Source organism: Juglans microcarpa x Juglans regia, chromosome 3D (genome assembly GCF_004785595.1).
Source record: "Juglans microcarpa x Juglans regia isolate MS1-56 chromosome 3D, Jm3101_v1.0, whole genome shotgun sequence".
Taxonomy (NCBI): domain Eukaryota; kingdom Viridiplantae; phylum Streptophyta; class Magnoliopsida; order Fagales; family Juglandaceae; genus Juglans; species Juglans microcarpa x Juglans regia.
In genome coordinates, this window is record NC_054598.1 from 6,236,340 (window position 1) to 6,307,717 (window position 71,378).

A 71,378-nucleotide genomic window follows, 5' to 3' on the forward strand; every position below is an offset into this window, starting at 1 on the left:
GAGGTGAAGGAAAGAGGCCGTGGAATCCTCTGTATCACATGAATAAACCATATGCATGTAGAGTCACGATTCATCTTAAAGCAAAGCTAACAACGATGAATCTCCAATTCCTTTCACCCAAAAAAACCAACCTCTCTCCCACTCTCTCAGTGGACATGGCGATCTTTGATTGTCATCAAGTCTGTATCCCTCTACCTGTGCTCGTAGCAACAACAATTACAGGACCCTTTTGAAGATCTGGTACTGGTAGGGGGGCCTGACAAACTCCAACTTCTTTCCTGGGAAAAATAATAGAAAAAGGGACCTAAACATAGAAAAAAAAAAACCCTTCAAAAACAGAATAAATAACTATCAAATCAATGAATACACCAATACATGGAAACATTCACCAATAATGTTCAACTGTAATGGTACTGTATCACTATTCATTACTAATTATACAAATCAGAGAAAAGAGAAAAACCGAGATATTTCAAACTAATAGCAATCTCTTTATCATTTCTCTCCAATCTTTTGGGTTTCATAATTCAAACCGGCCGATTCCATCTCATTTCGTTTCCAAGCCTCTGTAGTCTAACACTCCGCTCGTCAACCCCAAGAAATCATAACCAGCGGCACTAGTGCTACCACTGGTGCTACCATTACTAGCAACTCTGCAACTGCAATCCTTACCATTCTGCAACCCCAAGCTGCAAGCCATACATAGACTCGCTCCACCTGTCTTCAATGGCTCATGCTGGCTTTGGCAAGGAGGGCTAATCCTGAGCTCAAGGTTCAAGTCCGGACACCGTTCTTGAACCTGGCTTTCTGCGTCTTTCCCCACAAACACCGCGGTTGTGGGGTTTTCTTCTTCTTTGACGGCAGAAGCAGCAAAAGATATAGTGGACGTTGTATCCTGAGCAGCCTCATTGATTGACCTGTGAGTTGCAGGGTCAATGCCTCTGTTCAAAAGTTTTCTTCTTATATGAGTGTTCCAGTAGTTCTTTATCTCATTATCCGTTCGCCCAGGTAATCTCCCCGCTATCAGAGACCACCTAAAGAAAAATCCAAGAAACCCCATTGATGATAATACCCAAGAAAAAAAAAAAAAAAAAATTCTTTATGTTCCATGGTGTTGCACACGTACTTATATAACATGGTGTATCATGCTAGACTTACTTGTTGCCAAGAAGGCTATGGAGTTTGATGATGAGCTCGTCTTCTTCTTCAGTGAAGTTGCCACGTTTGAGGTCGGGACGGAGATAGTTGATCCAGCGAAGCCGGCAACTTTTGCCGCATCGGAGAAGGCCAGCGGCTTTAGGGAGTGAGCGCCAGCAGCCCTCGCCGTGAGACCGGATATAGGCGATAAGACGATCATCTTCTTCTTTGGTCCATGCTCCTTTGTTTGTGTGAGCTTTCTCACAGCAAGGAGACCTTCCCATTTGAGAAGTGGAATTGACAAGTAGTAGTAGTAGTGGCTATAGCTGTTGGTTGGAATGAATCTTATTTTCTATTTGGTTTAGAAGTGAGAGGATGGTGGAAATGGAGGTCTTTTTTTATTGTGTTGCTTGGACATTAAGGCCGGCCCTTTGTGGGAACCTTGGTATAGTTATATATGTAGGCTTTTTGACTCACGGAGAGAGAGAGAGAGAGAGAGAGAGAGAGAAGTGACCCTAATTGCTTCTAGATGTGAGTTGGTGAGACAGGTTAGAGGGAGTGGCTGGTGGCATCATCAGATAATAAGTTAAAAAGGAACATTAACTATGGGTTACCTTCAGGTAGGTGTAAAGTAAGGTATATTAATGTATTGGGAAGACATGGTGTGATATCAGGCTTTTCTTTTTTCTATCCATCTAAAACTCTGGAGAACATCACAACAATTATGTTAGTTACCTCTCAAAATCTTCTCCAACTTACTAGACAACATGTACCAGAAATAGAATGCACAATGTATAACTTATAATTTATTATGTTGTTTAAAATCACACCCATTTCGGTTTTTTTGAGTGAAGGTCTACCCAGATTTTCCATTGTGTGGCCACTTACCCCTTGTTCTTCTCATTCTAATTGGCTCTGCTTTGCAGCTATATAATAAGATTGCACACTTTTTGTTAATTTTCTTAGTGATTTTTATTTTCTTTTTGGTGTTTTAGTGCTATTTAAAGCTTAATGGGGAGATTGTTTGTAGAATCTTCGATGGCTAGTAGATTATTTGAATAATCTTTTTTAAAAAAATTGTCATCACTTAGATGAATTCATGTTGGTTGAAGATAGTAAGCACAAAATTACATCTTAAAAAAAAATACAGGGCCTGAATGAATTGAGTTGGATTAATATTATGGTGAGTGAATATCTAATCTTGTCAGTTTTGGTCGGTTAGTTGCAGTGTACATCTATTAAAGGATTGTACAAATGGTTTATGCATTTTGTGTGCAAGTATGGAGATGGTAGTTGTGGATCTCTATTCTATTGGTACCCTATCATGAATATGCGAGAGAGAGAGAGAGAGAGAGAGTGAGAGAGTGTTTCTAGAAGGGTTGGAGGTTGGGTTAAGGGAGGATGATGAAAAAAAGTGGAGAATTGGAAAAGACCATGAGTGTGGTTGTGGTTGTATGTGGGCTTTGGTTCACCTTCCACTTTTTTCCCCCTTTTTTCTCCCAACCTTCTAGTGTAAGTTTAGGCTACAATGGTAGGGTTAGGGATGGAGAGGTTGATTCATCTTTTTGTTGTTATCTCCCTCCAATTTGTGCTACTGTTTGTTACCCACCACTTTGTGGACTCTCTCTCTCTCTCTCCCATCATGAAAATCAAGTGGATGGTAAAAGCTTAGGATCATGGGCACAAGTTGTTTTCAAAGAGAGAGAGAGAGGTGTCCACTTGTATAGTTTTATCTGGGTGTATTTCACCTACCCTTTTCAACTTTCCCTACCACCCTTGCCTCTAGTTCAACTTTGGCTTCACTTTGATGTTGAACTGGAAAGATTTACCAAGTACTTGGCTTATCGGCACAACCCCATCTATAAGGTTATCCATATATTTTGCTTTCAAAACATTAAACAAACAGCAATAGGCATTAATATTATGACTAAATTACTATGTTATTGGATTTTTAAAAAAAAAAATGTGTTACATAAGTCTTATACAAGAAAGTTATAAGCTAGCGTGACTTAATATCTATACAAAACTCTTAAACAAGAAATTTAAACCATATCATTTTGTAAATCTATTTGTGTAAGATTTATGTAATGGTCAAACATTTCTCATCTTAAAATTCTATTAAAATTACTTAAAGAAACAATGGATCAGATCATATGACTAAGCACATTAGTTTCTTCTGCCTCTAGTCTCTCTCCCGTTTCAATCAGGCGGCATTCATCGTCACAATCAGTGAGGTCGCTTTAACGCTAGTTAATAGCATAATGGTCTTATCTTAACATGCTTTCCCTCCCTACAAAATGAACCAAAAGAAACAAAAACAAGAGTAAAGCCACATGGGAGAGAATCCACACAGATAATTCAAAAAGTGACAAAAAGAACGAAATTCTTTTAATTTACGTGGTAGGTTAGGCTCAAGATCGGCAATTATCTGAAATGCATAGTGACAGCCAGCACTACGACTCGTGGACATCATGTGCTTAGGTATCGAGTCAAGACTTGTGGGGTTGCCCTAAAAACCCTTACCTACCTCTTCGGCTGCCTCCTCATGTGGGGCTTCCTGGACTTTTGCAAGAGGTCTGTTTCAAATGTTCAATTGCCAACACTGTGGATAGATCCTGAAATATGTGGTACTTTCCTATTAAGTTCTTTGTATCCATCATTCCATTGTTCTTTTTTTTTTTTTTTTTGAGGTCTTCAATTTCTGTCAAGCAGGGACATTAAAAGCCAACTAGGGAGCATTGCTTCTCGAGAAAGATTGGTTTATGTTTCTTGCAGACTTGATAGGGAAAGAAGATAATCTAATTCATGCTATAAATAACAATCTCTCTACCATACTCCACGAAGACATGGATGAGGCACTGGGAGACGCTTCTTGCACAGCCAAAATGTCACAATCCTAGAAATTATGCATACAGCAAGCTGTCTGTTTTGCGCGCATGCCCCACACGCATTCTTGGGTCTGAACTGTTCCGAGACAACACTGACGATTATAATCTGGCGATTCTTCAAAGAGAGAACCCAATTCTGAAAGCTTTAAAAATTTGTGAAAGAAACTAATCATGAGGAACCGAAGGCGAGCATTTAAATTGGGCGAGCTCGCATTAATGGTTACTTCAAATTGATGAGAAAGTTCACTTGTATCTCTTTATGCCAGTTCGTCTAGCAGCCATGCATTAGTTAAACAATAATGCTAAAGACACGGGGAAAGATAGACGGGGGGGCATGAACAAATCACTGCTCTTTAGTAAAGCTCTACTGCTCTGACCCGTTTTATTGGCACATAAAGACAAGAACATTGTAGCTTTTTTGTGTTGCATGTGTAAGCAAAAATGAGCTCAGTGCTATAGAATCATAAGGGTAGTAGTAACAGAGATATTTGAGATTTGATCAAATAAGCCATGTTCATTTAATATTCTTGTGAACTTCGTAAAAGTAGCTCAAGATCACCACAGCAGCAGCAACCGCAACTCCTACAGCACTTTGCGCCACTATGCTGCTCTGCTTTGAAATTACCTTTGATCCAGAGGAACTTGGAGCAAACCCAAGCTCTGATAGTTTCTTATGCGATTCTGCATAATCTCTAAAGAATGCGTCCTCGTCCTGCCACAAATGAATTTGAGTAGCGAATAAGAGAAAGACATCAAATTTAAAAACCCAATGAAAAGTGCCAAAGATAATTGCCAAGGTTTAGCTTATTTTGATGGGGAACAAGAACACGAGCCTCAGATCACATTTATGGATGATTGAGCTGGATTATTATTAAGCTTTTTACTAATTTCCATTTATTTGTTTTATTTTTTCAGATTGGTGGTATTATTTTTATTTTGGCTTTATATTATCTTAGTGAACCATTAACCCAAGTATTATTAGGGGCAGGTTTAATCTCTACTCTATAAACCTAATTTTCTATTGTGTTACAGTGTTGGCAACTTATTTTGACACTGTTTGCCTTTATCTTCAGCTTCTTCTTCTTTTCCCTCCTCTTCTCTCTCTTTCTTCTTCCATACTGTCCCAATCATATTTAAAGAGAGCACAGACGCTAGTACTGTGGGAGCAGCTGAAATAAATTCAAAGACCTACAAATTTCGTAATTACCTCGCATATCACCGTCCAAGAACCATCGCAAACAGAACTTACCCATACAATGTGTCAGCTTTTGTTCTGTGTTGATTTGGATTATAGAATCAGATCATGGTTACGTTTATCCATCAGGTCTCGTTTGTTTTATGAGATGAGTTGAGATTAAAATTAAAAAGTTAAATAAAATATTGTTAGAATATATCTTTTAATATTATTTTTGTTTTAAAATTTGAGAAAGTTGAATTGCTTATTTTATTTTGTATTGGAAGTTGGGAAAGTGTAATGATTAGGTGAGATAAGATGAGATGAGATGTTTTCTGAAAACAAACGAACCCTGCATCCTATGAATTGAGAAACAAACACAGATGCTTCTAACATTTTTTTTTTCTGAGCGGTGCTACTTTGTCGCTAGAGTAACCGCTCCAAGTGACCACTAGGTCAAAATTTCCTTTTCATTTTTTTCTAATTTTTTTATTCATATTCTTTTATCATTTTAAAACATTTTTAAAAAATATAAAAAAAATACCAACATACTAATAGTCACTTCTTTAACTATTAAGTAAAAAAAAAAATTAAAATACATGAGGTATCAAAATGAGGGAGTAAATTGAGTAGACAAAATAACATTTTTCTTTTCTTTTTTTTTTTTGTCAAAAAATAATTAAGTCCAGTATCATGTCTGCCATATCAGAGTTTTGCGCCAAACCCAACCAACTGGTGAAAGTTAGGTGAGAAGGGATTAATAAAAAGTGATGCATTCACTGATCAAAAATAAAAGTAGCGCATTTAATTTATAACTCAACATGAAACTCCTTGAACCAAAAGAGAGCCACAATTGTTTTTAGCAAAAGAGAGCCAGATGGGGGGAGCCACATTTGAAATATTCAATGAAGGCAGCATCAACTTCTACAGGTCCAGGTACTACAATGAACACTAATCCAAGACTACGTTGGGGAAAACTGGCAGTGATAAACTTAGATATATTTTAAGCAGCAAGACGAACATAATATATTTCTGAGTCATGTGGTATTATATCCCAGGTAACAATTCTATATTGGTTGTTGAACCGAAATAAGCAAATGTTACCTTTGCATACAGCTCCACATAATGACGGAAATTAGGATCATCCACTAAAGCCTTGTCCGTTGGAAGTTGCAACAGACCCTCTGATTCCCCCTCCAAAAGTTCCCTGGTATCAAGACTAACTATCAATGGATGGCTGAAAATCAAAGGCTCTGAAAAACACCCGTACGAAGGTAAAGGCAACAATTTGCAAGCCCTATTTCAGGTCTTACACAAAGTATGAGTTATCAAACTTAAGAGGTTCCTTAGCCCAAGGACCATCAAAACCAGATCTCTCTGGATGTGCCCTTCCCTGCAACAACAGAGCAAAGGAATGGTGTAATCATGTGTTCCATTGCCAAAGAAAACCACATACAGATGAAAACATGAAGAAAGAACTACCAAAGTGTGGCCCCCAGACAGAGCAACAATATCCTCGTCAGACAGACCCATCCGATAAAAGATATCCCTGAGATGTGGTGCACCTACACCAAAATTGTAACAAAAGTCAATTCAACAATGTTTTTTCAACCCTTTAAACCATATGCATGCAAGCACTCCACACACGATACTCTTGTAAGGCTCCACCATAAATTTAATAAAACAAAAAAAATACAGAGGTAAAGGAAGCGTGTGTGAGTGTGTGTGTGTGTGAGAGAGAGAGAGAGAGAGAGAGCAGGGGGAGGAGCAACAATGGCACTTATGATCCTTTTACAACTTAGAAGAGTGAATATATGAGATAGCCCTTCTACAACTTTGTGTTTTTACTTCCACATCACATCTAAAATTTTCTTCCACATAGAAAAGTTCTACTGGCAGCAAGATGATGACAATAAACAAGTTTAAAAGACAACAATCGTCAATTAAATACACCAGATGCACACCAGCACTCCCACAAATCAACTTTAGTCAAACTAGTATGTATCTATGTGAATCTCTCAATAAACGTATAAAGAAAATAACTGCCGGGCAGACCTTGCTTAGCATCTGGAAGTCGCCCTTCCTTGGGACAAACATTCGAGTCCTAAGAAAAAGGAAAAATGGTAAACGAAAAGGAATGAAATGGTAATAAGCTAAATCCTAAAAATATGCTACTATAGCATACCTTTCTGCCAGGAACAAAGTCAATGGTTGGGCCTCCAGTAACCTCAACGGCAACAACACCGGCAAGCTGAAAACACATATGATTGATTGTGAGTCAGTTCACTCAAGGCTTTCAAACCTCCAATTAGTTATCATTTTATCAAAGCAACATATTCTTGCTTCTCTCTTTCTACCCTCTTGGTTGATATCTTCATCAGAGAAAACCATGCTATGTCAAACAAATTCAACTGGAAAAAATATTGATACTTAAACCCTACTGATTTCCAAAATAGTCAATAAAGCATAGATTATAAGCATAATGAACTTTTTCACCATTATCACCTGGTATAGGTCTGCATATGTAATCTTGGGATGCTTAGACTTCACTTCCTCTAACATCAGAAAGAAAAACACCCATCAAATAAAATGTAAAGAGCAAGTCAATTTCAAATGCAACTTTCTAGGAAAAAAAAAATTACAGTTGAAAGGATCATACTGAAATTTTCTCATCAGTTGCACCCTAAACTATCAAAACAATCGATTTGCTCTCCATGGAAATTACAAAAGGAAAATTAAATTTTACTCACCTAAACTACAACTATTTTTTCAATTTTCACCCTAAACTATCAAATGCATTGCCAAAATTTGCTCTCTAAACTAGCAAATTTTGACAATTTGCACCCTCAATTAAGATATGATAACTATGATTGCACCACATATCCTATTTTCAGTGATCTTAACATTTAGGTCTTCACGGATGATGCACATTGCCAAAATTTGGTAGTTTAAGGGCTAGTTTGCCACTACTATTCATTATTTTATTATTACTTTTCATTACTATTCAATATTTTATCATTACTTTTTCATTATTATTTACTGAATATCTGAGATTACCTCACTATCCAAACGCAACCTAAGATACCGAGTGAAATGTAGTTTGGGGTGGTTCAAAATCTTGTTTCCCCAATTATATATCCCAACATGTTCTTATTAATGAGAACTATCACTAAATCATGGAGGAACACCAACTTCTTGTGGAGGTACATACATCCTTAATGGCATGGTCATGACAAAAGCAATGGGCCTGCATCCGACATCCAAGTGCCTCAAATTATATGAATCTCAAGAGAGAAATGCCTTGGAGTGATATCAAATGAGGTTTCTAACCAGCAAGATGGGGCTTTCGTTTTTAATACGCTTCCTATTATCTATCAAATGCATAATCTATCAACAACTTGTGGTTTTTGCAGTAAAAGAAAAAAGCTTACCGCACCAATCAATGGCTTTTTTCAAGCCATTGTTAGAACCATGACTATATTCTTCAGCATTCCTAATCGAACCATTCGGTCCACCTGTTTTAGTTTTCACATCATGTGTGCCGGCATCATGCCACCTAGAAAGAAAGAAAAAATACACATACTGATAATTATTATTCACTAGTACCAAAAAATTGAATGAAACCAACAAGTGAGAGATATGATTCGAACTTGGAACCACCTCCGCCAATACTATCATGAATTATCAATTGTCCGCAAACTTTGAGGAAAGTTAATCAATATTTAACACACATGACAAACTAAAAATTGCTAAACACGATTATTTGCTAAAAGTTACATACATTTTCTTTATCCAAATGAAAGAGTTAAAAATCAAAATATAAATAATGACAAGATTAACTGTCTATCTCGTTGCTTAGAAATTGTAAAAGATCAATGGAAAAGAAAAAAAACCGGTTATTGATTCAACAACTACGCCAAATACCCTTTTATCTTTTCTGTTTTTACGTTAGTCGATTACTATATAATATTACAAAACATAAAAAATATAAGTAAAACTAAATATACCACTTATCGTGTTTCCACTTCGTTTTTGGCCTTCAACTAAGCTAAAAAAGTTATATATTACTATGTTTAATTTTTTCTGCGTTTCTTATATCTCAATTTACGAGAAACAAACAGGGAGGGAGAGAGAGAGAGTACGCCAAGCGAAGCATGATGGGAGCGCAGTGCCTGGAGGCGATGAGGGCACGGAGATCGCGACGAGCCTTGTCGACTTCCTTTAGGTACTCCGTGTCAACGACTGGTAACGCCATCGAAGCCCTCCTCACACTGCTCACCGACTCACTACTGCCTGAGAGGGAGAGAGATGGATGAAACGGATTCCGCCTGCTTGGTTAGGAAGTAGGAACTCACAGAGAGAGTAAACACAGCCCAAGGCAGGGAGCGGATGAGCCAAGACAGAACCGATGGTGTCAGATTAGATAAAACCCAAAAACCGAGACGGTTACCAAAAATAGACCTCGTCTCAATAAGATCTCCTTTATTTCGCAAATAAGATGCGGAATAAATTGAGTTAAAATTAAAATTAAAATTAAATTAAATATTATTAAAATATATTTTTTAATATTATTTTTATTTTATAATTTAAAAATATTAAATTATTTATTTTATTTTATATAAAAATATAAAAAAATTATAATAAATAGATAAGATCAAATTAATTGAAAAGAATTGTAAAAACCAACAAGCGTAAGTCAAATATACAAAATTCCAAAAGTCAAATTTCTTTTATCTCTTTTTTTAACCCCACAAAATACCAATATGTTTTCAACAACATAATGTTTTTTTTTAAAAAATTTTTTTCAAAGGATCAACATTAGAATTTGCTCGAACATGTCCCACCACAAAACAATTATAAAATAAGAATAATTTTATATATAATTATAAAATACATAAACGTCGCATAATCGTTTTGAAAAAGAAAGATTTATAATTAAAAAATTAATTTTTTTCATGTAAATCTTATATTTTATTCACTTATTTCAAAGCGATTACGCGACGATTACACAATTTACGATTGCAAATATCTTTTCTTATAAAATAATTAAGAATGTTTCCCTCAATGAGATTATTGGTGCAAAAACAGAGTTGTGGTTGTGTAGGTCTTAATCGCGATTGTAGTTATAAGTACAACCATGTACATACATGAAGAACAAACAAATCCAAATGGTAATGAAAGATCACAAAAAAAAAAAAAAAAAAGGCCGAGAGAGAAGAGAAAGCTCATGAAATCCTCCATTGTAACTCGATCTGTATACGTCCATTCTTGGAGTCTATAAGATGGTACTTCTCGTTGATTCGTTTGTTGGAAACAACATCCGCGAGATTGATATCAATATAACCCAGAGACTCCTGTTTCAAAAACAAAGCACGGCTTCCATGATCAAGTTTCAAAAACAAAACTAAGATAACTAGAGAGAGAGAGAGAGAGAGAGAGAAGCTGCATTTATTAAGAAATTGTCATCAATCAAACATAAGTATCTGCAGTCACCATGCAAATCAATGTACCTTGGGATGCAGCAGGCCCATCCTTGATGAGCTGCTGACAACCTCTACGTGCATTTTTTCCTTAATGGGAGGCTCATCCAGCACAAACGAGAATTCCTCTTCCCACCTTGGATCTCTGCTCTTCTTTATATGCTGTACCAGAGCAAACAAAAAAAAAAAAAATAGTAATCATAATCCATAGGCCAATGAAGCAACCCGGATTGTAGGAATAACCGCATTGCTTTACTCGTACTCAAAAGGTCAGCAAAATTTCGTGCAGCACCAAATAAGGTTGGACCACATGAACAAATCTGAAATCATATTTCAAATGATGAAAAATTTGGCAGATAGTAGTGCCAACTTCATACCTTAGTCCTTTTCTCTTCGCCTCTGAAAATAATCCGTACATACGGATTCGTGTGGTGCTTCCCTTCAACATCTTGAGCTTCATGAATCATAACTACCAATACACCTCCACCTGCAGGCGTTCCATCTGGAGTCGTCTGTACTGTCTTCGTTTCTTCAAAACCTTTTGGTAAGTCTTCCTCTTTGAAAGGCCTATAAGTCAATTCCACAACAAGCTGCCCGCGTGATTTTTCATTTTGAGCATCATTCAAGTCCATATTTTTAAGGAGGTCCAGAGTCATAACTTTTGGCTCATCAGGGGTTAGTTCTTTCAGAGGGACTACCTCCATCCCCAGTTTGTCATGTTTGCCAACCTAAGAGAAGGGAATAAAAAGCTTTAGATGCATGGCATGAAAACAAGAAACGGCTTCTGACCAGCTATAAGGGAAAATACACCTGCTCCCAGTCATAAACACGAAGCTCTAAAGCCTGGGATTGTGGATCTTTAACGACAATACTGAACTCCTCATTCCATTCAGGGTTCAAGGTTTTGTACTGCACAGTGGTCTTCTTCGATGGAAGCTTATCCTCAGTGATCTTTAGTTTCACATAAGGGTCCGATGCACCAAGAAGATCTTTCTTTTTCAGTTTCATGGCCCTCACCACCTTCACGTTGAGAATTCCAACTGGCCTCTTGAAAGCTCTATCAGTTCCAATAGTTTTGTTAGCCAAATCACAGATTTGAAAATCCAAATATATACAATTCTAGGATACAATGCAAAAACTTACTTTGTTGGATCCAAAATAGGTACTTCCAGGGTTTGGGCCATAGATACATTTTGGCAACCTGATCTTTTATAAGCTCCTGTAGAAAAAATCACTTCTGGAATAGTTAAAACCACAGACCACAATAAAATATAGCCCTTCATAGTCGAGCAAATCTTCCTAAGTAGGCAAAGAGTCCAAACATCCATCTGCCACATGAAACACAATTTCTCCATGCAATTCAGGGACCCGCCCCTGCTTTAAGGAATGCAACTCGGGTTGCAAAATGGAGAAGAGATCAGGATTCAGGGGACCACTAAATTAAATATATAATAAAAGGTGCTGTACCTGGACAAACCTGTAGAGGCCAGGTATTGACATAAGATCAGCCCCAACAAGCTTTAGTCCAAAGTCAACATGTGGCTGAAAAAAGAAAATAAAACATAATCAGGAAAGGAGAGTTCCACACAAAAGGCATACCGAATGTGTTGGACCAATATAATTCCAGATGGAAGCAAATCCTGGATGAGTTTTCTCCTGAGTGTACTTTGAGATTTAAATAGACAATTCAAAATGTGTTGCAGGTAAGAACAACCAAGAGTAAATGTTGCAACATTATGAAACTAATAAAGTAGACCAAGATTAATTGCAGTCTCTAATACCAACAACCAAATCGATCACTTGAATCATTATTTGTATTTTATTGATCATCTGAATCATTAGGAAACAAGTACTTCAGCATAAGAACTTATGAGTACATGAGTACATTATGAAACTAATAAAGTAGACCAAGATTAATTGCAGTCTCTAATACCAACAACCAAATCGATCACTTGAATCATTATTTGTATTTTATTGATCATCTGAATCATTAGGAAACAAGTACTTCAGCATAAGAACTTATGAGTACAGAGTACATAATATTGGAAATTATTTTTTGATCTGCTCTCTCAAACATGCACATAATGGGTTTTGAATCCACAAATCTTACCTTTCTCCTCTAATTCTATTAGAAGTGCGACAAGGTGCCATCGGAACTAACGCTCCTTGGCCTAGTGCTAGAGATTACCTCAACACCTCTATACGTGGCAAAAGATTTCGAAAGTATCCGCAAAAACTCAAAAAGTGCTTATAGACATCCAACAATGATAGGATTTAAGTTCCACGGACATACGTATGCGCATGTAAACTGTAAAGTGAGGTTATATAGTCATCAGACCACTCTAACTACTAAATGTTCAAATGTTCGGACAACAGATATGAGTAAATTCTCAAAGTTTTCCAAAAATCACTTAAAGTCCACCCAACTATTAAAGTACCAATGTAAAATGGACCAAAGAAATATAATCCGAATGGTAAATAACTAGAACCATATCACAAACCTTGTCCATGAGAGACACGTAGATTTTGGCAAAACAAGGAAAGCTTGGAACCAAGGGCTTCAGAGTAATACGTGGTGCGGCAAAGACTTGCAAATCAACCGCCTGAAATCATCCCAATTGAACTTTATTAAGAATCAGATATTCTTTCAAGTATCATAAAATCTTCATCCCTGAGTAAAACAAACCAGTCACCTGGACAGTTGCTTTTAACCCAAATGCTTTAACAGCAATAGTGACGTTAGGATTTCCAGCCCATTTTATGGACGGTTCCATAATCAACTCCTTCTCATCGGTGACATAAACTTTCATGCCTGAAATAACAAAAGTTCCTGCGAAGAATGAGGAAAAAGCATTCTGCATAGGAATAATCAAGATATACAACAAATCTTTAGGATCCTTTCTAAAAGCTGCAGATGTTTCATAGAGCACTTATAAAGCTTTCTACAACAATGCTTTTTTTTTTTTCTCTCTCTCCATACGAAAACTAGTTAAGAACTCACAAGTCACACGACAGCTGTCTATAAAATACAAAATATATATAAAACAAGTAATTCACATCTACAGACCTTGAAAAGTTGGTGGTAGGGACCCCAACGTAAGTGTTTCAAATTCGACAGACTCGATTTTATATTTCGGAATTTGCTCAGCAATTATAGGTTTTGCAATGTTCCTTGCAGTCTTGCAAATTGCCTAGTACGAAAAATAAAAGAGCTCAAACGCTTACAAAGACATAAATAGACACAGTTAGGTACCAGAAAAAAAATGAAATAAATTTCAGGAGCAGTCAGACCTTGTCAAGATAAGGCCACATATACTCGACAAACTTGTTTAACCAGTCGATCTTCACAAAAACAAATACAATGAGAACGAGAATCAGATTTTCAAAACAAAATGCAAGCAAGGCAGAAAAATGTAGCATAGCCAAAAACTTGCAACTACTTTTTTACACATACACGATCATAGTCTGGATTTTTCACCCAAAGCGGTATCTCAGGAAGCATCCGCTGCAAAGTTTCTGAGTCTTGCTCAACCAGGGGACGTATTACAGATCCTGACCAAGCCAACACAAAACCAATTAAAACAATTAAAATTTACCATGCATGTAGATCCCAACGTTTGGGCATGATTATACCCAAACCTTTTTTATTTTTTTGTTTTAAGTGCGAGTAAAATTTTATTTCATGCAGTGAAGAAACATCTGGGCAAATGCAAATTTCGCCGAAAATGCCGTATTGAACTGGAAAATTGGAAAACAGGGTTCCATCAATAGACTTTCAGTCGCCTTCCCAGACCCTTGCTTTAACCATTAGATTTAAGGCAAAGAAAAGTCATAAAGAAACACTCTAGGCGATCGGGTAATTGCAATACACTCTCGCGAGGTGTGAAGTGTTTATCAGGTCGCCAACTAGTGACAAACTGCATTTCATGCAGAAAACATTGCCATACCTGTTGCAACCCAGGAACAACAAAAATGAGAGTCAGCGATATTTTATCCCCTCTCTCTATGTTCTGAGCATTGTCTAATGAACAAAAAGACAAAATGACCAAACGAATTACCCACATAGGCACGTAAATTACTCAATATAGAGCATGTCAGCATGATTGGTTCATGAGTTACTACCCTGCTTTCTTGCTTTTCTTTTTCTCATTCCCTTTCCACTTGCTTTCTCGGCAACCAAAAAGAGCATTAAAAAAGGATGCAACTCTAACTCCAAATTAATATATGTATATAAACACATGCACACGCACAAGAACATACAAAGCAATGTGAATACGTAATGGTATGTACATTTATATGTTTGAGAGATACAGGGAGGGAAGGAGGCAGGGAAGGAGGAGAGGGACCTGAACATCGCTGGGTTGGAAATAGATGAAGAGGAAATATCCAGCAACAAGACCGATAGAAATCCCAATCCCAAAACCAGAAAAACCGAATATAGTACTGAAGAAACCCATCTCAAATCTCCGTCCAAAAGCCAAACAACTCCCCAGATCAAAATTCTGTTTCTCTCTTTAATCCGCTCAGAAAACTCCAGAAAAAAGAAAAAGCCATTTCCAAAATCCTCGAATTGTCCTCAGATCGAACAAACAAGTACAATTATAAAAAAAAACCAAATCGGGATCGAATAAGATTTAAAAAGTGGAATAAAATAATGACTTAGTCGTCCTTGTCGATTGAGGTAAAATGGAAAGCGTAGAGGATGGTGGATAGGTTGGTGGCACTTGGCACTAAGCAGAGACGGAGAGGCAACGTAAAGCCCATAGAAAAATGATTAAATTTTTAATTAAAATCGAAAAGATCTAGGTTTGAGAAAAGCGTATTAAACTGGTTAACCGAAAAGATCTTGGGCTCTTTTCAAAAAAAAAAAAAAAAGAGAAAAGAACTTGGGCTTTGTTCGGTCAGATCGTACACGTGGAGAATTTTGGGACGTCATGGTGCTCGAGTTATTGTGCAGAAGGCCACTTGGCTCCTTCTCCTTGGGACGCTTTCTTTTTTTTGTATAGGTAGTGATTGTGTGTGGTTAGGCCTATGCTTGACACACGCGTTCCAGCTTAAGTGGGCCAATGGGCATTTTTTATCCGTTGGTTTGAAAATGAGTAAAGTAATTGGGTGGGTCTACGCCCGCCGCTGGGGGCTCCCGCTGCATTCTATGCTTTTTATTTTTGTCTTTTTTTTACGTAATTTTTTTAATATATTTAAAAAAATAAATTCACAATATTATTAAAAAATATTTTTTAATCACAAAGTAAATAAAAAAATACCAACAGAAGCCCCAGCGGTAAGCATAGCTTTTTCCAAAGTAATTTACACACAATATTTTTTAAATAATTTTACATATAATTATAAAATACGTAAATATTATGTAATAGTTTTGAAAATAGTGAAATTTACTATTAAAAAATTAATTTTTTATGTGAATCTCATATTTTATTTACTTTTTTCAATACGATTACACGACGATTGCATAATTCACAGTTACAAAAATCTTTTGTCATATTTTTCACATCAGTTTATATAATTACATTTTAAATTAGGAGTTTTTTTGTAAAATATCTTATAAAATTCATATTATTTTATAAAAATATATTTATCTTATGATATTATTATAAAATGTATTGTAAAAATGTGTTTTGTGTATATGTTATTCAAGAAATAAAATAATAAAAAAAACTAGGCTCACAATTACTAAGTTTATGATTTTATTTTTATGAAATATGTTTGTGATAGAAATATTTTTTATTTTTATATTATTATTTTCATATAAAAGAACAAGTCCGGGCTTCCATTTCTTGAGAATAATTATAGTCCTCTATGATAGCTGCATACCATTAAATTATTTTCATAACTATTGATGTTAATCAATTGTCATTTTAGGATAAAATGAGAACGTGATATATTTATATTTTCAAACTATTAAATAATTACTCGTCTGACTTTAAAAATGAGTTGAAATAAAATCAACTAAGCAATTTATAAAGATTCGACAATTTATAATGGTCGAATCTTTAACTTGGATGACAGTGTTTAAACATTTAATAATGCTAAGCTTATTGGTGTGGATCGGTTCTTTGTCGAGTTAGAAACTATTTTTATTAAAGAATAATTGAGATAGTGAGTTGAGATGTGATGAATTGAGATAAAAGTTGAATAAAATATTGTTAAAATTTTATTTTTATTTCTTGATTTAAAAAAATTGAATTATTTATTATATTTTAATGATTTCTTAACCCAAATTGGGCCTTAAGAGTTACTTTACACGAGAGACATAGAGAACAATTGTGTTTACCATCTTTTGAGATGTACCAAATTAACAAGTTTGGCTATGAATTGATGATCATTCGAGCAAATTTTCAAGTGAAGAGTTCCGATACAAAAATTGATTGAAAATATTTGAGAATTTGTTTGAAATTAGGTTCTGAAAAAGGAAAGATAAAATCTTGAATAATTTTTTTTTTATATAATAAGTATTGTATTGAAGTTTGTGAAAGTTTGATTGATAAAATTAAAAAATTGTTTTAATATAATTTTTCAAGATTATTTTTTATTCTGAAGTTTGTAAAAATTGTTTTGATTTTTGTGTTTGTATAATGATTACATAAAAAAATAAAAACTACAATTTAAAATAAAAAATTTTTTTGTATTTGAAAATGTTTGGAAATTAAATCAATAAAATTTTATTTTTTTATTTTTATTGCCAAACATGCTAATTGTATAGCGTGACATGGTAAGTTCATTCGTCACAACTTATTGGCTATTATTATAGGATAGATTGCTCAACTCTGAATATGACAATTGAATTTGTGCAAAGTATAAGCATGGAGTTAAAATTTAAATTCAAGACTTTTATCATAACATATCAGCATTAAAAAATAGACAGTTCACGCCAATTTATAAATATGATTTTTCTAATAGATAGAACAAGCCTTTCAAGTCATGACATGAAATAATCCATTATGGCACCATTTTAACATGCCATCGTAATTTTCATAAATAGATTTTTCCATCCAAATGACGATATCATAATCCATCTGATCGTTAATCAGGCTCATACAAAATCGCAATCCAAGAAAAAAATATTAGTCATTTTCGAATGACTTGATCCTCTCATCATATTACCTCCTTTAAATAATAGTAATAATATAATATATTGTAATATATTATATGAATGATGTGTAGAATAAATTTAATAAAATCATTTTAGAGCGGTTAGACTGTTCTTTTGGCTGTAACAACCCTCAATCACAATCTGTCACTTTAGCAATTTTAGCTAAAGAACAATAGATCTTATCAGAACCGATTTTCATACCTCTTACACACTCGATGGAAACCAAAACCGCTTACTCAACCAAAACTGTAACTCATTTTGCTTATTTCCCAAATCTACAAAAACATATGCATTTCTATCTATGCATACAAATGGGTTCGACAATGATGGTGTTGATCGCCAAATGAAGTCTTTTGATTGCAAAAAAAAAATCCTACTGACATAAAGGCTTATCAATCCACTCATTTTCAACAACAATCCGTCTAGAGTTTTTGCCACCTATATTTCCAAATGACCTCATTGAGGCTAAGCCGTTAAAGCTGCTGCTTCCCCCACTTAAGTTTTGGGACTTCATTGACCTTCTTAATTTGGAATAACTCATATTATCGACACTGCACTCAGTGTCTTTGTAACTTTTTATCTTTACATCCACCAGTCTGGCAATTGTGAGATTTGGACCGAGGGGCTACAAGTGTTCAACAGGAATACGAGATATGTGCTGGAGAGAGAGAGATTTAGGTGGAGCTCACCGATCTGCACAAGAGGAGAGATCTGTTGTTTTTTGGTCGAAAAATATATCTGAAATGGGGAGAAACGAGTGTGAGAGTGAATTTTTTTCCTATGGTGCAGTTTGATTGCAATGTAAATGAAATGCCTACGTGACATTAATTTATTGGAGGATTTTCTTTTTGTGGAGTTCTCCTCGACCGGTTATAAGATAAACTCATAACTCAATTAATTTAAAAAGAATAAAAGGAATAAAAATAAAATAAGTGTGATGTATAGAAATAATGGATAGAAAACTCAAATTTTAATTGATATTGAGCAATTAGAATACCCCGTATGGATAATAAAAAATACACAATAATTTCTATGATTGAATTGCATTTGGTGCATCTCAAAACGGCATCTCAAGATTTTCTTTTAAAAAATAAAATTATCTAGTTTAGATTCACAATCCATCTCAACTTATCTCACTACTATTCACTACTATTCATCAACTTTAAGTTACAAATCTCACTACTATTCACAACCTATCTCATTACTATTTACAGTCCATTTCATTACTATTTACAACTCATATTTACTACTAATTATTTATAGAATTTATTATTTTTTAATTTTTTATAAAATATTTAAATTCATTTTAATTTATTTCATATATTTAAACCTATATTTTAATTTATTTATATCAAAATATATATAGATAAAATTTATAAAATATTATTATTTACGAATGAATTCAAATTATATTACCTCAACATTCAAACTGGTTTACAACTTACCACCTCGAAAGCGACAAATCAGAGTCGACGTGGCAAACCCGTAAATTCAATTCAACTTCTATCACCTGATACACAACCGACGAATCTCATTCGCCCACCGACTCCCTCTTACATTACCGGTCATCTAATCTCATTTTATTATTATAAAAAAAATAATAATTATAATTATAAATATGTACGTAAATATTAAATTATTTAAAAAAAATAAAAATATATCAGATTCATATAAAATAAATTAATTTTTAATAATAAATCTTTTTTTTTAAATATTAAATTATTTAAAAAAAAAATAAAAATATATCAGATTCATATAAAATAAATTCATTTTTAATAATAAATCTTTTTTTTTAAATAATTCTGCAGTTACGTTTGCATATATCGTTATTCTTATTATAATTTTTAAATTTTTATATAAAATATAATAAATAATTTTATTTTTAAAATTTTAAAATAATAATATTAAAAATAATATTTTAATAATATTTATTTAACTTCTATTTAGATTTAAAATTTTTAAACTCACTGTCCGACAACACCTAAAAAGAAATAAAGAAAAATAGTTATAATTATTTAAGTAACATAAATTCACATATTAAAAAACTATATAAAGGTCTTCACCCCCTTTATTCCTTCGTCACTTTTAGGGTTTTCCTTACTTTCACTGTGCTGTGCAGCTCTTTCTTCGTCTGTCTCTGTAATTCAACTCTGATTTCACGTACCTTTATCGGGATTCACTGATTCAGTGCGTAAATTGTATAGATTCTAGATGGTTTTTCCTCTATTGTTTCGATTTTGCTGGTTCTTGTTTGGCTGATTGGGATTTAAATTCTAATTGCAAATTAAGAATATATATAATAGGAATTTTAGGGTTTCGGATTTGGGGGAGGGTTTGTGGCTTAGTCTAGCCGATTTGATAATTAAAGGTTCTATATTTGTTCTGTTAGTAGCTACGGACTCCGGTGCGGTCAGATGCAGCGTGTTATCGGATTTTGGTGCCCGTGATCGCCCCGCCCGCCCAGGGGTGGCGAGCGAGTCTTGAATCCGAGGGGTTGTGGCTTTTGTATGGAAACTCGGAGCCGAAAGCGGGCGGAGGCCACCTCAGCAGCGCCTTCTTCTTCTTCCTCTGGTCCCACCACTCGTTCCTCAAAGCGTGCACGTCTCATCTCCGCTACCTCATCCTCTTCCTCCAACCTTGCTGCCACCTCCATAGCTCAATCCTCGATATCGACCCGGTCCCGCTCTGCCGCCGCAGCTGCAGTGAAAGTTCACGAACCACAACAGCCCGCCCCGATGGACTCCACCACCGAATCTTCCGGGTCCCGCCGCCGTGGCCGAAACTCCGATAGAGACAATACGGATAAAGGGAAGGAGAAAGAACATGAGGTTAGGGTTAAGGATAGAGATAGGGATAACGACCGGAACTTGGGTTTGAATGTGGATGCCGGTGGCTGTGCTGACGACGATGACAATGATAGCGAGGGTGGCGTGGGTATTCTGCATCAGAACCTAACCTCAGCGAGCAGTGCCCTCCAGGGGTTGCTGAGGAAGCTCGGAGCGGGGCTGGACGATCTCTTGCCTTCTTCTGCGATGGGTCCCGCCTCGTCTTCTCACCAGAGTGGGCGGTTAAAGAAGATTCTGTCTGGGCTGAGAGCCGACGGGGAGGAAGGAAAGCAGGTTGAGGCGTTGACGCAGCTATGCGAGATGCTCTCAATTGGGACCGAGGAGTCGCTCAGCACATTCTCGGTCGATTCGTTCGTTCCCGTGCTCGTGGGGTTGCTCAATCACGAGAGCAACCCGGATATTATGCTCCTTGCCGCTAGGGCACTGACTCATCTCTGTGATGTGCTTCCTTCGTCTTGTGCTGCGGTTGTGCATTATGGCGCTGTTTCGTGTTTTTGTGCTAGGTTACTTACCATAGAGTATATGGACTTGGCTGAACAGGTTGGTTTCTGTCTGTTGGCTTCGGATCAGTAGGGAATTATAATAGGAATTCGATAATGTACTAAGAAGTAATAAATGTAATCAGTATCGTCAGATATATCTTACTTTAGGCAGAAGCGAACGAATTTATGACCGTTAAACTGTATCTGCGAAGTTTATGGAGCTTTGCTTTGGTACTGCATTCTGATATTTATGCTTTTTTATTATGTAAAACAGTCTCTACAAGCTCTTAAGAAGATATCTCAGGAACACCCGACTGCCTGTTTGCGAGCTGGTGCTCTTATGGCAGTGCTTTCATATCTGGATTTCTTCTCCACGGGAGTTCAGGTAACTCACTGAGTGAATTCTCAGCGTCAAGTTGGTTCCCCACCGGATTAATACATTTTGCATTTTGGATCCCCATGAGTAATTCTCGTTTGTCCTATCCTTTGTTCAGCGAGTGGCATTATCCACGGCTGCGAACATGTGCAAGAAACTCCCTTCAGATGCTGCTGACTTTGTGATGGAAGCTGTCCCCCTATTGACAAACCTTCTTCAGTATCACGATTCAAAGGTAATGGCCATCATATATAGTTTGTGCATAAGGAATGCTCTTCTGGGTGTAGCGTCCTCACTGTGTGCAATATGTATGTTGGTAGGTGTTGGAACATGCTTCTATTTGTTTGACACGAATTGCTGAAGCATTTGCATCATCTCCGGATAAATTAGATGAACTTTGTAATCATGGTCTGGTTGCACAAGCTGCATCGCTTATTTCCACCAGCAATTCTGGAGGTGGACAGGCATCTCTCAGTGCGCCTACTTACACAGTTAAGTGCAGTTTGAGCCTTCAAATTTGATGCTTAAGTAATTCTCATCAATAGTTTAGATTTAGGCTTAGCTGAATTATTCAAGGCTACGCATATTGGAGTGTTTGCTCATCTTCACCTACGAGGCTTGCAGGGTTTAATTCGACTTCTTGCCACTTGTGCAAGTGGCTCTCCTTTAGGAACCAAAACTTTGCTTCTCCTTGGAATCAGTGGCATCCTTAAAGATATTTTAGCTGGTTCAGGCATATCAACTAATGCATCAGTTTCACCCGCTTTAAGTAGACCATCAGAACAGGTATTGCCCTTTTTTGTTTATACTTGCTTTGATGATTTTACACTAGATGGGCAGGGTCTTTGTTTTCATTGTTGTATGGGTATAGCAAAAAGCTTTTTGAACTTTGTGAATTTCTTCTTGACTTGTACTTATCACGATTCACAAGTTAAATACGTTAACATCAATTCTTGTTTTCCTCCTCAATGTTATTTTTTATAATCTATCATAGATCTATTAAGCAGTTATATCAAAGTCTTGGACTCTAACAATTACCTTGTAAATGTTAGGATTTCAAAATTTTCTGAATTTGATTTCATTATGCAGATTTACGAGATTGTCAACCTGGCAAATGAACTTCTACCTCCGCTGCCACAAGGAACCATCTCTCTCCCAGCTAGCTACAATTTATTTGTGAAAGGACCTATTGTTAAGAAGTCTTCTGCTGGCAGTTCTGGGAAACAGGAAGACACAAACATAAATGGAAATGTTCCCGAGGTTTCTGCTCGTGAGAAATTATTGAATGATCAGCCTGAGCTTCTTCAGCAGTTCGGAATGGATCTCCTTCCCGTCCTGATACAGGTAATTTTTGACGATCTTAGCGCATATCTATTTTTTACTCAGTTTAGTTAGTGAATAGAGAGTTTGTTTTCTTGTCTAGCAGATCTATGGTTCCAGTGTGAATGGCCCTGTTCGTCACAAATGTCTGTCAGTTATTGGAAAATTGATGTACTTCAGTACTGCAGAGATGATTCAGTCTTTATTAAGTTCAACAAACATATCAAGGTATTCAACTTTAATCAAATATGATTTTTTGACATGAATACACCCTGCTACATGTGCAGAATATAATAATCGTTGCTTCATTATTTGCTTTGGTCCGGTAGTTTCCTGGCTGGTGTTTTAGCATGGAAAGATCCACATGTCTTGGTTCCTGCTCTTCAAATTGCTGAGATTCTTATGGAAAAGCTTCCTGGGACTTTCTCCAAGATGTTTGTCAGAGAAGGTGTGGTACATGCTGTGGACCAACTTATCTTGGCTGGTAATCCAAGTTCTGTTCATGCGCAAGCATCTTCCACGGAGAAGGATAATGATTCTGGCTTTGGAACATCTTCACGCTCCAGGCGGTATAGGCGACGGAGTGGAAACACCAATCCAGATGGAAATGTTTCAGAAGAATCTAAGAATCCTGGTTCGGTAAATATTGGATCGCCTCCAAGTTCAGTGGAAATTCCTTCTGTCAATTCAAATCTTCGTATGGCAGTCAGTTCATGTGCTAAAGCTTTTAAAGACAAGTACTTTCCATCAGATCCCGGTGCTGTTGAAGTGGGAGTTACGGAGGACCTCTTACAATTAAAGCATCTTTGCACGGAGTTGAATGCTGGAGTTGATGACCAAAAGACTAAATCAAAGGGAAAATCTAAAGCTTCTGGGTCTCGCTTGGCTGATAATTCTGCACATAAGGAAGAGTATCTGATCGGGGTTATATCTGAGATGCTAGCAGAACTAGGAAAAGGGGATGGTGTGTCAACTTTTGAGTTTATTGGTAGTGGTGTTGTTGCTGCTTTGCTGAACTACTTTTCTTGTGGCTACTTTTCTAAGGAGAAAATATCCGAAGTTAACCTGCCCAAGCTTCGCCAACAAGCACTTAGAAGATTCAAGTCATTTATCGCTGTTGCACTTCCTTCCAATATCGATGAAGAAAGTGTAGCTCCTATGACTGTCTTGGTTCAGAAGCTTCAAAATGCTCTTTCCTCTTTGGAGCGTTTCCCTGTTGTGCTGAGTCATTCATCAAGGTCATCTAGTGGAAGTGCACGCCTTTCCTCTGGACTGAGCGCATTGTCTCAGCCTTTCAAGTTGCGTCTATGTAAAGCCCAGGGTGAGAAATCTCTCCGTGATTATTCATCTAATGTTGTACTGATCGATCCATTAGCAAGTTTAGCAGCTGTTGAAGAATTTCTTTGGCCCCGAGTCCAGAGAGGTGAGTCTGGTCAGAAATCCTCAGCATCTGCAGGGAATTTAGAGTCTGGAACTACACCTATGGGAGCTGGTGCTTCTTCTCCATCTACTTCTACTCCTGCTTCCACCACTCGTCGGCATTCTACCAGATCCAGATCATCCGTTAATATTGGAGATGCATCTAAGAAGGATCCATCACAAGAGAAAAGCCCTAGTTCATCAAAGGGAAAGGGAAAAGCAGTTTTGAGACCTGCTCAGGAGGAGGCTAGAGGGCCTCAAACAAGAAATGCTGCTCGTGGAAGAGCAACAGTAGATAAAGATGCTCAAATGAAACCTGTGAATGGGGACTCTACTTCTGAGGTATGTGGCCTTTTATTAGTTTGGCTTGTGCTTCCATTTACTGAAAAAGAAAAAGGCTGCTAGTGCTTCCATTCAATGGAATGCCAGCTTTATCAAAGCGGTCCATGATTGGGAGATTAATACCTTTATTGCATTCTTGAATCTACTATATTCCTCTAGTTTGAGATGGGGAAAAGTTGAAAAGCTTCACTAGGTCCTTGCTGAGAGTGGAACATTTAATTTCTGTTCTTTGTACAACACCCTTACTCGTCATGGTAACAATCCCTTTCTTTGAAAGAGCATCTGGAGGATTAAGGTTCCTACCAGAACAATGCTTTTGGCTTGGACAACCTCTTTTGACAAGATCCTCACCATTGATAACCTAAGGAAAAGATATATCCTGGTGGTTGATTGTTGCTACGTGTAAGAGGAGTGGGGAATCCGTGGGTCATCTTTTACTCCATTGTGAGGTAGCTAATGCTTCGTGAAATGATTACTTCGAATGTGTTGGTTTGGTTTGGGTCATGCCGAGAAGTATAGTTGACCTTTTTATTCTTTGAGAGGGCTAGGTGGCAGCTCACAAATTTGTAGCGATTTGGAAAATAGTTCATAACTTCTTCAAGACTCTTCCTTTGTACAGCTTCTATGGACTCTAACGGGCAAATTTTCATGATTTCTATCTTTTTCTCCTCTTAGTTGCTTTGTACTTGTAGATTGTCGATGTTTATTCAAAATATTTTATATTTCCTCCTGTTTTCTCACTTGTAAGAAAAAAAATATTTCCTCCTGTTTTCTCCAAATGTTGCTTCTGAATATCAATTTTCCTTCATTAATATGTTGAACCATATATATAGCAGGATGAGGAATTGGATATATCTCCTGTCGAACTTGATGAGGCATTGGTGATTGAAGAGGATGATATTTCAGATGACGAGGGATGATGACCATGATGATGTAGGTTTCTGGTTTTTCTATTTTTTTTTTCTAGCGTTCTTCAGAGATGGTGGATGTGCACTTCATTTTTTCGCAGATGCTTATCTGAATAGCATATTAGATAGCAACTTGAAGCTCTCCTTCCTTTTTTCTTTTTGGGCTGGGGTGGGGGATTAAAGAAAGGTGCTAAGTAGCATTAAGGTAGCAGAGCGGCCTTCTGTTGGTTGTAATGTTGCTCATCATGGAGTCATGTGCATCTTTTCTTGATATCATTGTCTTTATTTTCTTCCAGGTGCTAAGAGACGATTCTCTTCCTGTGTGCATGCCTGACAAAGTACATGATGTAAAATTGGTGAGTCGGCTGAGGATAGTTTTGTTGCTCCAGCTGTTAGTGACAGCCAGACTAACCCAGCATCTGGTTCTAGTAGCAGAGCTGCTACAGTTAAGGTTCTGATTCTGTTGATTTTAGGAGTGGTAATTGTTATGTTCAAGGGTGCAATGTCATTTGCTGCTGCTGCCATGGCTGGTCTTGGATCTGCTAATGGTAGAGGTATTAGGGAGGCAGGATAGCAAGGACGCCCTTTATATGGAAGTTCCAATGATCCTCCAAAATTAATCTTTACTGCAGGTGGGAAGCAGCTTAATAAGCATTTGACTATCTATCAGGCTGTTCAGCGACAGCTTTGTACTGGATGAGGATGATGATGAGAGGTACGCTGGCAGTAATCTCATATCTAGTGATGGAAGCAGGCTGTGGAGTGACATTTACACTATTACATATCAGAGGGCAGAAAGCCAAGCTGATAGGGCTTCTGCTGGAGGGTCGCATTCTAATACAGCATCAAAATCTACCAAATCTGGTTCTGATGCCCAGTTGCCTCGAATGTCACTTCTAGATAGTATCTTGCAGGGAGAACTTCCTTGTGATCTGGAAAAATCTAATCCTACTTTCAATATATTGGCACTTTTGCGCGTATTAGAGGGTTTGAACCAACTTGGCATCTCGTTGTGAGAGCCCAGGTACTTTGCGACAATTTTGCCGAGGGAAAAATCTCTAGTCTGGATGAGCTCAGTTACAACGGGTGCCAGGGTTCCTTCAGAGGAATTTATTAACAGCAAGCTTACTCCCAAATTAGCTCGGCAAATTCAAGATGCGCTTGCACTGTGCAGTGGCAGTCTTCCTTCATGGTGCTACCAGTTAACAAAAGCATGTCCCTTCTTGTTTCCTTTGAGACCCGGCGCCAGTACTTTTATTCAACTGCTTTTGGTTATCTCGTGCTTTATATCGTCTTCAGCAGCAGCAGGGTGCTGATGGTCATGGATCAGCAAATGAAAGAGAGTGAGGGTTGGGAGATTGCAGCGCCAAAAGGTCCGTGTCTCCAGAAACCGCTTTTAGATTCTGCTGCAAAATTATGGAGATGTATTCTAGCCAGAAAGCTGTGCTTGAGGTAGAATATTTTGGTGAAGTTGCCACTGGATTGGGTCCAACCCTTGAATTCTACACACTTTTAAGTCGACGACCTACAGAAAGTTGGACTTAGAATGTGGAGGAACGAATTCTTCCTCAGATGACACCTTCAATGAAATCGGTGGAGATCCAAATTAAAAATGGAAAAACCAATAATGCTGATGGGGGCCTTGTTTCAAGCCCCTCTTGGTTATTCCTCATCCTTGGCCTCCAAATGCTGATGCTTCTGACGGTAGTCAGTTTTCTAAAAGTTTATTGAGTATTTCCGAGTTTTGAGTAGGGCGTGTTGATGGGGAAAGCTCTGCAAGATGGGCGGTTATTGGACCTGCCCACTGTCAACGGCATTTTACAAGCTTGTGCTTGGTCAAGTAAAGATTATTTCACTCAAAACGTTCTTATTCCTTTCTTGCTTAAAGTTGCTAAGTTATTGTAATCTTCCTGTTCTGGTCAAGACATTTAGCCTTCTAATCCATTGCAGGAGCTTGATTTGCATGATATTCTTACTTTTGATGCTGAGTTAGTGAAGACTTTGCAAGAATTGCATGTCCTTGTTTGCCGAAACAATATCTAGAATCAACTGGCAGTGATAATAGCAATGCAATTGTGGACTTACGTTTTCATGGGCTCCAATTGAAGCTCTCTACTTTGATTTTACACTTCCCTGGTTAACAGACTACATTTGAAACCTGGAGATGAAAATGTACACAATTACATACCTTGACATATCCACGTTTTGCATTCATATTTTTAAAAGAAGAAACTAAGCGAAGATTTGTCTAATGTACTCCAATCCTAGGTTGATATTTATAACTTGGAGGAGTATATTTCTTGGTAGTTGATTGCAACTGTCAAAACTGGAATAATGCGGCAAATGAAGCATTTAGGCAGGGTTTAATCAGGTTAAGTTCCTATTCTTGATCATTATTATTTAGCAAAGATTGCTGTGTTTTTATGTTCATGGACTCTTTCACTACACAGTCAATATAGGTGCATTACAATGTTCCTATCTACAGGAGTTGATTCGTTCTTGGACTATGTTGCTTGACTTTGTTTGGGGAAGATTTACAAATGCATAAAAACAATTTATGGAATTAGAAACCTAATTTGTACATTAATGGAACTCTTACCACTCAAAAAAAAGTATTGAATCTCCTTTCATCAGCTTTATAATTTTTTTTCAAATTAAGGAGATGGATATTTAGATTGGTTCATGTGCTTTGACATCTGTTTTTAAGGTTTTCTAATTCATCTAAAGTGAAAGTTAACGCAATTAGAGCTGTTTATATTTATGTTTAAAACCTGTTATTGATGAATTCTATCCTCAAAATACTGATCTAATTCTATACTTTTTCCCCTACTGCTATGAATTGTTTTTTGATACATATCCTTGAATATATTAAATGAGAAAAGTTATTTAGAAAAAAAATATATTAATTGAGAAAAACTCAACGAAGTAACACATTGGACATCACATGTTTTCCCTTTGCAACTTTCGATGCACTTAGTTAAGCTCTTTCAGTAATGCTACAGGGACCGATGGTTTGCACCAATTGGTGCATTTCTTCTGTTGTTTTTTTTTTCCTTTCAGTAATCATAGACAGGCAAAACTTTGTTTTTTTTTTTTTTGTTGATAAGTAAACAGGCAAAACTTTGTGGGCTCATTAAATAACACTTTGCTATTTCCCTTCTGTGTTTCAGAAGCTATTAATTTTTTTTAACAAAAGCTCAAATTTGAGAAATTCAGAAGGTTCCTTTCTATAAATGTGGTTGATGTTGTTACCAGTAATGTTCGAATTCTAAGTGGTGTTGTAACCTGCAGTGCCATAGGACTTTCATGGCCGTACAATAATGTTCAGCTTAAGGTCATGCCTCGAAGAAACTGTGAGAATGATTGTGTGATTTCAGTTTATAATTGTCCCTCTTCCTCGGCCGATAACAAGTTCAGGCGTCTTCCTCCTCCCCCTTTCCCAACTCCCCCTCATTCTCTTTTTTTTCTTCATATTCCACAAAATAGTAGTGGGTGATGTTTGGTGAAACAGATGCAGGTGGTGGCTTCGGTAATGGTTCATTTGATGAATAATCTGGTTGCTGGTTTCAAGACATACCAATAAATAACTTCTAAAAAAAGAAAGGCATATCAATAAATAAATCTCAAACCAACCAATTTTCAGTTTTTTCTACTCCAACTATTACCTAGACAACCTTAGTTATCCTAAAATACCTGCTGCGAAGAAAGATTCCAGCAACCGCAAGTTCTGTTTCCAGCCTGTGAAACTCTCTAAAATTCAACCTTTTCAAGTCTGATTTGAGTAACAAACCTTCTACTTCATTTTCAAGTGGTTACGCCTATACATGATGGTGACATCGTTGAACTTGGAAATGATTATAGTGGCAGGGTGTGAGGCTAAAATTGTGGCCAAGGCAAGGTCTTGGTTGTGGAAAACTGGAGTGAAAAAGTTTGAGGTGATTTTCAACAGAAAGCTTAAGATAGAGAATGGGGGTGGTAGAGAGGCTGTGAGGGGAGTCAATGAAAGGAGAGAGATTTATGAACAAGCATATAGTGACACTTTGTTTTATAAGTAAAAGCCTGAAGATTACTGGCTCTTTCATCCATCAGGACTTCCACTGTGATTCATTCAGCAACTTTTTATACTTATCTCTTGTTGATTATGGCATACTTTACTGGACCCTACCTTCTGTTGAGTTCTTTTGATTCTGGATATGCTTGTCTTGGTTTTGAGTTACAAAACCTGTGCTGACACAAACTCATTCTCATGCTGCATGAAAATCAGGTCTTTGATATCTCATCTTTACAAATATTTACTCCACATGAATTGGATTACTTGCTTTGTGGCCGCAGAGAGCTGTGGGAGGTAAGTTTTCTTTTATTTTTGTATTTACTTATTAAAAAAGAAAACCTGACTAACCATTGAAATTTTCAACAATCATCTTCCTCGCATCGCCTTTTTTTTATCCTTCTTCTTCACTTATAAAAAAAAGAAAAAGAAAAAGAAAAAGATCTGATTGGAATCTCTTTTGTAGAATGTCATGGTTATACCTTAATTTATAACCTTTGCAGGCTGAGACACTTTCTGATCATATAAAATTCGATCATGGATATACTGCCAAGAGCCCGGCTGTGGTTAATGTATGCTTCTCTTCCTAGATTTGGAAGTCTGTCTACTGGAAATGAATCTTTACTTGTTTTTATGTGTGGTACTTATGATGTGGTTTGTGATGTTGATAGTTACTGGAAATTATGGGAGAATTCACACCAGAGCAGCAGCGGGCTTTCTGCCAGTTTGTCACTGGTGCACCTAGGCTTCCACCTGGTGGTCTGGCAGTGCTCAATCCCAAACTGACCATTGTGAGAAAGGTATCAGCATAGTTGGTGTAGATTTAAAAAATGTCTTTCAAAGTTGTGTTTCTGTGATGCATTTGCTATTTGACGCAAATTGTTTGATTGCTGATATCCACTTGCTTGCACATATTCACAGCACTAATGCTTACTTATCTTGGGTGCAGCATTCTTCGACTGCTGCTAATGTAGCAGTCAATGGGACTGGGCTTTCAGAATCAGCAGACGATGACTTGCCTAGTGTGATGACATGTGCAAACTACCTGAAGCTGCCTCCTTACTCCACAAAGGTATTATGGTTGGTAATATAGACAAATACAAGACAATACGAATGTGTTGATCAAGGTGTGGTTTTCATTCATATCTAATTGCTATTTGTTTTTTGTCACTGATTGGTTAACTTTTTAAAACAGGAGATAATGGTTAAGAAACTACTTTATGCAATCCATGAAGGACAGGGATCTTTTGATTTATCATGAGTTTTTGGGACAAACCAATCGACCTGTGTATATTGCATCACAGCATTTATTCTCCTGCGAAAATTTTGATGTGAAAGTCAAATAATGGCATCTGATTAGGTGACTCTCTATACTAGAGCACGATGGAGGTCAGTTCCTATCTTCTCATTGTGGCTGTATACTCGAATTTTGTTGCTAGCCTTTGTTGTTAGATCTTCCATTTAGACCCTATTTCCGCATATGCCAAGTTTTCGTACCTGGAATTGTTTATTCTTTCTTCAAAAGCCACATCAGTGCAACGGTCGATCCTTTTTTTTCTTCTTTAACTTCATCAGTAATATGTATATTGGTGTCATAAACAATAGCAGAACTGTTTTCAGGTTGGATCGCCAATATTTTCAGGAAGCTGTAAGGAAATTGGAGAGCACCTTTTCAGCTGCTAGTGTTTGTAAATAAACAGGGAATTTGTTTTGTTTTGTTTTCAATTTTTAACTCATTGGTGGTAGATATACATAATGGTATGAAATGTTTAAAGGGAAAAATAAATAATTCTGAATATTTGTTGCGACTTTCTTGCGCCTACTTTTCCCATGTGGAGTATGCTAGGCTTGCTAACACCTAACAAACTGTTGATGTGGTAAGCTTTCACATTAATTTACATAAAAAGATTATTGGCACTTAAATTCTTTTTATGAATATAATGGGTCCTATAATAGTTGGTGCATAAGATTAAGCATAAGATTAAGGCTGCGTTTGGATATTGAATTAAGTTGAGTTGAGTTCTCTATGAATAGTAGTGAGTTGAGATGATGTAGTGAGTTTTTTAGGGCTCACTTAAGATGAGTTTAGATGTGTATGGATGTTAAGATGAGTTTAGATATATTTATGGGAAGTTAAAAAGGTTGTTGTGTGTTTCACATGTAAATAAGTTTTGAGTTGATATGAGTTTAATAATTTGAGAGTTGAGTGTGTGGATATTAGAATTGGTCTAAATCTGAATCGAAGTTAGCTGAGTTGAGTGCAATCAAGAGCCCTAAGTTAGGAAAGATAATGTATGAACTGTGCTGCTTAGTCAGAATGTATGGGAATAGTTAAGAGTTAAATATATGAGATTTATTCATTCAGTGATTATTGATAGTTGTGCGCAAAATGTTGCAATGTTTCTGAAAATAAAAAATATAATCATATAATTAGCTTGTACATTTTATTAGATAAGATTTTAAAGCCATGGTGTAGAATTGTATGATTGGAAATCCTACATATCCCTTCCAATTGTTCAATAAAACTATGATTATAAATAATTAGAATCAAGTACGTTAGCTATACCAAGTTCTCTAATCCTAAAAGTATTCAAGCATTCATCAACCACATATTTACAAAAGGAAAATGATATCTATATTTACAATTTTAATTACATAATTATGCGTGCTGATGCGTCAGCTATTACAAATGGTGAAAATTTAAAAATTCAAATTAAAAAGATAATATTGATAAAATGTAGGGTTAGGCTATGACGGAGCTGGATTGGTCAATTTCGATTTCGACTTGGGTTGGAGGTTAATTTGAGCTTCGACTTTGACTACGATCGGAGCCAATAGAGGCAGAGTCGGAGTCTAATTCAAAGTTGGGCCAGTTCATTATGTTGGGTTGGGGCTTTTCTTAACTTATTTTTGGACTTGATCTAATTTTTATGCCCGACTTGTTTTATATTTTTATATTATTAGTTTTGTAATGTAAATAAGCTACAAAAGTCTAAATGCTATAGACTTAATTAAATCCATATTATTATAATCCATTTATAATAAAAGCCAAATAACTTTTTTGATAAGTAATAAGAAATTTTGTTGACTAATAAATAGGAATAATTCATTACATAGGAAGTATACAAGAGGCTAAAAAGCAAGTTATGCAAATTGTCTCCATTCAATACAAGAGCCTTCATTCAAATACACAAAATGCTAAAGAAAAACTCTTTAAAAATTCTCCCATAGAATGTTCTCTATCTTCAAGGGACAGCCAATTTCATTCCAACCATAAATACCACATCAAACATAAGGGATCATCCTTCAAATAGTAACAATGTGATTATTTCCTTGAAACCTTGCCAACAAGCTAAGAGATCCATCACTTGCTTAGACAATACCTAAGCAATACATTTTCTACCAAAAATCTTATCTCAACTTTTTAGCTATTTCGTAATGAAGAAATAAGTGGTTAACATATTCACCATTTTTTTTGCACATGAAACATCAATCCACAACGATTAGTCCACTCTTTCTCAAATTATCCATAGTCAAATCTTTTCAAGGGATGCCAACCAATAGAAAAATGCAACCTTACTAGGCACCTTAGATCTCCAAATGCATTTCTGAGGAAATTTGTTGACACAATGACAAGCTAACGCCTAAAGTGCTAACTTGTGTTAACGCCTTATAGAAATGGCTGAACGAGAATTTGGGATTTCTTGCGTGGATCTTTCCTGCGTGGATCCACAACAAACTATTATCTCTTCCTTGAACAATTTTCATATCATATAACCTTCCAAAAAATATAAAAATAAATAAATAACATTCACTTTCCAATCATGCACACTCTTATATAACTTACATTCATTTGAAAGAAAATAAAAGAATCAACCACAACAACTTCTTGATTTTTTGCAATCCTATATAGGGAATGAAAAATGTTCTTAAGAGTTGTATCCACATCAAGGATCACGCCAAAAACGAATTCTAGTTCCACCACACCTACCTTGGATTTAATATGGCTAACAAATTCCCGCCAAACAATCCGAATAGATTTCCACAAACCTACTCCATACACTCCTCTAATTTCATTAGAGTACCAACTCCCACACACCTCTCGTATTTCACATCAATAATATTCCTTCATAACTCATTCCTCTTAAGATGATACAACAATAGCCATTTTTCTAAAGAAGAGTTTTGTTGAAAAGTTTCAAATTTTGATCCCCAAATCTTCCACAAGAAATCGGTGAAAAAACCTTATTCCAACTAACCAAATGAAACTTTCTTTCCTCCCCAATACCGTTCCACAAAAAATCTTGAAAAATCCTCTCCATTATATTAGCCATTCCTGTAGGCAAAGGAAAAAGAAAAAGGAAATATGTTTGAAGATTAGACAACGTACTCCTAATCAAAGTAATTCTTTCCCCTCTAGACAAATAAATCATTTTCCAACCAGTCAGCCTCCTCTCAATCTTCTAAATCACACTATTCCATGTCATCAAAGATTAATGAGGAGCTCCCAAGGAAAGACCAAGATATCTCATAGGTAACAATCCACAATAATTATTTCTAACTTAAATAAGTTAACTTTGAGCCTATAAACAACTTCAAAACATAACAAAAGGGCTTTTCAAAGAATGAAAATAATCCTGATTAGTCTCACTGAAAATTAAAGTATCATTAACAAAAAGAAGATGTGAGACTTTTGTGTTATCTCGAGAATCATCTCCCACCACAAAACCTGACAAGAAACTCTCATCCATCGCGACTTCAATCATTCTACTCAAAGCATCTTTGACAATGACAAAAAAGAAAAGAGACAAAGGACCCATCTTGTCTTAAATCACAAGACTATTGAAGAAACCAACTTGGGAACCATCCACCAAAATAAAAAATCTGACCATCGAAATGCAATGCCTAATCCACAAACACCAATTTTCAACAAAACTATATCTTCGAAGTAAATACAAGAGAAACTCTCAGTTAACATGGTCATAAGCCTTTTCCATATCTAATTTTACAAGAACATCTGAGTCGCCCAATCTAATTATACTTTCCAAACATGCATTAGCAATTAATACTGAATCAAGAATTTGTCTACCCTTGACAATGCTTTCTGAGATTTCAAAATAATCTTTTCTATCATCGCACTCGTGCGATTAGCTAGTACATTCAAAATAATCTCATACACATCATTAACCAAATTGATTAGATGAAAGTTTCTCATCTCCACAGCCCCACCTTTTAGGGATAAGGGCAATAATATAGCATTACGACTTTTCTCAAATTTTATAAACAAGTAAAATTCAAGAAAACCCTTTATAACACCCTCTCACAGAATATCCCAACAAACTTGGAAAAATGTCATGGAAAAACCATCCGGGCTAGAGCTTTACCCCTCGCCATTCCTTTAACCACATCAAGAGCTTCCTCTTCTTCAAAAACTCTCTCCAACCACTCCACACTAGATTGATCAATGGACTTAAAAACCAATCCATCCAATTTATGTCTCCAAGTATCTTCCTCCCGAAAAAGCTTTTTATAAGAATTCACAATATGATCCTTAATAGCCAAATGATCCGAAAGAATACAATCAATTGTATGAATAACCTCAATAGCATTATTTCTTCGATGTGAGTTAGCCACTCGACGAAAAAACTTCATACATTTGTCGCCTTCCTTCAACCAAAGAGTCCAAAAGTTTTGCCTCCAAGAAATTTCTTCCAAAAGAGTGATATTTTGTAATTCAGCAACCACCCATCTTTTTCTATCCTTATCCTCCGAGATTTCCCCAACACCTCTCGTTCCTCCCTAACCTACAGCTACTCCATGGTTCATCTGACTTTCCACATTTCCAAAAACCTCCACATTCCATTTTTTCAAGTCATTTTTTAAAGTTTTAAGTTTTCCAGCCAAGACAAAACTTGATGTACTAGAAAAATGATACGAAGACCACCAAACCCTCACCCTATCCACAAAGCTACCATCATCGTCCAACCACATAATTTTAAATTTAAAATACCTATGTCCTCCATTGATGCGCCACAATCCAAGATGATGAGAAAATGGCCAGAACATAACCTTGGAAGTCTTTTATGACATAAGTAAGGAAAATGAACTTCCTAAGAAGAATAAACCAAACTTTTGCCCAACCTAGACCATGCTCTCCCGTTGGACTACGTAAAATCACCACCAACCAAAAGGTAAACCAATAAGGTCTATCTCAAATATAAGATCTGAAAAATCAGCTATAGTATAAGAGATGTGAGAATCCCCCGCTCGATCACTTGGGAATTAAGTAACGTTGAAATCAACATCGAAACACCAATGAATACCCAAGCAATAGCAAAGACTCATCATTTCATCCCACAAAATCTTCTACTACTATCCAAATTGACCATTAGCACCCCCCCAAAAGCCCATTTGAAACCTTTATCCACATTATTTAAATGACACACCACCAAATATTCTCATACACAATAATGATACCCTCGATGCTCCATTCGAAACTAATGCAACCCATCCAACATAATGACAATTCCACAAGCTATTGATGATAGTTTGGTTGCTAAACTTCAATTTGGTTTCTTGAAAACAAAGCGTATTAGCCCTTTAATTATGAATTCAATTCTTCATCTAAAGGCGTTTACGAAAATCATTAAACCCCTGGACATTCCAAGAAAAAATCTTCAGTTTCATAAATAACATTTAGCAACCCTCTCCTTGCCTTTACCTCTATTCGCGGTCCCTTCCCTAGCATCATAATTGATGGAACACGATAATCTTTTCAATTCCCTCACCTTTTTTGACATAGAATCCAGCCAATGAAAGTTGACTAGCCTTAATAGCATTAAGAAAAGCCCTGAATTGTTCTTCAAATCCACCATAGGATATCCTCACACAATCCTTAATTTTGTCCACCTTTCTCAATACCCAATCAGTAGAAGAATTAGATTGATCAATACCTGGGGGATAAAGCATAAAGGATTTAGGTTAGGCTTATCATCATAATCAACCGACTCATCATATTCTCGAAAATCAGAGCATTCCCTGAGAATTATCTGCTAGGATTGTCAAACTAGGTACATGTCCACCCCATAAATGTTCTTTTCGACAAACCCAGGAGAAAACACCCTCAACCCTTCACAACAATCTCCAGCTTCAACATCTTTCCCTTTTTCCACCAGAACACTGTTGTGGTGAAATGGAAAAGGGACAAGACCCTTCTCTATTAACTTTTTTGGGAGAATCGACATCTTCTGACAATAACCCAGTCATCGGAGAAGACAATAACACTGAAATACCCTCAGAAGAATCGTTAGAGACAGTTGACCCTTGTGTCGACGACACAGCCACCAAAGCCGTTGTTGGTTTGGGCTAAGCCACCCTTCGTATCAGACTATTTGGACGCGCGGGCTTAGGCTCAGTTTGATTCTTTACCCTCCATACCACAAGCCCGCTTTTCATTCTTCTATCTAGCCCAACATCTCCTTTAGAATCAAAAGCACTAAGCCCAAAAGACCTACCCGTCAACTTCAAAGTCCTTTCTTGATCAATTCAATTATAAAGGCCCAAAGCCCTGTGACCCCCATTAGCAAGCTCAAGCCTCTATCAACCTTTTTCATCAGTAACTCGATCCTCTTCTTCCAACCATTAATCTATGCCCGGCATCCTACAGTGTCCCTTCGGCTTCTCCTCCCTTCTGGACTCTGCAACACCTCATAAGACCTTGCGATTTCGCTATGACACACCTTTCATACTTTCCTTATTACTTATTCCTTCCAACACGAGATCAACCATTCGATTAGCATCCATAGCGATCATTCTGATGAGAAATAGTCAAGCCTCCCATCGACTTTAATGATGGCGACAAGTACGAGACTTCACAAGAAGTAGAATGCTAGAAGGACCCTTGAAATCCTTCTCCCCTCTGTGTTCTCGTGAAGTTCTAACTCCATGTTTCACACCTCTGTGCTCACTGACTGAAACAAGGGATTGGGAGCCAACCATCTCACACATATTTCTCACAAACCCAATCATGCAATCATGCATTAAAACAATAAAACACTTTACATCAAATAAGGTAATAGAATCATAAACATTAAAACACAATCATGCAACATAATATTTTAATGCGCACCCCTGTAAACATCACACAAGAACACACTTATGAGTATTTGTAGTTGTATGTATATTACAAAGTTACAAACTATATCAAATCAATCTCCTACTTCCTACCATCTCTAAGTACCAAGAGTCAAGAGTGCACTCTCCATTGCTCCAATAACAATACAACTCCAGGATTCCCTTCCATAATCCCATCAATTCAACCACCACGCATAGACATACGACATAATCCAGTGTTCCATAGTTAAAGTTACAAACTAGAACCAATAAAAGTTACAGAGTATCATAATCAAATAATGAAATTCCGACAACTATCCAAGTATCCTGAATCCAAATGCATAATTCCCAACTTCCATGTATCCTGTATTGTTTTGAAAAGTAAACAGAATTAGACATTACAACACTTAATTAAAGGAAAATAGTAAAGTTGACATGAAAGTTAATGATACCATTCATCAACCCGGACTCCTTCCCATAGTGATGAGAGCAATGGGGGCCATGGCCCCCCTGAGGATCTATAAAAAAAATTATAGTAACTCTTTTTTTTTTCTTTTTCTTTTTTCAAAAAATTAAATTAAAATATATATTTCTCTTTTAAAACTTTTAATTATCTGGATGAAATATATTTAGCCAAAACCATCACATTCGTTGGATAGCTATGTGGTATGTAATTGTAGTACTTAAATTTTTTTAAATATATGTCACTACTATACATTGTTCAGTGAAATACAAAACTTAATTTATGGTTTACATATATTACCTCTTTTTTATAATTCCTATATAGATAATTTTCATAGTTCAACCTCACCTTTCAATTGCAATATATGAAAGACTTAGATATGAATTTACCAATATTCATGAAAAAATACAATTTTGAAAATATGTTTCTTTATTATTTTTTACATATTTTTTATCACTTCGTTCAAGGTATTCTTAAAAGTCTCAATTCAGCTATTTATTCTAGACCAAAAAGTACTCGGCCCCTCCAAACTATTTATTCTCAGTCCTCTGCAAGTATTGTAGTGTTCCCATATAGGTCTACAAAATAAGAAAAATTATAAGTTAAGAGAATTAAAACAATAAAAATATCTAATTTTATGATCAAATTACTTACCTCGTAATGCTTTCCAATATTTTCATGGCACGATTAATTACCTATAAAATAGGCACCTAACTTAGGTCAATTTTTAATTAAATACGTATTTTGAAATTTAAGTCTGAAATGCTAAAATAATCTATTTTTCTTAAAAATATAAATCCTTAAAACCCTAAAATATCATCACTCTTCAAATATTCACACGTCTAAATCTTAAAAATATATCCACATCCAAACGTCTATTTTCTCTCGATTTTATCATAAAATATTATCATAAATATTAAACTTTTTTTAATACTAAATGTGAAAGGTATTTTTGTCATCTAGCTATCCTAGAGAGGGAGGGCACATATTAAGAGATACTGTTTAGGTGGGAGGAGGGAAAGTTTTACGTGAAAATAGTGGGAGTCACATAGAGAGAGAGAGCTACCGAGAGTGGAGGAATGCCAGTGGCTAGAGCATAGGGTTGGCGTTGGCAACTCGTGGTTGAACAAGGTAGGTGACATTCTTGATCCTTCCATGCAGGGCCATGCACGATAACGTGTTATTGAGCTATGGTGACCCTTCGTGGGGCTAGGGTTGGCGATTCTCGACGTTGTATCTTGGAGGAGAATGGCTTGCGAGGGTTCGTTGGTGGTGGACGACCGTGTAGGGTGGAGCAGGGCTGAGGAGCAAGAATACTTACTCTATTTCGATATCATGAAACATGGGCTTGGCATGTGAGGTTGTTGAGTAGGTGGTGCAATGGTCGTGCATGAAGGCTTGTGGGTTGGTATTAAGGTAACGTCTGGGTGGCTCCTGGTGGCTGGTCGGGGTCCTCACTTTGTGTTATGGTGGTCTGATGCAATGATGATACGGAACGTGACACGACTGCGTCTCGGGTTGGCTTACATGAATGGTTGGACGGAATGGACAGTGGTCATCCATTGGGCACTGTTGGTGAATCTACAGGTTGTTGACATCATACAGTTGAGAAACTAGTTCGACGTGGGGTTGTTAAAAATTTTAACATGAACGTTAATAATTAGATCTTCAATTTTCTATAATCCAAGATAATAAATAATAACCGTTAAAAGACGCACATTTCTCCATCACAGTTCAATAAAGAATCTGACCTAACTATGAGAGAATGATCACTCTAACAAATTTACCTTTGAGTGTCTCCCGATAGCTAGACTCTAGAGGCACAATTATATTGTAGGTGAAAACCCTTAACCCCTCAATACTATTTATAAACTTCTAGCCATTAATAAATCTAGATACTTTGTGTCTCACTGTGATTAGATATAAAGTTAATCTTATCTCATTGGAGTTAATTTTAATCCATTGTGACTCATCAATTAAGTGATAAGTATTAAGCTATTCTAAACCCATTAGCATATGGGTATGTGAAACATAGAGTTTAAATAAAACTATTACATTCTTCTACTTGGCTCATACGTTCATCAAATAATATTTTTCGTTCATAGGTTTATTACAAGAAATTAACCATACTGTGTAAATTCATTTCCAGAAAACTTTCATAGCACAAAACATATTATATGAGTTCCGTAATATCAATGTCAAACCAATTACTAATGCGAGTCATGGCGGTCTTCTGTTACATGACCAACAAATTCCATTTCATGTACCACAAAACTAGTAACTTAATTCGACAAGACCTTTAATTGTGACAATTAAGGCTAATACTATAATGACTTGGGTTCCAATTCATATTTATTGTTGTCATTATTTATCTACACCATTTAATGTACATATAAAGTGGAAAGACAATAAAACAAAAACAACCATAATAGATATATTTCAATATTTAGTAACAAAATACTCAGTATATCAATGATCTTCTTAACATGTTCACATCATGGGTATATGCATATGACCCATATTTTCAACATGCCATTTAAAGTATAATCATTAAGACACTGTTGTTATAGACATTTGTTTCTGTAATTTTTCTTTAACACTTAAGTATTTAAAATTTTATTAAATACTTATCATTTGGAGAAAAATATTCTGAAGAATTCTTACAATACTTTCTTAGCGGCTTGGCTATAAGTCGATAATTTCAAGTCCTAAAATAAATTTTCTCAATCAAATACCATACATTGTGGCCTCAAAGCATACTACAAACTCTATCCCTATTGCAGATGAAGTAATAAGATATTTGCCTCGTACTTTTCCATAAAATAACTCTACTAGATAATAAAATACATAATCATAATTGTATTTTTCATTATTAGAGTAATTCCACAAAATAGAATATGTATCCAGTTACCTTAAGAGTATCGGTTCTTCTTAATGCAACAATATAATTTTTAATTTCTTGTAAATAACCTTGCACTATTTTCACAGCTTTTGGATCAAATATCATTAGTTTACTTTGGCAACAACCAAGAACGTGAACTGAAAAACTGATATTCAACCTTATACAAGTTTGTACAATCATCAGATTTATTATAAAAATCATATACAGAATTTCCTTAACAACCTAATCAATTCAAGGACACTTTAAAATACTGGGAATGTCACATTTTATTTTTAAAGCATCTATTACACAACAATTCTTCATGTAAAATCTTCCAAAACTCTATGCAGTTATACTAAGACAATCCTAATAGTCATCGTCTTGGTATTAAAATTCAATCCCAAATTCGAATGATGTCTCATTCATAAATTTCATTTTTGAAGTTATTTAAAGACATAACTTTAATGTCATACTACAAGCCATGGTTCATACTAGCCAAAAATTCATATACATGCATGAGCATAAATACAAATATACTCTCACTAATCTTAGGGTATATACATTAACAATAAATATTATTCTTAAATCAAAAAATAATATTGGTATTATCACATTTTAGATACCAATTTTTAAAAAATCTGTTATATTTTTGAAGTAATCATTTTATTCATTTCTTGTAGTTTTCAGACTTTCACTCTATAATTTTTTTCACATCTATTTAATGTAACTCTATACTATAATGAGCTATTAATGTCATAGTGATCCTTAATGAGTTCTTTCAGGTTTATTAGAAATCTCTTTCTGATCAATGCTCGTTTTTTAATGAAATCCTTAGTTTTGTCTCCAACATGCATTTACATTCGAGTTTTTATACATTTAAGACAATTTAGACAAATTACAGACTTTACATTGATTCATGGATTTCAATCACTCTTTTATAAAATACTTATTTCTATAACTTGTGAAAACACATGCGAACTTTCATTTATTTCTATGTCAAATTCAAATTTTGAAAATACACCACGTAACGTAACCAAAAATCAAATCAAGAAGATCACATGAGGTTACCTGTTCTGATGTCTCCATGACCAATTCTTCAGTAGTGTTTCTCTGATGAGGTTGATGATCATTTGCTTGTTATTCTATGTTATCATTAATATAATCATAAAATGAACTATAAGCATTTCTAAAGTACAAGAATGCACTTCACAACAATCACATATCTAGTTTCTATACTCCCATTAATTTTGCCAATCATAAGGAATTTGACATTTCAATTTCCTCAAAATTCAAATTATGAATAGAGACAATACAACTTAAATCATTTGGATCTCCTGAGTAATTAATAATGTACCCATTAACTATTATACGATCCAACTTTCTTTCATTTGGATTGTAAAGTTTTAATTTAGATTGGTTATTCATGCATGTATATGCCTTAAATTAAGTATCATATTACTCCATAACTCAAAATAAGTCTTTGAGACTACTTACTAGGAACACAATTTAAGATATATGTCATTGTCTTTAATAATTTTATTGCACCTATTTTCAAGAAGTTAACAAAATAGATTACGGTTATGGCTTGACTCATAATACTTTTCCTGGCACTCACTACTTCGATCTAATTCAATGATTTTCACATTTATATCTAACTGCAATTCCTCCACATGAGAATACCTCAAAAATTACTAATGGTTTAAGACTTCTCATATAACAGATAGATACATTCATATCATTAAAATCTTCTATAAAAGTAATAAAATAGTTCTATATATCAAATATTATAAAGAAAAAGGTTTACATGCGTATATATGCATTATCTAAAAAAACTTTCTATTCCTTGTATCATTTTTTCTTGATATGTTTGATTTGCTTTCTTTTTATATAAATCAACACATTCTGGATTAGAAAATCTAAATGCAAAAAATATTTTATTTACTAATCTCTATAACTTTTCTTCGAGATATTCTCCAAACTTTTATGTCATAAATTATATTTCAAATTCTATACCACAAATTGAAAAACTCTTTCATAAATCATTTTTCATTTGATTTCAATACATGTCTCATGAGTTAAAAGGAAAAACTTTTAACAAAATCACTATTATGAAGGCATGGCAAATAAAAATTTTATTGGAAGGAAAAATGGAGCAAACATAAATTTATGGCATTTTAAAACAATTTAAAAATTTGAACATTTGTGCTCAAGTTCAGCCACTAAAATAAATATCAACATTTATAGAGTTTGATTTGAAACTTATACAGACAAACTAAATATGAACATTTACACTTGAGTTTAATCTAATAAGAATGTATAAACATGTATAAGATCTGATTCGAAACTTATATAAAAAAAATGTTTACCTTTCCCTTCGAACCATATCTTATACTTAGGGGCACTTAAATCTTTATGTGTTTTTATTTCTTTCAAACTTCAATTGACTCAATTGTTATATTTTTATCACTATCATTTTCTTCTTTTCCCAAAAGATATATATGATTTTTCATACAAATTAGCAAAATAAATTTATATCTAGCTAACAACCATGCTACCAACTTGTTCATATCTCATTACTTTAATGAAATAATAATGACTCAGAAGTAAACTATTATGTACAAAACTAAGAAATTCATATAGTTTGATATGTAGTAATTAATTCAATCTTCTTAAACATTGTATTTTTCTGAACCTTATCACTATTCTCAATAATAATTGATGTTAGACTTAGAATAGATAAACCAGAGCCTAAAACTCTTAGTGTAAATTTGGCATGCTCATGTTTATCTAAACTAGAGTCCATTCTGTATAAGAAACCTTGTAAAACTATTTGTATACTTACTACAAGAAAAATATTTTAATCATATTAATGTTTTGAGTTCGACATTCATAAACAATAATAGAATTTAAGCCATTATGGATGAACTAATAGTATCATTGAAATCCCTCATTTGGGAGTGAACCCCAACATACAAAATGTTCATTCCAATTTTAAATTTTATGGATGAACTAGTTGTATCATCAGAATTCTCCATTGGGAGTAAACTCTGAGTGTTCCATTCAACTTTAAATTATGTGAATGAATTAGCTGTATCACCAGAATTCTTATTTGAGAGTAAACTCTTACATACAAATTGTTCACCCCAAATTTACTTTGATGGAAAACTACTAGTCTCATCAAAATCTTCATTTGGGAGTAGATCTTGATACACAAATTGTTCATTCCAACTTTATTTTAATGAACGAACTAGTAGTGTTATCAAAATTCTCATTTGGGAGTAGATTTTGGCACACAAATTATTCACTCTAATTTACTTTGATGGATGAAGTGTCATCAAAATCCTTTTTTAGAAGTAGATCTTGACACACAAATTGTTTACTCCAACTTTTCTTTGATGGATGAACTAGTAGTGTCATCAAAATTCTCATTTGGGAGTAGATCTTGACATACAAATTGTTCACTCCAACTTTACTTTAATGGATAAACTAATAGTGTCATCAAAATCCTCATTTGGAAGTAGATCTTGACACACAAAATTGTTCTCTCCATCATATCCACCTTACTATGGAGTTTAATGATTTTTCATTAAAATTTAAGAAAATTTTGTACCTTTGGTCAACCAAATTTTTTTTTTTTAAATTTTGGTGTAAATCATTTACCCCATATTGGATAAACAATTATGTATGGCATAATAATTTAAATTAGAGCCAAATAAATACCAAAGATTTTATACATGTATTTAACAATAATAACATCACATAAAAGAAAATAATTTTTTTTTTACTAGAATACCGCCGCAGCCAGTGGGCTTTAAAGCCCTCTGCTGCCGTTACAGAGGCGCCGACGAAGAGGTTCTTAGCCTCATTTCGGCATCAAACACTATACTTCATAGTATTGTTTTCCAAAAAACCCATCTCAGAGATGTATCGAGCCACCATACCAAAAATCTATACGGTGGTGGCAGCGGTTTCCCATCCCGGGGTGCCAACATGGCACTCCAACTACCTTGAGCCACCCCCTCCAGTGCCCACTTTGTGTCTCAATCTCTATGATTTTTCTTTTGTGTCAACGAAAACTCATAGAAAATTCTTGTAAGCCGATCGGGGCTTCTCAGCCCCTTTTATGCTACCATAAGTCCCAAGTCACTGATAAGGGACTTCGGCCACCTTACACTGTATACTTTCAATACATACAACAGCTCCTCAACTACCAACACAGTGCAAACAATGAGGGAGAAAATAAAATAAAACCCAAGCAAAGATTAAAGCAGATGCATCAATACTTTGTGGAATCGTGAACAATCATGTGAGAGCTTTCTTTTACATAAATATATCAACATAAAATGGGAGAAGTACACGATATTATGATGTTAAATTAATATACGATAATATTAAATCTATATTTTATCGAGACCATAAAAAATCTATAACTCAAAGTTTTGATACCACATGTTAAAAATTTTAACATGAACGTCAATAATTAAATCTTCGATCTTCTATGATTCACGATAATAAAATAATAACAATTAAAAGACGTACATTTCTCCATCACAGTTCGATGAAGCATCTGACCTGACTATGAGAGAATGATTACCCTAACAAATTTATCTGAGTGTCTCCCAATGGCTAAGACACGATTATGTTGTAGGTGAGAACCATTAACCCCTCAGTACTATTTATAGACTTCTGAGCATCAAGAAATTTAGAGACTTTGTATCCCGCCGTAATTAGATATAGAGATAATCTTATTTCATTGGAGTTAATTTTAATTATACTATTGTGATTCATCAATTAAGTAATAAGTATTGAACTATTCTAAACTCATTAGGATATGGGTGTGTGAGACATAGAGTTTAAATAAAACTCTTACATGGTCGCTTCCTTTATCCGACGGTGCAACGATAAATAAAACTCTTATGGGGGTTGCTTCCTTTATCCGACGGTGCAACGAAAATGATCATGGGAGGCATTTGCGAGCTATTTTCAGCGGTGCAAGGGCCGTGAGGCAGGTGCTGGTTTTTGGCTGAGACGTGGCTCGTTGGTTACTCTGTGAAAGTCACGGCTTCCGTGAGCTTGGGTGGGTGAAGGATCAACTGTACGTAAGTTGGGTTGGGGCTTGGGCAGTGTAGCAATTTATGCCATGCAAGAAAAATCAGAGGACGACGAACTTATAGGCAACATAAGAAGGTGAGGTGCAGCTTGCTCTTGGTTTCGATTTGTTGGGAATAAGTGTAGCTAAGACTAACACGAAGTATAGTAGTGGAACTAAACAAAAGAAATTGATGACAATCACACAGAAATAACACCAAGAATTAAGTGATTCGACTCAAAATGAGCCTACGTCCACTGGTGGGGTCGGTATTGAAGATTTCACTATCAACAGAGATGGAGTACAGATCAATACAACAAAACTTCATAAGGAAGTTATCTCTCAAACTCACTCTAGACTTCTCTCTCAAGAAAACACTCAAAAACAAGCCAAATGAATTCTGAAGTCCTTGAGGCAGAAGAGGCGCCGTTTGATATTTATAGGAAAAGTGAGAATTCACTTTTGTCACACATTGGCTTGAGCGAAAGTCGAGCGAGTGTCGAGCGAACGTAGATATTCTGCACTTCGCTCAAGCCAACAGTTGTGCGAGAGTCGAGCGAAGCTCTCTGCCTGAACTCGCTCGAGCTGGGTGTCGAGCAAGGGTCGAGCGAAGCTCTCTGACTTGGATATTGCTCGAGCTGAATGTCGAGCGATACTTGAGCGAAGCTCTCTGCCTGAATTCGCTCGAGTTGAATGTCGAGCGAATGTCGAGCGAAGCTCTCTGTCTGAATTCGCTCGAGCTGAGTGTCGAGCGAATGTTGAGCGAAGCTCTCTGTCTAACTTCGCTCGAGCTGAGTGAACCTCCGCTCGAGCGAACCTACGACACTTGCACTGTTCAATCAGAATTCAAGACACCTCATAACAAATCTCCACCTTGGCTTGAACTCTGCCAAAACACAAAAAACCTCCGACCACAAAACCAATCCCAACACCAAATCCCTTACGGGAATAACAAAATGCGAACACCAATCAAGTCCAAACAAAGTTTGAACTTGTATACTGCAACTGGCTTAGTCATCATATCTGCTGGATTCTCTGTAGTAGCAATCTTCAGAATCTGTATAGCACCCTCTATAACAATCTCTCTGAGAAAATGGTACCTGACATCAATGTGTTTTGTTCTTTCATGATACATTTGATTTTTGGTCAAATATATTGCACTCTGACTGTCACAGAATACTGAGATCCCATCTTGTTGTAAACCCAAATCATTGACCAAGCCTTTCAACCAAATGGCCTCCTTAACAGCCTCTGCTGCTGCCATGTACTCTGCCTCGGTAGTTGATAAAGCAACAGTGGATTGCAGTGTTGCTTTCCAACTGATAGCTGACCCACACAGAGTGAAAACATAACCTGTCAATGATCTTCTTTTATCTAAGTCTCCAGCATAATCTGAATCAACAAAACCAGTAACTTTGGAACTGAGATCGACATCTCTATTAAATATTAACCCAAAGTTCAGGGTTCCCCTCAGATACCTGAGTATCCATTTCACAGCCTGCCAATGAGTCTTACCTGGGTTAGCCATATACCTGCTAACTACGCTCACTGCCTGTGAAATGTCTGGGCGGGTGCAAACCATTGCATACATGATGCTGCCAACTGCACTTGAATAAGGAACACTAGCCATGAACTGTTCCTCTTTAGTTGTCTGAGGAGATAGGCAAGCTGAAAGCTTAAAGTGCGTAGCAAGTGGTGTACTTACTGGTTTGGAATCAAACATCCCAAATCTCTGAAGCACTTTTTCAATGTACTTTCCCTGGGACAAGTACAACTTTCCAGCTTTCCTATCTTTGAAGATTTCCATTCCCAAAATCTTCTTCGCAGCACCTAAGTCTTTCATTTCAAACTCATTTCTGAGTTGGGTTTTTAACAAACCTATGTCAGATATGCTTCTAGCAGCAATAAGCATATCATTAACATATAATAGCAAATAAATGAAAGACTTATCAGATAATTCCTTATGATAAACACAACTATCATAGTTACTTCTCAAATAACCATGATCAATCATAAAGGAATCAAACCGCTTATACCATTGCCTTGGCGACTGCTTCAAACCATATAAAGACTTCTTCAATCTGCACACATGATCTTCCTTGTTTTCAACAATGAATCCCTCTGGCTGATGCATGTAAATGGTCTCTTCAAGTTTACCATGTAGGAACGCTGTTTTAACATCAATGCCGTAGCTCTAAGTCATACAATGCTACTAAAGCTAGTAGTAATCTGATCGAACTGTGTTTCACCACTGGAGAGAAGACTTCAGTGAAGTCGATGCCTTCTCTCTGACTGAAGCCTTTAGCAACTAAGCGTGCCTTATATCTTGCATCTGTATCACCTTGGATTCCCTCTTTTCTTTTGAAAACCCATTTGCAGCCAACAATCTTTACCTTCTTTGGCAACAGAACCAAATCCCATGTTTGGTTTTTGTGAAGAGACTCAATCTCTTCAGTCATAGCTGCGCACCACTGTGCAGATTCTACGCTCTTGACAGCTTCTGAATAACTGGAAGGTTCCTGACCAACAATATTCTCTGCCGTAGTAAGAGCATACATAACCATATCTGCATGAGCATACCTCTGAGGTGGTCTAATCTGCATCCTCTGTCTACCAGTCGCTATACTGTAGTCTTGCTCACCTTGTGCGCCGCTACTTGAATCAGAATCATGTTCATCTTCAATAGCATGATCTTGGGCGCCGTTGGGCAGCCCTTGTGATGCTTCCACCTGAAACTCCACCTGCTTTCTAACATCCTGTTCTTGTCCTGTAGACTCAGAATTCTCCTTCCTCGGACTAAGCATGGACTTTTCATCAAAAGTGACATCCCTACTGATCACAAACTTGGGTGATTTATGATCAGTACACCACAACCTGAATCCCTTCACCCCACTGGCATACCCAATGAATATGCCCTTCTTTGCCCTTGGCTTAAGTTTTCCATCATTAACATGGAAATATGCAGGACAACCAAAAATTTTCAAATTTGAATAATCAGCAGGAGTATCAGACCATACCTCATTCGGAGTCTTCAAACCAATCGCTGTGGCTGGAGAGCGATTGACCAAGTAATAGGCCGTGTTGATTGCTTCAGCCCAGGAATCCTTAGCCAAGCCTGCATTAGAAAGCATGCTGCGAGCTCTCTTCAAGAGGGTCCTGTTTATCCGTTCAGCTACCCCATTTTGCTGTGGAGTATGTCTAACTGTACGATGTCTGGCAATACCCTCATTTCTGCAGAATTCATCAAACTCACCTCCGCAGAACTCCATACCATTGTCAGTGCGAAGTCGCTTGATTTTCTTGCCCGTCTGATTTTCAATCAAAGCTTTCCACTGTTTGAAGTTGACAAATACATCACTTTTCTACTTCAAAAAGTAGACCCAAACCTTCCGAGAGAAATCATCAATGAACGTAAGCAAATATTGAGCTCCACCTTTTGATGGGACGGAAGATGGGCCCCAAATATCAGAATGAATGTAGTCCACAGAACTTTTGGTTCTGTGAACCCCTGTAGAGAACTGAACCCTGCACTGTTTGCCAAACACACAGTGCTCACAGAAATCCAGTTTCCCTATCTTCTGATTACATAACAAACCCTGCTTACTCAGAATTGACATTCCCTTTTCACTCATATGACCCAAACGCATATGCCACAAACGAGTGACATCTGTATCTGGATCATCTGAGACTGACACTGCAGCTGCACCTGTCACTGTAGAGCCCTGAAGGAAATAAAGATCATTTGTCTTATCTCCTTTCATCACAACCATAGAGCCCTTACTGACTCTGATAGCTCCACCTTCACCAGTGTACTTGTAGTCCAGAGAATCAAGAGTACCCAAAGAAATAAGATTCTTTTTCAACTCTGGAATGTGTCGAACATTAGACAATGTCCGGACAATTCCATCAAACATCTTGATTCTGATTGAACTAATTCCAGCAATTTTGCAACCCATATCATTCCCTAACAAAACAGAACCTCCGTTGACCGATTCATAGTTAGTGAACCAGTCCCTCTTGGGACACATATGGAAAGTGCAAGCCGAGTCCATGACCCACTTGTCACTGAAGCGACTATTGGAGTCGCTAATTGCTAGAACAAGATCTAGGTCGTTAGACCTATCATCAGCAACACTAACGGCATTAGATGAACTAGTGCAGTTCTCTCTATTTTTCAATTTTGGACACTCGTTTTTGTAGTGACCAAACTTATGGCAGTAATGACATTTGACGTTTTTCTTACTAAACGTTGTTTGTGAACTGCTCCTGGATTTCCCCTTATTCTTCTCTGAACCCCTGTCATTCGATCTACTCCTGCTTGAGGACCCTTTAACAAACAAGCCACTAGCTTGTTCATTAGTGTTCTTCACACTCAATTTATTCCTCAACTCCTTAGAATTCAAAGCAGACTTTACATCTACCAAGGAAATTGTATTTCTACTATACAACATGGAATTTACAAAGTTCTCAAAAGATGTGGGTAATGAACATAAAATAATTAACGCTTGATCTTCTTCTTCAAGCTTAATATCTATGTTCCTCAGATCCATAATGATTTTATTAAATTCATCTAGGTGTTCAGAAATAAGAGTACCTTCCTTCATTTTGAGAGTGTATAACCGTTGTTTCAAATACAACCGGTTAGTGAGAGATCTCTTCATGTACAGATTCTCAAGTGCCGACCTGAGACCAGTTGCAGTCTCCTCATCAGCAACCTCTCTTAAAACTCCACCAGATAGTGACAAAAGAATAGTACTGTGTACCTTTTCTTCTTCTTCTTTCGAAGGAGCCGGAGAATCTTCAGATACCGAGACTTCTAATACTTTTGACAAGCCCTGTTGTCGCAGTAAAGCCTTCATCTTGATGCGCCATAGACTGAAACTGTTCTGACCGTCAAATTTCTCCACTTCGAACTTAGCCATAGCCATCCCAGATCCTGAGCCAAGCTCTGATACCAGTTTGTTGGGAATAAGTGTAGCTAAGACTAACACGAAGTATAGTAGCGGAACTAAACGAAAGAAATTGATGACAATCACACAGAAATAACACCAAGAATTAAGTGGTTCGACTCAAAATGAGCCTATGTCCACTGGTGGGGTCGGTATCGAAGATTTCACTATCAACAGAGATGGAGTACAAATCAATACAACAAAACTTCACAAGGAAGTTATCTCTCAAACTCACTCTAGACTTCTCTCTCAAGAAAACACTAAAAAACAAGCCAAATGAATTCTGAAGTCCTTGAGGCAGAAGAGGTGCCGTTTGATATTTATAGGAAAAGTGAGAATTCACTTTTGTGAACATTGGCTCGAGCGAACGTCGAGCGAGTGTCGAGCGAACGTAGATATTCTGCACTTCGCTCAAGCCAACAGTTGTGCGAGAGTCGAACGAAGCTCTCTGCCTGAACTCGCTCGAGCTGGGTGTCGAGCGAGGGTCGAGCGAAGCTCTCTGACTTGGATATTGCTCGAGCTGAATGTCGAGCGATACTTGAGCGAAGCTCTCTGTCTGAATTCGCTCGAGCTGAGTGTCGAGCGAATGTTGAGCGAAGCTCTCTGTCTAACTTCGCTCGAGCTGAGTGAACCTCCGCTCGAGCGAACCTACGACACTTGCACTGTTCAATCAGAATTCAAGATACCTCATAACACGATTTCCACGAAGGAGAAGCAGATTTATATACAGTTGGGTTTAAGAAACTTAATGTGAAGAGGACAAAGGAGTTCTAAACCTATTGTGCTTTAATGAAGAAGACGTGCATGACTTGGAGTTCATAGACAATCGGCTTTGGGTCTAACGGGTTTGGATACATTTTAGTCTATAAATATTAATTGAATTTTAACCCAATTATTAAGCGTAATAAAATCTTATAATTTACCATAATAAATTATGTCTCTCAATGCATTTATAAATAGTAAGATGCGTAATCGGAAATAACAATGCCATTGGAAGGTGAAGAGTTAAAGAGTGGCGATTGTTATAATCACCCACTGCATTAAACAGAATACTCTCTGATCTCTGATTGAGATAATTGATCAAGGGCGATTCTGCATAAGTCAGTCTGCATTGCGAAAGCATCTCATGTTTTGTGCAGCAAAAATGTAAATATCATGGAAGAGTTCTATCAGCCCTACAAACAAAGCAAAATTAAGTAGAAAGCAAATATCATGTCGTCGTCTTCATCAAAGTACCGGCGCTCGTTGGTGGCCTTGCCTTCCACGGGCATTTTATGGAGGTTGTCTAGATATATCTGAGCGTTCCATTTGACAAGCTGGTTCTTTTTTTTAAAAAAGAAGGGTAGCTGTCCTAATAGTTGGGGGATCGTATCTCCAGACTCCAACCATGGATCCTATGGTCCCTGAGGACCGGGGTGGTGCCATTCGGCATGAGGGCTATTCGCCCATATAAGGGAGTTTACGGAGGGCGTTGGGAGTACATCTAACTTAGACTAGTGAAAACTATTTTTCAATGGCAGTTAAGAAGTAGTCTTTAATCGAGTTTGGTTCCAAACGCCCTTAAATATTCCACTCCATTCCTAGTTGATCCTTGTCCTGACATTCGAAGGGTGAAAAGACTGCACCCTTTCATGCAGACTGAAGATGTTAGAAGGAAAAAGAATGGGAGTGTATGAAATCAATTTGCTCTGAGTGCAACTTGCATCTTCAATGGATGCAATACCTCGTAGAGTAATTCCGCATGTATATTTATGAAGGGATCAAGCAAAATAAAAAGATATAAAAAAGTGAATACAACCATGAATTTAAGTACTCGATTACTGGTTTATAAAAAAAAAAAAAAAAAAAAAAAAAAAAAAAAAAAAAAAAAAAAAAAAAAAAAAAAAAAATCGTACTTCAGTAACTCTCGAGCCTGCTTTCCCATTGAAACTATCATGCATGAGCTTAACAGACAGACACCATTCGAACCCATGATCGCATGCAAACACTCGTGTAACTCGGATCTCATCCTCTTTAATGCTAATTGTATTCGCACTTCACTTGTATAGCAAGTGTCTTCTTGATATCCGGACATGCATCGTTGTCCTTGTTGAAAAGCTCTCGTTCAATTGGAACTGAACAGGTAGTTTTTCCCAAGCAATGCTGCTCAAAGCCAAAAAAGTGCAGGACAATTAGTATTGAATTGGCAAAGAAAATAAGAAAATAGGTTCATGTGACAAGGTAACTTGTAGGGAACAGTATCCCTTTTACCTGCTCAACAACCTCCTTGGTAATTGGAGCATTGCATTTGCCCATAGCGAAGCTTCCGCAGGAACCATAAGGATCACCAAAGCTAGCAAACTCCACAGCAACAATCTTTTTGTGGTTTGGACAGTGCAGTTGAGCTGCTGGCTTCACAGTGTCCACAACAGGCCTAATTTTACTGTCCTTTCTTTGCCACGACTTCACATGGGGTGGATGATACTCAGTTACGAGGCTGCAGATAGTATCTCTATTGACAAGTACGAGCTCAATGTCTTCTGGGTTCCCTTTCTCCTCCTCCAATACAACAAGGAGATTTTCTGTTGGCTTGATGAAGGATCTTGGGATATGATACCTGATGAACATTGCAAATTGAAGGGGGGGAGGACTTAGATTGCTTTTCACGAAGATTTATATCCCCTTGGGCATAATTTACTAGTAGCTTTACTTACTCTGACTGAGAAGGCTTTCCAAGAGGAGAGAGGAAGGACACCCAGTAACGGCCAATGCTTTTTCCATTGACCCAAACCATCCCCTTACCCATACCATTCATTCTGATAGCAACGGGGTTATTCCCTTCAGGAGCATCAAAATATGTCTGCAACAAGAATGTGTGTGTATAAATATGTAAAGGCTTTTGTAATACCACAAATGTTGAATGTACTATATTGTATCTTCTTCAGTTTGTTATCAAAAGCGCCAATGGGACATGTTTCTCCTAGCATACCTTGTACCACGTAAGAGCAGGTCCTTGTCCATTGGCGTTCTTCCATCCTACCCTGTGTGATCCTGACTGAGTGAACACCTTAACCTTTTCTCCTGTCAAGCCAACCTGCAAAATGGGCAACAATTCTATTAACATCACCTTTAAGCTAGTCATTTTCCCATAATCATATTCATCTATCTTTTTTGAAGTCTTGATTTCAAGGAGTACAGTTAATTGTAAAGGTTCATTGGTACCTGATGCCCCCAACCATTGATTGACAGATCAAGTGTTCCTGTGTTCAAACCCAGGACGGTTACAGAGCGAGGACCGGCAAACCTGTGCTCCATGTAGGCTCCGCTATCCTTCACAGGTAAAGAACAGCTTGTTAGCACCTATTCTAGAATGAAAATTCTACATTCTTAACACATTATAATGAGGTGGCATTATCGTTCCACCTTTGAGTTTTTCTTAAAAAGAGTAAGGAATGATCCAAGAGTGATGATAAGTGCCATATTTATATATATAGTGGGATGAATGTCATGTTACGTAGCATTACTCGTTCCAAAATAAAAGCAAAGTCGAACGATAGAAAGCCAGGAGCTACTTACTGGGAGTCCCACGGTCATGCCAATCAGCGCTATACGGTTGACCCAGGCTTGAAGTTCACGGCACTTTGAAAGACAAAACTCTTCTCGTCATGGCTTCCATGTGCGGATCCTGAAAATCATAAGCACGATGATCAGCTGTGTACGTGAATTTCCCGTGTAAAAAGAAAGAATGTATGTGCTAGATTGTAGGTGCTCACCAACATATTCGCCATTCACAAATGCATGCAAGGCATGACCAAGACTTGCTACGCGTAGTACTGGGAGAATATCAGCCCGCATTGGCAAGTCTCCGGGAGCCAACTCTATGCTGCAATCAAATATGACAAAAAAATGTCAGATTTTGGTTCATCACTGTGAGCTCCAGCTTGGAATACTTACACGAGTTAAAAAGATCTTAACCCAATGCATACTTTGCCTAGCCTGTAAGGTAATTAAGATTCTGCTTACCTAGTGGTGTACCACGCATAATCTGTGGTATCCTTCAAAAAACTGTAGAGCTCCTTCGGAGTTTTGGAGTCAACTGGCAATTGCTCGACACTTGGGATGGGTTCTGGGGACATCTCCCATTTAAGATTCTTTGCAACCTTTGATTTCTTCAAGCTCCTTGCATTATGTTGCGATACAATCTGTTTTTATGTAAGAGAAGAGTCCCTTAGACATTCCCAAATATGGGCAATTGAGGGCACTAATACACAACTGAAGAAACAGAGCAGTATAACAAAGAATTTAGCTTCTTTTTCTTCTATATATACAGAGAGACATGTAAGAGATGAGGAGTTACTGTTTGTGTGTTGTAGACCACGGTCTTGCAATCAGGGAGGATGCTAATTGAACGTGGTGGCAGGTAATATGTCTCGCCCCTGAAATGTATATTTGCTGCCGCTCTGGAGTTGTTGTTTGCCAAAAATGCAGCACAGATTTTTGATCCGGAATTCTCGTAGACTTGAGCCTTAATGATGGAACAGCTTAAACATATTAGTGAACAGTGTTGGATGGGAGCTAGCTACATTGATTCACTCTATTCAGATGCTTACCTCTGTATGCTTGCCCAAACTTTCAACATGAGGTTCACCCCATAGCAGAGGCTTCTTACATAGATTTAAAGCCTTGTGCAAGTCCTTAAGGTGACTCCATTTGGGTTCCCTCTGCAAACCTGCATATTATACTTGTAAGGGCCCCATGTGTTTGAACAAGCTTTGCTTCATTGAGTCACTAGAGATCTCACTACTAGAAATCTTTACCATATTCATCAATGGGAGCTTCATCATAGTAGCGAGTTGTTGTAAAGACAGCACTTGTTCTACCAAAGTTAGTCCCACCATGGTACTGCAAATTATGAAGTGAGGTGATGTAAATTAGGGAAAAAGCCTGTCAGGGTAATTAACTGGTCCCTTGAGAAAAATGAGAAGAAGGTCGGGTATCTTTCTACCATATAGTAGTTGACCAGAGTTCCATTCTTTGAGAAGAATCGGGCAACTGAAAATGCAATATCTTCTGCTGCTCTTTGAGATGGAGGGTCTCCGAATACTCTGTACCTGTAATTACAAAACAAAAATTCCAAAGCCATTAACATTTCCAAGAAGCCAAAAAACAGTAATACAATTGGATGAAAAACAAACTCACTGACAATCACTAGGGGTATACTCACTGAGCGGTCCAGTTTTCCGTCCACAAAGAAGGCTTGTAGGGTTTGTTTGGTCCTGTGAAAGTGTCTCCGCAGTGCCTTCCATTGCATGTATTGATCTGCAAGTGGAAGTGGGAGCTTTTAGTCAAAATTCGCAAGGCTCGCAAAACGACAGAACTCACTGCTGGATTAGAAAATGAAAGATATTGCAGACTCACCACTGGATCAGGAGCATCCTTCTGCTTGCACATGATCCATGGAACTTCAGTTTTCATCCCCACTGCCATTTTTGCTGCCCACTGAACATATCTGCTTCCCATATCTCTATATGCAAGTTGAATGTGGTTGTACTCATTTTCAATCTGCGTTATGAGTCATTGAACAATAAAGTCAATAAGATGATCAGCTTTCCTATGAGGAGAAGGAAAATTATGAGTAGAACCAAACTTGTGTCAATATGATTGGTCCTCCTTGTGAAGCAAATAGTTTCTCCTCTTTCATCTTATCTATAATCATCTTCACATATTTTTTCATTTGGTTCTGCAAACGGGAAAAAAAATCTGAATTCAGTAGACCTCCTTGAATTATCGAGTTAGATCTCCCAAAATGGTTTTGCACCAGTAAGAACCAAGGTGGTGCAAAATAGAGATACCTTGAAGGGAGCATTATCAGAACGGAATATGATGTTTGGGACCTCTCTTAGCCAATATGGAAGTCCTCTGAAATTTTCATTTTGAAACAACTAAATTATTAACACCACAGTTACAAAATCATATGAGAGGAGGAGGAAAATGAGAAATCAAAGACTAACCCGTGGTTCCATTCAGCTTGGATGAATGGCCCAACCCTGAGGGTCACATACATTCCTTGCTCTCCTATCAGCTTGATGAATTTCACCACATCATAATTTCCATTAAAATTGTACTGTCAAGTTTTCGGAACATCGATGAAGAGTTAGACCGTCACATAACAATAGTTTTGTCGAATAAACTCAAAATATTTTCTGTCTGCAACACCATTTTTATTACCTGTCCTTCCACAGGCTCATGGATGTTCCAAAACACGTAAGTTTGAATCACATTCAAACCTCCATGTTTAGCCTTTGAGATAAGATCCGGCCACATCTAAAATCCATTTTAACACAAGTATAAATTAATTTCATCCATTAAAACTCATCCCTCAATAGAGGATTAAAAAAAGTAGATGATGAAGATCATAAAAAGACAAAAGGATTGTCGATATTTATTGATGTTAAAGTTACCTCCGGGGTACTACGAGTGTAATGGATGGAACCCGAAAAGAGAAGCTCTCTTTTTCCATTGATGATCAGAGACCTTCTATCATAGGTCACGTTTTGAAACTTGTTGTCTCCTTGGCCAACCACGGCTGACACTAAAACAGATAGAAAGGCGAGCAAGAGCACGCGGCTTGACACCGCCATTGTAACGACTCCTCAACTAGAAGCCTGACCCAGTTCGGAGATATGTATAATGATAAATAACTCCAAGGAACAGGAAAAAATAAAAAGACAATAAATATGACAGCTTGTGAGTCAATTCGGGAAGCCTCCTTAGAAGGAGGAGGCACCCGGAAGCAGAAACATAAACTCCATGAAAAGGCAGAGATATAGGGTCAAAGAAATGCTAAATATAAAGGGCCTGGAGGAAAGCTCGGAATTTTCATATCGAATTTCTGTTTTGATCTCTTGGTGACCATTGCTTTGTTAGAGTTGTGAGCTTGTGCTTGTTTTGTTGTTTTTGGGTGTGTGTGTGTGTGTGTGTGTTTTTTTTTTCTTCATTACTGTCTTGTTGCTATTCTTGGGAGAGTTTCTTGGAAGTTTGAATGAGTTTCGGACTTGTAATAACCATAAAAAGAACTCGAAATTTGCGGGCAAGTTGAGGAAGTTTTCTAACACTGCACCCTCTGTGTTGGCACTCTTTGCTGTACCGCCAACATCCACAGTACTCCACAGCTACAATTCATTCTCGTAATTCGTCATTCTCACAACAATAAGTTGATTATTTTTGTAATATTGGAAAGAACATTTATAAGCATAAAAAATGGATTTGGCTACATTTTTAGTGGAAATAGGAAAATATTTTTCCAATATTTGAAGCCATAATGAGTTGGCCTTTGTTATGATCTTTCCTAAATTTGAATTTTGAAGGCCATATTAGGCATTAACCATTGAAGTGTTTTAACACACCGTGTTTGTGTAATCAGGTAGGTTTGAATAGTGAGTTGAGATGTGATAAATTGAGATGAAAGTTAAATAAAATATTATTTTATAATATTATTATTGTTTTGGGATTTAAAAAAATTAAATTGTTTATTATATTTTGTATAAAAATTTAAAAAAATTATAATGATTAGATGAGATGAATTAAAATACTCTTAACAAGTGATTAATATTTGTTGCATAATATTATCAAACTAATTTTCAAAATAAATAAAACTACTTTTCTTACCATATACCTTTTTCCAATATTGTTTCCCACATGAGGAATATTTTTTTAGGGAGATTGATCCACATGAGGTCAGAATTTTTCTGGGATTAACTTTGTGCACATAAGTAGGATTGAGGATATTTATTTTATTTTATCTTATTTTTTGTAATGTAGGATTGTTGTGACAACTAAACAGGTTTATTGAGGCGACCCTAGTCCCTACGCCTTGAATTTGACTCTTTTTTTCACGATAGCATTTGGTTACAAAATTTAATCTGGCTGACGACGTCGTATCGTCATGGAGTTTTCGTTTTGTCTCCCTCCAAGAAGTTTAGCTTTCCCTCCACAGACAAAACAGAAAACGAAAACCGTCCCTCATTTCCTCAGGGCATAGCAGTCTTACAGAAACACTGAGACACTCGGAGACGAGAGAGAGAGAGAGAGAGAGAGAGAGAGAGCCACTAATGTCGAACCACCAAGACGACCTCGATCTCCTTCTCTCCCTCCAAGGGAGAGTTTTGGAAACCCCTCCTGGTTCTCCTTCATCACATGCACCTGGCAAGTCTTCATATTAACCCCCCCTTCTCTCTCTCTCTCTGTCCCTTACATTTCAGCATCAAAGTTTCATAATTTTCCTTAGCAATTATTAGTGGAGTGTGGCTGGGTGCGTCGGATTTCCTTTTTTTGTAAGAATATTCACTTGGGTATGTCTCAAATAGCCTTCCATTTTCAGGGTATATGTCGGATGATGGATCGCCGAGGCGAACTGGGCAGGCAGACATGTCCGTATTTAGAGACGCTGTCCAAGACTGCCTTGATTACGAGCCCAAGCCGGTCCCGAAATCTGGAAAATTGAAGAGCTCTAAGGCCTCCAGCAATGCTGAGGTTGAGAAATTTTCGGGCTTGCGAATAAGGTTACTGCCACTCTACTTATCTTAAAACAAGGAGGCATCTGTCTAATAATTACTCGGTTAGGTTGTGTGATATAGTATTCTTTTTTTTTTATCAGTAAAAAGAGAGATATTATATATATGAATGAAATAGATATAGTCCTTGTATACAGGACATATACAAAGGAACTCCTAAAAACATTCTAAAAGCGATAAATTAAAGATAAGAAATCCTGAACATTGTTCCCATGTAATACAATAGTGGAAAACCAACACATTAGAGTGTGGAGAAAAAAATTATTCAACTCAGTACTTGTGCGTTCCTTATCTTCAAAACAACGCGCGTTCCTTTCCGTCCAAATACACCACATAATACACAATGGAATTATCTTTCACACTGCTGCCACTTGTTTGCAACCTTGCAACTTTGACCAACATCCCAACAAATCCACCATCCTCATAGGCATAATCCAGGCAATATCAACCCTCAGAAAGATCTCATCCTACAACACTCTTGTTACCTCACAGTGTAGTAATAGATGGTTCACAAATTTTCCATTCTTCTTACATAAGTAGCACCAGTCCAATACTACACATCCTCTCTTTCTTAAGTTGTCTGTGGTCAATATCTTCTCAAGAGCTGCATTCCAAACGAAAAAAGCTACTCTAGAGGGCACACGAGACCTTCAAATATTTTTCCAAGAAAACGGAGTAATCTCAAGTTGTGTTGTCAAGATGCTATAATACCCCTTGACTGTACATAACTTATGGTTATTAGACCACCACTTCAAACTATCTTGCTGTGTTAATGGGTTCTCCATGGAATATAATAAGCTGAAAAATTCTGAAACAATAGATAATTCCCAGTCATGGAAATCTCTATTAAAAAGGATATTCCACAGATGCACGCCATGAGAGAATATATGCACGTCAGCCACTGAAACTTCACTATCAGCTGCAATACGGTATAAGGCCGGAAAAAACCTTTCCAAAGCCTGGACTCCACACCACACATCCCTCCAAAATCTGATACGACTGCCCTCACCAATTGCCAAACGAACTTGATTTACAAAACATGGCCACCCCTTCCTTATATACTTCCATAAACCCACCCCATAGCCCGCACTTACTTCCTTAGAGCACCAACCACCCCAAGAGACACCATGTCTAGCATCAATAGTGTCCCTCCACAATGAACCCCCCTCTAAATGATATCTCCATAGCCATTTTCCCAATAAAGCTTTATTGAAAATTCTCAGATTACAAACACCCAACCCCTCATTCACAATTGAGGCGCATACAATCTCCCATCTAACCAAATGTAATTTCTTCTCCTCCCTCATTTCACCCCATAGGAATGCTTTAAAGACTTTTTCCACCCTATTCACCACCCCTACAGGCATAGGAAACAAAGATAAAAAATAAGTGGAGAGATTAGTAAGAGTACTCATGATAAGAGTGAGACGACCCCCTCCGATAAGTACACCCGTTTCCAGCTAGCCAACCTTTTCTCTCTCTTCTCTACTATTCCATCCCATATAGCTTTATTCTTGAAAGTTGCTTCCAATGGGAGACCCATGTATTTCATTGGAAAAGAGGACACCTTACAATCCAGGAGACTAGCTAACTTGAGAATATTAGAAACCACACCCACAAGAACCATCTCAGACTTGCCCAAGTTCACCTTTAGCCTCGACACGGCCTCAAAGCAAAGTAACAATGCTTTTAAAGTTTGGATCTGGCTACTCTTTGCTTCACAAAAAACTAATGTATCATCTGCAAAAAGATGTGATATGACAATAGTGCCACCATCACCATTGCCCACTTGAAAACCCGATAAGAAACCTCCCCCAACAGCAGCCTGCACCATCCTACTCAAAGCTTTTATAACTATGACAAATAAAAGAGGAGATAAAGGATCTCCCTGCTGTAGACCCTTTGAACTAGCAAAAAAACCAGCAGGTGTACCATTAACCAGAATTGAGAACCGGGTGGTTGAAATACAATGACGCATCCATGCAATCCATCGAACTCCAAAACCACATCTCTCAAGCACGTATAAAAGGAATTCCCAATTCACATGGTCATAGGTCTTTTCCATGTCAAGCTTGCACGGAACCCCTGAACCTCCCTCCTGTAACTTGTAATCCAAGCACTCATTTGCAATAAGTATTGAGTCAAGAATTTGTCTTCCACGAATAAATGTATTTTGGGACTTGGAGATAATATGTTCTAATACCGGACTAAGCCGGTTAGCAAGAACCTTCGAGATTATCTTATAAATGCTACTAACTAGGCTTATAGGCCGAAAATCTTCAATAGTTGAAGCCCCATGTTTCTTAGGAATAAGAGCAATAAAGGTCGTATTAATGGACTTTTCAAACTTCTAAAAGGAGTGAAATTCGTTAAAAATCTGCATAACATCACCTTTTACAATATCTCAACAAGTTTGAAAGAACCCCATTGAAAAGCCATCCGGCCCTGACGCTTTATCCTTTGCCATGCCAGATATGATCTTGTGGATCTCTTCTTCAACAAAAGGTCTCTCCAAAATACTCACGCTCTGCGAATCAATTTCCTCAAAATGCAAAGCATCAAGCTTCGGCCTCCAAGTAACCGATTCTGAGAGAAGGGACTCATAATACTGTACTATGTGATTTTCTAGCTCAGAAGGAGAAGATATCATCTGAGAGCTTGATTGAAGTGACTCTATGACATTGTTATGCTGGTGTGAATTAGCCACTTTGTGAAAGAACTTCGTACATCTATCGCCTTCTTTCAACCAAAGTGCCTTAGATTTTTGACGCCATGAAATCTCCTCCGATAGCAAGACCCTTTCCAAGTTTGCCAGAACCAATCCCTTCCTCAATAACACCTCTTCTGAATTATCTCCCAAAAACTCTTTATTCTCAAGTTCCTGCAATCCCTCCAACAGTGAAATCTTCTAGTTGTCAATATGACCAAACACCTCCAAATTCCACTTCTTCAAGTCTTGTTTCAATGCCTTCAACTTGCTTGCAAGAATGTAACTTGGGGTATCAAAAAATTGATATGAAGACCACCAACCACTAACCCTCTCTACAAACCCATCTGCTGTTAGCCACATCTGATATGAATATAGTATTCTTTATTCTTAATGTTTTGTTTGGCTGCCGAAAATAGAAATGCAAAATTTAATTAGTTTCGAACATTTTATTTCTCATTTTTTTGAAAAAAGAAAAGAAAAGAAAACTACTTTCAATTGGGGGTGGATGTTGAGGTTAGGGATATTTCTTATTCATTTAGCTCGATACAGTTTTTTTTCACTTGTGTAAGGTAGTAATATGACTTAGAGAAGGTGACCTTCATTTTCTTTTGGAGTTTAAGACAGCCTTGAGATGTGATACAACATACAAGATCACCTTTTCTTTTCATGTGCGGTTTTCTGAGCAACTATATGCAGTACAAAGTCAAGTGTATGGTAGCTTGGAGGTTTTGGAAGGCAAGCCGTGCTTAATATGTTCCTCGTTGTTCTTTTTTCTTTGTTCAGGAACCAATTGGTCAGTGCAGCAGAGCTCAGTGAGCGGTTTTCAGATATTCGTTTCGTTCGGTTATCAACTATGAGGTATTAAATTGAACTTCACATTTTACATATAGGCATTAATACTGGAAGTGATCTATTGATTTAGTAGACAATTTTCTTTGGTTTTGCTTTAATAGGCAATAGAAGTAATTATAAGTGATGCATGAAGCTTTATCTGATTTAAATGGAATGTTGGTAGTGATTTCAGATATTGGGTATGTTGTAGGAATTTATTGGTTGGGGACACTCTGTCAGGATGTTGGGCAACTGTTGGAGTGGTGACCGAGAAAGGGACTCCAAAGACCAGTTCTACAGGGAAGAACTATTGTATATGGAAGGTTGGGTGTCTGGATGAAAACACTGTTTCTCTTTTCTTGTTCGGTGATGCTTATCAGAAGAACTGGAAAGAGCAGGCTGGGACAGTATTTGCTCTGTTCAATTGTTCTGTACGCAAGGACGGAGTGGTATGGACTTGTCATGTATTGAGAGTCATTCTTGTTAATATTATCCGATAGATTAAGATTGACCTTTTATTTTTGCAGGGCACAGGTTTTTCTTTGAGTGTATATTCTCCTAGTCAAACTTTAAAGATTGGTACTTCAGTCGATTATGGAGTTTGCAAGGGAAAAAGGAAGGATGGGATGCCTTGTACAATAGTCATAAATAAGTAGGTTATGGGAACTCATTACATCTTTTTGTGGTATGGAATGAAATGCTCATAACATCCGCTTTAGTTATTGTGTTCTTTTTTTTCATTGAATATGATAGTGCATTCCTCCAGTTAATGGAAGTCTTAGGATAAATAAGAATAACATGGATATGGGAAGTTTTATGGACTACTAGGAGTTGGTTTCTTAACTCAGCTCCTTGAAAATGTTACCCTAGTAAGTTAGATTTGTTATAGTTTCAAACTAGGAGTTTTGTTATTTACAAGCGGATGTATAAACTCACTAGTTATTGTAGGGCTCATTACAATCATAAAAAAAAGAAGTTAAAATACCAATATTTTTTGTGCTAGTTGATGTGGTAGGCTTCCGTGTAAGTGGTGTGTCATGTGCTGATCCTGTCTTTTCACCTTAGTAGTCCTATGCATAGTAAGTACTATAGCCCCAATCATGGGTACTAATAAAATAAGACTAGGAACCAAAAACCGGACGGAATAGTAGGTATAAACCGAATTGCCCCATGTTTCCAAATTAGTCCAACTTTGTACCTTTTCAGCATAAACCGTATATCTCAGAGAGGTCGTATTTCTTTGGGTTGGTAGTAATGGAATGGTTTCATTATCTAAAATGAAGAACATTTCCCATTTCTCTTTCCATGAAAATAGACTTAGCAAACATTTTATGAAATCTGAAGTGTCATCTGCCATGATGAGTTGGTTCTAAAATAAACTCTCTATAACCTCTCTCGTGTAATTGTTAACAATAGAACATATAGAGAATATTAGATAAGTTGAATGGCCTTCTCATCAAGGAAACAAATACTGCAGATATATTCTACCTACGAGAGAAACATACAAAACATAAAACCTCCTCTCTGGAGAGTAGACTTTCACATGGCCTCTTTGCATATGCTATCTCTGGTTACTTTTCACAGAAGAAAAAAATCAGATTAGTTTCTCCTAAGGAAAAAAATGATCTCTTTGCAGTTTTATTTGAGTAGACTGGATGAATTCAAGATAATAAAATCTGGTATTCTGTAGTATTCGTAAATTAACTTTTTCAGAAAAATTCAAGTATGAGAGCCTGTGATTTGTAAGAAGCATCTTGTCGTGTGCATTCAAAGGATCCTATGGTGAGTGTATAAGTGGAAAATGAACAGAAAAAAGTACCTCTGTGAATTACCATCAGAGGTCCTTGATCAAAATGTATGAAGGTATTTCATGGCAAACTCGATCACTTGTCTTCTCACTAGCCGCTGCACCCATTATTCAATTATCAATGTAGTCTTGTCTTTTTTACAAGATATTTATATTATATTTTGTACCATTATAATTCTCCGTGTTGCCTTACCAACAAAATCTTCTGATATCTTGTGTCTTTGTGTTATTTCAGACACAACGGAATATATTGTAAATATCATAGATTGGTAAGCACAATGCCTCAACCTGTTTGACTGCTTTATCTTCAAAACTACCCATGTAATTTTATTTAATCAGTTCTCATAAAATATTCACCATCCATTTTGGTTCTACAGAAAGCACCAGAGAAATATTTCACAAACCGAACGGAGCTCAAGGGAGGGTAGGTGATTAATGTTCAAGATCATTCAACTCTTTTGGCCAGATATACCGATTGAATGATTTTAAGAGTATAATTGCTTGATTCATTTTTAGTTTCTTGGTGCCTTCAACTTGTGTGTTTCTTTAACAGGAACCTAAGAACTGCATTTAGGGATTCTCTCAAACCTGAAGGGATTTACATGGTCGATCCTTTAAATGACCGGACGAATATCAAAAAGCCCATGCAGCCAGTAAAACTGCTGTCTGTGGAAAGCCTAAAAAAGGCTCTGAGGTTTGTTTTTCATAGATAGCATAGATTGTATCTAATGTGAAAGTAATTGCGTTTTCTTTTTTCACTTAATTGTGGATGGGTCATTTTTTTTTTTTTTTTTTGTAACAGTAAAGCAGGTAAAGTGACGACAAACACACATTCACAAGGCATAAGGTTCCTTACTGAAATAACAGGTTTAAGATCTCAGGACTTCTTTCATAGGCTTATTGTGGTTTCTTGAGATTTCCTTCTGAGGTACTTTTGCCTTTTAATTGCAGGGAATATGGGTCCAAAGAAATCAAATAAAGAATCAATAGTACCTAAGCAACAGATTAGCATGTCAGATAAAAGGTGAATCAATGCATTAGAAATTCCATTAATCATTATATATAGAGGCTATTGGTGCTTGCTTTCCATGTTATTGACGGTTCATCTGTCATTGCTCAGGAAATCATCCACCATAAAACCAGAATCATCTGTAATGAGAAATCAGCAGCCAGATGTAAAGAGAAAGAAAACTGAGCAGCAGCAGGGGCAAGTTGTGGTTGACAAAATCAGACAGAATACAGGAAAGTTGATTGAACTAGATTTTGTTAGTTCAGATGAAGAATTGTGAGTGTCCTATTTGAAGTTCTAAATCGTTGGAAGTTGAAATCCCATTTTGGGGAGGTAGCATGAGAGAACAATAGAATTCTTATTTGATGGTTGAGAACCACTGCACCTAAAGAACGCAATCTGGTGGAAATATTTATCAGTGCTCTGCTCTTTCCAACGTTCTGAAGATTCAATCAGAGTATCATTATTGTGCTTCTAGCATTGAAATCTGATTATGTGCTGTGATCTGTACATAAAGCATTAATTCTAGTGAGGAAAGAATTGAGAAAGGTTGAATCCTCGGTTACAGCATCCTGTAAAATTCTGATTGTGAAATTCTTTTTGACAAGGAATTCACTTTCCTTTGATGTTGGACCTATTTGATTGTTCAATTGAATTAAATGTTAAGAACATACTTTAGATTCAAGACTTTAAGCTGTTACATGCATTGTTAGCTCCTCACCCCTGATACTCTATTTCCAGAGAATTTGTAAAACTTTAATGAAAGTAATTTGTAGCAGGTACACTTGATGAGTGATCATGGATTATTCTTGTATTTTTCTGAGCTCATAGAACGTTGACTAGAGGTGGACAATAGGTAGGACGGCAGGAATCAAGGTCGTCCCATATGTTTTAAAAAAAGTTGGATGATGGCTTTTTAGAGCGTATTCTTATTGGGTTTCAAATTACGGATTTTCTCCCTCTAATTAATATAGCAAAAAAGGGGGTTGAATCAATGTAATAGCCAGATACAAAGATGTAGAATCCAGAGGTGGTAGGAGGAAAGTTGGTCATCTATGCACATGGAGTTGGTGTTGACCCCTGGATGTGTCCCCAGCCTTTTGTTTATATTATATTCGATATCAATTAGTTCTAACAGCTGGGATTATCAAAAGCTTGGGCTATTAAAAGTAGGATTTTTTTTTTTTAAGAAACAGTGATCTTTTATCTTTGTTTAAGAAAATTTCAGTCGGGATGATTGAAGATGACCAATACTTCAATGTGACTGAAAATGCAAAATTCAAGATAAAGAGTAGTTTATTTGTTTGTTTTTTTCCTCTACAAAAAATAAGAGACAGCTTGTGTCTAACTATAGGCAAAAGCATAGGGGGAGGGCCTAAGGTTGAGCATCAGAAAGCTTAGCAGGCTCTAACTCATAGCGTCCTATTAAAAAACAGGATGATAAAATACATAGATCTGGACAAGTTGTTTGGTCGTGGTTGTTTGCCATGACTCATGAGAGCGACCTTTTAGTTGATAATTTATGCTTTTAGTTGATAATTTAAGCCATGGGAACTTAGTCACTAAGTCTACGTCTGCATCTGAATGTGCTGGCACTTGACTCCCGTGAAAGTATTTCAGAATAGGTAAACATGACCTTGCAATTCTGCTTGCCCAACTGAAAGCATGATTACATGAAAATTATGCACTTGTGCTTTTGATTGCTGTTTATTTCTTTTAGTTTTTTTTTTTAAGAATTGGTTTCCTTTTCCTGGTTGGAAACCAATGGCCTGCATGCCATGCAGTCCCAATAAGATGTCATTTTCGATTACACACACATACGGTGTAAATCTTTCAATTACTCTGATTAGGTGAGCAGATGGACATTAACAACTCTTAACAGCCACCCTTATCGTAAAGGATTTTAGGTTGTTCCAAGAGTTATTTGACTGTGATATGTTGCTGGGAAACTCAACAGCAAGGGCCAATGCCAACCAAATCAACTTGCTAGCTTGTTCAATCATGCAGTTGGTTTTATTGGTGGATCCTCTGTCTTGCTACAAATTATTGGCTTCCCCCATGAAAGTGAGGATCCCCCAACCATCCCCACTAACGGATGATCTCTTACATATTTTGCTTCCTGAAGTAGGCAACCCTAACCTATACTTTTTGCCAATTGAACATAAACAATGATTGAGCATTTTCAAAGACACTTTGACATTGACGGCCATCAATATAGGTCAGTTAATTCTGAACAATCATACAAAAAAACAAGTGTTCATCAATGCCCAAAAATATGTGTTCATGCTGCCCTTGTATCTGTGCTTGATGTTTATTAACACGCGAGTTCTCTTTAGGGAGTTAGGTTTGTGGTGTCGATCAATTTTAATTAATATAGAACCCACTTAAGCTGTTCATCTTGTACATGATTATATCATAAATCAAGAGACGATTAGGAAAAATTATTAAATAGGTCGAGAGCAATGAACACACATCCACAATCTGTAATAAAGCGAACCCTCTTTTTCTAATGAAACTGTGCCTAAGACCGAAGTTTCAATAATTGCAGGCGTCAGTTTGAAAACAAAAGAATCTTCTATTCTATGGGTGGAATATCTGGAGATGAGTATTGTTTATTCGAGGTCCATTGTGAAAAAGTTAGATTCTTGTTATGTGAGTCCAGATTTTTTCTATTTTTTGTAAAGAGTTGTGTGGAACTTGTACATTCTAAATTTTACGTCTGTGAATCAATTCCACGAAATGTCCAAATCCCACTCCCGATTATTAAGAATGAAAAAATCTTTTTAGAAAAAATATTTGAATTCGCTAATGAATTTATTAGTTATAAGTAAATATAAGGTATTCTCTCTGAACTTGGAAAACAACTGTAACGACTAAAAAATTTGTTGTTCCATTTTATTCTCCATCACTTTATCCTGTTGCTAAAAAGTAGAGGCTTTTAATATTCCAATAAAATTGATTATAAACATATTTTAAATAACATTGTTAATAGAGTACAGAGATGAATGAAGTATAATGTTGGTGAAGAAAGTGTAGCAAAAACAGAACAACAATGAATTTTAACAAAGATTTAGTTGGAGTTTATAAGAGTGGGATGATCAGTCATAAATGCACCAAAGTATTTTTGGTGAATACCATTAACTAGTTCTTGGTCTTTTGCACGCATGTGAGTTTAGGATGAGCTTCGAAGTCCGAAAATCCATAGCCTTCGTTTTTTCAAGGGAAAAGTACTGATCTGTAACCATGTAGTCTATACTTTATTCAACACTTTTGTTTTCACTATAATAATAATAAAAAAAAAAAAGTAGAGAAGTTGACAGGTGTTGAGGGGGCATTTGTAAGAAAGGAAGAACTTTGGGGTCTAGGATTGGTAATTGAGGTCTCGTAAAACGTATAGCTGGCAAGCGCTGGCTGTCCAGGTCCAGCTTCCCATCCTTTTCTACTCTCTCTCTCCAAGCGAGCCTTGGTTTGAGGGGCCAACGTAACGCTAGTCTGAAAACAAGGTCTTAAATAGTTGCTGAAGAAAGTTGAAGAAACAAGAACAAGAGAAAGCAAGGGGGAGAAAAAAAGATGAGTGCTTCGAGGTTTATAAAGTGTGTCACAGTCGGCGACGGTGCTGTTGGCAAGACTTGTATGCTCATCTCCTACACCAGCAACACTTTCCCTACGGTCAGTGTCGTTTCTATTGGTCCCCTGGAAAATGTTATTGGGAAAACTTGGAAACATAATTTTTACTTCTCCTGCTTCTATTTGTTATGTGCCTTTCAGTTGGTCTTTTCTTGGGTTTTGGCTGACCAATGTGATGTGGGGCTACATTCTTGTCTAAAAATGCTTGCGTCATTTGGGTTTTCATTTTTTTCCTTTGTAGTGTTTTCTGGGCTCTGTTCTTTAAACCCTTCATTTGGGTTTCGAGGATCTTCTGGGAATGAAATGAGAAAGATTTCAACTTTGATGCTAATTTTGTGTTTTGAATGAGTGATTTAGGGCTTTGTTTGGTCCAGCAATTTGTTCTCACCCATGACTCTTGGATAAATTTTGTTTGCTGTAATGGGCTTTTAACGTTCTTTCTGAACAGAATGGAAGGTTAGAAAGTATTTTGTTATGGGGTATGGTTTCTTGACTCTATGTGGTCCTCGAGAGTTGAGAAAGAATGAGGGGAAGAAAGGAATCTGAAACTTTGAATTTTGTGTATTGGATTGAATTGGGTTCTTTGATTCTATCCTTTTGTTTGGATTGCGATTAATGGCTTTCATAGTACACCATATTTGTAGTGAGATGCTTCGATATATGGGGCTTTAAATTTATTATCGAGGAAACTGAATTTAGGACTAGAAATGCGAGTAATAGAAAAGAAACTGTAATTGTTGAACCCCACCCCATATTTCATTCATGGAGAACTTTGAAATCTTTGATGACTTTTCTTAATATTTTCAATTCCTTTTTCAATTTACTTTTATGGATAGTGTTTTCTCATGTATCTGTTCTTTTACCCTTTAGTTGGTTTCTTAGTCCAGACTAAAGAAAAGGATCATCTTAACTAAGCCAGGTAGTTTTATGATTGGTGAGATTAGAATGTAAAGATTCATAACTCTTTGCTTTCCTTTAGAAATTTCATATCAAATTTGAGTGGGTCATTGTAATAATGAATCTCCGCCAATACCTTTTTTAATATATATAAACGCAATTCTGTTGAAAAATGAGAATGCTCCTGTGACGGTTGACTTAACTTTCCTTATTCACTTACCGTATGTTGGAGAACAGGATTATGTCCCAACTGTCTTTGACAATTTCAGTGCAAATGTGGTTGTGGATGGGAACACTGTAAATTTAGGCCTGTGGGATACTGCTGGTAAGTCCAGGACTGTAGTAACCCCACCACCCCCCCCCCCCCCCCCCCCCCCCCCCCCCCCCCCCCCCCCCCCCCCCCCCCCCCCCCCCCCAAAAAAAACAAACAAGGAGCTTCTTGTAATGGGTCTGATTTTTAAGATTTATGGAACAGGCCAGGAAGATTATAATAGGTTAAGACCTTTGAGCTATCGTGGGGCAGATGTCTTCCTTCTCGCATTCTCTCTCATAAGCAAGGCCAGTTATGAAAATGTTGCAAAGAAAGTAAGTGTTTTAACTGTGAGGATACCTTTTACCCTTTCTCTTTCTGTTGATGTGTGATAAATTCTTTATGCTTTGCTGTCCAAATGTTCAGTGGATTCCTGAATTGAGGCATTATGCACCTGGTATTCCAATTGTACTTGTTGGAACAAAACTTGGTTAGACTCTCCTACTCGCCCTTTCTTTTTTGGTTTGCTAAAACATGTTTAATTTCTGCATGTTCCATATAATGTATGAAGTTAATGATTCTTCTCTACTGCCCGTCTTTAAATATCTTTATTTTTGTTTCATCTTTATGTTGGGACTTTGGTCCTGCTGCTTTGGTTGATTCAACTTATTTC

At 36.8% G+C, this 71,378-nt stretch overlaps 6 protein-coding genes and 1 pseudogene across 9 annotated transcripts in view; 3 read left to right on the forward strand and 4 right to left on the reverse strand.

Annotated features, from left to right (window-relative positions):
• Positions 1-328: 328 nt before the first annotated feature.
• On the reverse strand, positions 329-1,675 carry LOC121254261 (myb-related protein 308-like). The gene is made up of 2 exons (XM_041154233.1): positions 1,159-1,675; positions 329-1,034 (listed from the first exon to the last, which is right to left on the reverse strand). The coding sequence occupies exons 1-2, from the start codon at positions 1,419-1,421 to the stop codon at positions 548-550; spliced, it is 750 nt and encodes a 249-aa protein (XP_041010167.1). The 5' UTR covers positions 1,422-1,675; the 3' UTR covers positions 329-547.
• Positions 1,676-4,377: 2,702 nt separating this feature from the next.
• On the reverse strand, positions 4,378-9,635 carry LOC121254260 (L-ascorbate peroxidase 3-like). 4 transcript variants are annotated; one of them, XM_041154232.1, is made up of 9 exons: positions 9,342-9,635; positions 8,631-8,755; positions 7,705-7,754; positions 7,385-7,450; positions 7,255-7,303; positions 6,682-6,764; positions 6,513-6,592; positions 6,304-6,406; positions 4,378-4,737 (listed from the first exon to the last, which is right to left on the reverse strand). In XM_041154232.1, exons 1-9 carry the CDS (start codon positions 9,452-9,454, stop codon positions 4,540-4,542), a joined length of 867 nt encoding a protein of 288 aa, XP_041010166.1. In that variant the 5' UTR covers positions 9,455-9,635; the 3' UTR covers positions 4,378-4,539. The 4 variants fall into 4 exon arrangements, with proteins under 4 accessions (XP_041010166.1, XP_041010164.1, XP_041010165.1 ...); XM_041154230.1 differs by having other exon boundaries at positions 7,243-7,303; XM_041154231.1 differs by having other exon boundaries at positions 8,631-9,635.
• Positions 9,636-10,272: 637 nt separating this feature from the next.
• LOC121254258 (synaptotagmin-1-like) lies at positions 10,273-15,445 on the reverse strand. The gene is given in 13 exon segments (XM_041154226.1): positions 10,273-10,553; positions 10,710-10,841; positions 11,057-11,407; positions 11,490-11,736; positions 11,823-11,853; positions 11,856-11,898; positions 12,147-12,221; positions 13,181-13,282; positions 13,373-13,491; positions 13,747-13,870; positions 13,971-14,021; positions 14,134-14,231; positions 15,026-15,445. Coding segments are annotated over 12 exon segments (1,452 nt in total). The 5' UTR covers positions 14,182-14,231; positions 15,026-15,445; the 3' UTR covers positions 10,273-10,424.
• A 4,413-nt stretch (positions 15,446-19,858) lies between these two features.
• LOC121254263 lies at positions 19,859-31,338 on the forward strand (annotated as a pseudogene).
• A 21,395-nt stretch (positions 31,339-52,733) lies between these two features.
• LOC121254264 (beta-galactosidase 13-like) lies at positions 52,734-57,923 on the reverse strand. The gene is given in 20 exon segments (XM_041154235.1): positions 52,734-53,164; positions 53,273-53,618; positions 53,716-53,861; positions 53,991-54,095; positions 54,224-54,331; positions 54,578-54,618; positions 54,621-54,686; positions 54,775-54,884; positions 55,025-55,203; positions 55,359-55,526; positions 55,612-55,730; positions 55,819-55,903; positions 56,007-56,112; positions 56,226-56,320; positions 56,420-56,563; positions 56,649-56,741; positions 56,854-56,920; positions 57,013-57,125; positions 57,230-57,325; positions 57,463-57,923. Coding segments are annotated over 20 exon segments (2,490 nt in total). The 5' UTR covers positions 57,643-57,923; the 3' UTR covers positions 52,734-53,041.
• Positions 57,924-58,973: 1,050 nt separating this feature from the next.
• LOC121254266 (protein MCM10 homolog) lies at positions 58,974-66,616 on the forward strand. Its single transcript, XM_041154236.1, has 11 exons — positions 58,974-59,206; positions 59,382-59,562; positions 63,068-63,142; positions 63,327-63,564; positions 63,643-63,767; positions 65,158-65,191; positions 65,300-65,346; positions 65,476-65,616; positions 65,725-65,789; positions 65,874-65,946; positions 66,043-66,616. The coding sequence occupies exons 1-11, from the start codon at positions 59,113-59,115 to the stop codon at positions 66,209-66,211; spliced, it is 1,242 nt and encodes a 413-aa protein (XP_041010170.1). The 5' UTR covers positions 58,974-59,112; the 3' UTR covers positions 66,212-66,616.
• A 2,494-nt stretch (positions 66,617-69,110) lies between these two features.
• The window catches only part of LOC121254267 (rac-like GTP-binding protein RAC1), a 3,504-nt gene continuing 1,236 nt past the window's right edge, over positions 69,111-71,378 (forward strand). The window contains exons 1-4 of the mRNA XM_041154237.1: positions 69,111-69,600; positions 70,693-70,780; positions 70,931-71,040; positions 71,132-71,195. Coding sequence (XP_041010171.1) covers positions 69,502-69,600; positions 70,693-70,780; positions 70,931-71,040; positions 71,132-71,195 — 361 coding nt within the window. The 5' untranslated portion in view covers positions 69,111-69,501. The remainder of the gene's footprint in view (positions 69,601-70,692; positions 70,781-70,930; positions 71,041-71,131; positions 71,196-71,378) is intronic.

What these genes read in the sequence shown, in the direction of transcription:
- LOC121254261 (XM_041154233.1), bottom strand. Translation starts at nt 1,421, where the DNA reads ATGGGAAGGTCTCCTTGCTGTGAGAAAGCTCACACAAACAAAGGAGCA. An exon ending in CATAGCCTTCTTGGCAACAA is followed by an intron (nt 1,035 to 1,158) that starts GTAAGTCTAGCA and finishes ATTTTTCTTTAG; the next exon opens with GTGGTCTCTGATAGCGGGGA.
- LOC121254260 (XM_041154229.1), bottom strand. Translation starts at nt 8,877, where the DNA reads ATGATAGTATTGGCGGAGGTGGTTCCAAGTTCGAATCATATCTCTCAC. An exon ending in AAAAGCCATTGATTGGTGCG is followed by an intron (nt 7,755 to 8,630) that starts GTAAGCTTTTTT and finishes TTCTGATGTTAG; the next exon opens with AGGAAGTGAAGTCTAAGCAT. An exon ending in TGTCTGGGGGCCACACTTTG is followed by an intron (nt 6,593 to 6,681) that starts GTAGTTCTTTCT and finishes CTGTTGTTGCAG; the next exon opens with GGAAGGGCACATCCAGAGAG.
- LOC121254266 (XM_041154236.1), top strand. Translation starts at nt 59,113, where the DNA reads ATGTCGAACCACCAAGACGACCTCGATCTCCTTCTCTCCCTCCAAGGG. An exon ending in TGTACAATAGTCATAAATAA is followed by an intron (nt 63,768 to 65,157) that starts GTAGGTTATGGG and finishes GTGTTATTTCAG; the next exon opens with ACACAACGGAATATATTGTA. An exon ending in CGAACGGAGCTCAAGGGAGG is followed by an intron (nt 65,347 to 65,475) that starts GTAGGTGATTAA and finishes TTTCTTTAACAG; the next exon opens with GAACCTAAGAACTGCATTTA.